This window comes from Helianthus annuus, chromosome 14, assembly GCF_002127325.2.
Source record: "Helianthus annuus cultivar XRQ/B chromosome 14, HanXRQr2.0-SUNRISE, whole genome shotgun sequence".
Classification (NCBI taxonomy): domain Eukaryota; kingdom Viridiplantae; phylum Streptophyta; class Magnoliopsida; order Asterales; family Asteraceae; genus Helianthus; species Helianthus annuus.
The window spans coordinates 158,687,065-158,750,729 of record NC_035446.2 but is presented as its reverse complement, the minus strand read 5'-3'; the positions used below and the strand labels follow the sequence as shown (position 1 = coordinate 158,750,729).

Sequence of the window (63,665 nt, the reverse complement as noted above, 5' to 3'; positions counted from 1 at the left end):
ACTTACTTATTTAATATCATGACTGACCAGAAGATTGGGTTGCTTTTGGTAGATTATCGCTAATTCTTACTATTTTTTTTTAAATCATACGAGTTTCTCAATAATTTTTTCCATTTTTTTCTAAACCGAATGGGTTCCTGGAAACCCACCAAAATGGCCTAGATCCGCCCCTGAATAAGATAACATGTTTTCTTAAGTGTGTAAAACTTTAAAAAGACTAGTTAGCTACGTCAAAAATTATTGACACATTAAACACGCCAACCTCTTTACCATGGAAAATCATCCTTGACCACCTATGACACCTATTTGGAAACACCACCCCCAAAGACCACCATCTAAACGGTATCACCCTCAAACAAACCCAACACCCTCACAACCGTTTACTTTCTAAACTCTATAGTTAAAACCGAAAGCAGAAAATGAGTGGGGAAATAACGGTTATTGGCATCAACGGTTCACAAAGATATTCATAAACTCATAATGGACGGAGAAAAAAGATAATTATGTGTTGGAAATTTAGCTAATTTTCGTTCACATAAATAATTATCTTATATGTATTATCTCTTAGAGTTTCACTAACAATTTTTTAACGGAAAATTTGGATTACTATGAACCACTAGAGTATCATCGTGTCAGTGTGCCACCAGCGAAACTATCTGATCATATCCATCTCCACTAGGCAATAATGTCTATGCATCAATTAGGAGGAAACCCAATAAATCTGGAAAAAAAAAATCCATGGAATCGAAAACAGGACCTAATGGTACTTAAGCCTTGCATCATCCTTAAAATGCCATTAGACTATTATTCCATGTAATAATTTTCATTCACGTGTATCTTATATGTATTATCTCTATATATTAGATGTATGATAAATAATTTTAGATTTGCGTTTTCCTTAATGAAACTATTCACTAAGATTCTAAGAAGTACTATTTTAAAACTAAGTATATAGGATATATGGTGTTTAAAATTAAGAAGTACTATTTTAAAACCAAGTATATAGGATATATGGTGTTCAAAATAAAAGTGAAAAAGACGAAGTTGATAAAGTCATAAAATTAAATCAATTCCACGAATTTTCCATCACGTTGTCGGTCACTTCACGCTATAAAAATAACTTCGAAGAAATTTGGTTGGTGGAAAATATTTAGCTAAAGTTTTTAATACCTTTCTATAAAAAGGGAATCCTAGGACTCAATAATAATACAAAATATATATCTTCATATGCTTATTGCTTGTAAACATGCCTCAAAAGTGGTGTGTTGCTCATATATTATTGTACTAAACATTTAAAAAAAAACATATTATAATGAATTTATAAAAAAATTGAATACTATAATGAATGTATTTTATAATAATAAGCATATTGGTTTTTAACGGTATCAAGTTAAATATTAAATAACTTTTATTTAAACTCATTGCTGGCGCCCACACACACATATGTGGACATAGGGAGAGAATGAGAGCATCGTTCATGTCCGATTCATAACGTCTTGAGTAATGAGAGAACCACATAATACGGTTATATATATTATTTTAAATGTGATACAAAACTACACAAGAGTACAAGACTACAAGGGTATCATCGGGTACACCATCGACACCCTTGTGGATTGCCTTGGTGAGTAGTTTTAGAGGGTAGTAGAAGCTACTGAGTTGAGGTCAAATATGACTGTTGGAGAGGTGGGTTGAATGGTCTTATGATCGTTGGAGCCTTAAAAAATATTTTACCATCACCGCTTGGAGGCGTGACGCGACCAGGATAAAGCCACCAATCATATTGAACAACGTATTTAAGTAAATAAAACCAACCACAATACAATTGGTGACCAAAAGGATGTTAACCAAGTTCAATTTAAACAGCGGAAGGATAAGACGTTAAACCAAAACATAAGTTCGTGGTTCATAAGTTTAAGGACCCAAAACACAAGTTTCATAAGTTCATAAAGTTTATTTATTAAGTACGGGACATAATAGTTCGCATCCCACAACGACCACCTCCTTGTGCAAGCCCCATAGCTTCTAGTGACCTGCAAAGCATGTAACAACGAGTCAACAACAAAGTTGAGTGAGTTCACGGTTGGTTGTCCATTTTAGAGTTGTTTCCAAAAACGTAGTTTAATCTTAATCAGCTATCCAGCCATGGGGGTTACCCCATAGTTCGAAAACGTTTATCAGTTAACCATCCCATGTCCACCTTCCCTGGCTATCCAGCCCGGCACTCCGGCCGTGGGGGCTACCCCATTATTTAAACTACCAGACTCGTTTATCATATCGACCATGGTTGTAAAACAAGGTTTCCAAGGGCGAGTACTCCCCGAGCAGTCGCTACAAGGTAGGCTACCGAGGCGACTTTCTTGACTCCGCCTAATTACTCGAAATCGGTCAAACGCGGTCGACATTAGCCAAAATCATATCTAGTAGGTCAACTCGGGCCGAGTTTGACTTAAAAAATAATAAAACATAATTTCTATACCTATCATATTAAAGAATTAATATCACTTTCACGTCTTTTGTTCTAGATATTAGTAAATTTATGTTATTTGACATATATATAATTTCCAAAAACTAATTTCTTTATAATTTAACATGTCCGAGTACTCCCCGAGTACTCTCCGCATAGGCCGAGTACTCTCAACTCCCCGATTGACCGACTAAGGAGCGCCTAGCGACTTTTGCAACCATGATATCGACTACTAACGAAAGTTACTTGTGCCCTAGCGTCGGTGTCTATCATCACCGACGTGCCATAGTCCATAAGTACACGCCCGTCCGACTGGCACGGTGTGAGGTTTGTTAAACCTAATAGCGCTATTAACTAATGACCCGCTCGCCATAGCCTCGGCGATTAAGTCGATATAAAGGGAGGGACTTCGCTAATAGAGTTCTAGTCTAGTAAGTCTAATTCCGTCCCAACAGGACGAGGAATTCTCATTCCTGAACACGTCCCAAGGACGAGGAATCCCTATTCCTGAACCCATTCCCATTCCCACCGGGAATTACCATGCTTTGTAGAAAAGTGTGAACTCACCTCGGTTTGCTCGGTTAGATTAGTTACTCTAATAATCAGGAAATCAAGCACGTCCTAATAAGGTACAGATAACAATCAATTTCTCATGCACAACACGTATGGTTTATCTACTCATTACTTTGATCACATATCACACAATTTAAACGTCAAGGCACTTTGTTAAGTTATATATTATTTTACCCTAAAATAATATAACGGTAAAATAAACAAGTATTCACACAAGAGTTTTAGTATACAATATATATTTTAAATATATATTTATCAAATTTTATTTACGAAAGTCAACCTCCGATACCTGGTGTTTTGTTACAAAAATTATGGCGAAGTTTATATTCGAAACACAAGTTATAAAATATACTTGTAACGCTTGTTTAGAAAAATATTTTCTAAGTGTTGGGATTTTAGAAAATTTCGCCAAAGTTTCCTTTGTAAACAGAGGTGTCCATGCTTACTAGCATATCATTTTCTTTTCAAAAATTCATTCGAACAATTCTCAATCAACAATATACAACCTCTACTAACCAACTTGTCAAAAAAAAAAAAAAAAAAAAAAACAAGCATAAACTATATTCACAGCTTCCAATCATATTTTCTAAAAATATTTCTTTGTGAAATTTTCTTATTACACAAGTGTTTCTACACTTGTTTATCCACCAAAAATGTGATTAGTTTATGTAAGATCCAAGCTTTAATGAAACTTATATTTTTCACTTGGTTCTTTTGAAAAGCCACTCATGGATCTTTAGATCTACAAGATTATAACCTACTTTGATCTTTATTTTTCGAGAAAACATTTATTTATTCAAGTTCATAGTTTATGTGTGGATGATTCCATCATCCTACACATTTCTAACTTTCTCATCTTGCTATATCATGTTTTTAATCATGATCTAGCAAGATCATATGATGATCCATATCAACTACATGAGTGACACAACCAACAAGCATCACAACATATGAATATCATGATTTCTTCATCTTTTAACCATACTTTATTACTAAGTTAGTTTATGTTCAAGACTTCTTCATAAGATTCATTAAAGTTCTTATCATTTTGATCACTACACATCACTAACCACTTAAACAACATGTAAAACGCAAGGATCTAAGTTCTTACCACTAGCTCAAGGCTAGGGGAGTTCAAGTGTAGAAAAGTGGTGGTTAAAAGAAGATGAGAGAGGTCCTTGAATATATAGTGTGTTAGAGTGTTCGGGGACCCTAACTAGCTCAGCAAAATAAAAACAATGTGTTTGACAATATTTTTGTGTTCCGGGTAAAGTCCGGTTGTTCGGTTGTGTCACAACCCCCGATCCCTATCTCCCGGGAACGGGCGGCCGTGAGCCAGTTTCGGTGGTATCACGTTTATTTATCCAATTTGGCAGCGGAAATTTTCATCAGGACCGTAGTTAGGAAATATTTAATCATAGTAAACCACCTCGTTTAATAATATTAAACATATGGGTAAAACCCGAGTTTTCAATACACACGTTTCATAGGAATAAATCCTATTATTTATTAAAAACATCTCTTTTTATTCTTAGTTAACTTTATTGCCACTTTTCCAAGCCTTCAGTGCTGTCCAGCTGGCTTCTATTTGGCTTTCACATATTGTTACCTGAAACGCGTTTTAAAAACATTTTGTCAGTGGGAAATACTGGTGAGTAAATCCCAGTTTAATGAAGTTTAAATAAAACCATTTTCACAGTGTACAGTTTTGAGGGCGCATCCGCAATTACATTTGTTTACAGGTAATACCAATTAACATCCATGGTACTGTCATCTGACTTATGGTCATCTTACTCCTCTCCCCATGTGGTAACAAATTTTGTATACAAAACCCCAAATATACCATCATAATTGTACCCTTACAAATACTCAATAACTGTCTTTCACATGAAAAAATATTTAAGGTTTTGTAAAAACAGTTTGCAAAAAGGAGATTACTCACATTGCTGTCTTAGGTTATTCTTTAGGGTTTCCTGGTGAATATCTATAATTTACACAAATGCACGTGTGTTAGTATAATAACCCATTTTAACATTAGTAATACCCTCCCCGAGACGGCATTCCAACGACTACGTCGGGCAGAACCACGACAGCCGTTACGGAACCCTAGATCAATCGGGCAGCGTATCTAATACGTCTCCAGGGGTTATAATACTTACATCGTAGCAGAACCTCGCTATTTTAGGGGGTATAATGCCCGGGTATAGTAACGCCACTACAAAAAATTTGAGAAAGAAAGAAAGAAATGAGCAAACAGACTGAAGGCCCATTGCCCTCTATTTATAGGGCTGATATCGCGTCTTCACGCGGCCCGCGTTAAGTAAGGCTAGGCCTTACGCGGCCCGCGTCAATGTGGGTCAACGGCGTAGCTTGGCCCGGTCACCACTAGGCTTGACACGATGTTGACACGTGTCAGCTCCGGGTCGTGCCACAATTCAGGACACTCGCGGCCCGCATGAACTTAGGCTATCTTATACGCGGCCCGCATGAACTTAGTATTTGAGCGAAGTCCAGTTACATCCTAATGCGGCCCGCGTTAAGTTGAGGTGAGGCCCTACGCGGCCCGCCTCAGCTTAATAATTATTGTTTTTAATTTATTTAACGTGTTATATAGTATTTTGGGTTCGGTTTTCACATACGGGGTGCATATAAAGACATATTGATACTTTTAAAGATATATTAGGGTGTCAGAACTATTATGAAGGTGTTGTGTAACAACTCTCACAAAAATCAATAATTAGGATAATAATTAGTCAATAAGGAAACCCTAATTGAGACACCCAAGTAATTCTGCACTAACCCTAAAATTTCCAGAACAATCAGAATCCGGATCAGGGCCCCTAAAACTCAGGGGGGCAAAACCCTAGTTACGATTATCTAAATAACTTGCTGGCCGTTTTGAATTTAACAATTTCATCAACTCAGCAAGCCTAGTTAGGGACGTGGCTACCTATAGAAACTAGGTTACCCCTCGCGTAGCGCGACGCCCATGGGGGGTACCCCTCGCGCTACGCGACAGGGTCAAATTTCGTGTATAAATAGTAGAGGTTGGGACTTGAATTCTGGCACAAAATCGGCGTTAAAAGTCGAATTATACATGGAATTATGCTCTATTTACCACAATTAACACACAAATCACGAAACGCTGCCGCAATCGGGGTAATAACTCGATCGCTATTACGATTCATTTCCGGGATCAATATGTCCAAAGAATGTCTAAGTGCCGCCCACATTGGGTTATGCTTTATCGTTTGTCGATAATTCGATAAATGAGTTGAAGCATTATACTTTGTCGTTTGTCGATAATTCGATAAATGAGTTGAAGTATTATACTTTGTCGTTTGTCATTAATTCGATAAATGAGTTGAAGTATTATACTTTGTCGTTTGTCATTAATTCGATAAATGAGTTGAAGTATTATACTTTGTCGTTTGTCGATAATTCGATAAATGAGTTGAAGTATTATACTTTGTCGTTTGTCGTCAATTCGATAAATGAGTTGAAGTATTGCACTTTGTCGTTCATTGTGAGAATTTAATCTCGTGAGTTATCGTAAAAGCTGTATTGATCATTAACCCGGTTTTTGTGAAATTCGTTAAAGTTCGAATCTCATGACTACCATTAAGGTTTGATTTGGGTTTTACACCAATACGTATTCCATTCTGTTAAACTATGTATTTAACTACCAAGAATACTCCCAACTACACCCTTACAATCAAACAAACTATAAAATCATCAGAAGATCCAGAATAATAAAGTGCATGCCTAATTATCGGAAGAAGTAGAATCAGGAAGTTTGTTAACTAAATCCTGCATGCTGATTTGTGAGTTATTCTTCTTTTATAAACTTTTCTCACCGTTTGTGAGCTGTTAACTGTTTACAATACTCCAAATTATTTTCAGAATTATAACTTACAGTGATTAAGTTTATGTAATCACCAAATTACAGCCGGTATGTGGGGTATTGTGCACATTACTTGATAATCGTCACCATTGGGGCAGCCATTGGGTGATATGACCATAATCACAGACACCATTGGACGTATGGGCCAATGGGTCGAGTGGTAAAGTACTGTGGGTAGTTGGTTGATATCAGAAACATTGTAAAAGATCTTAACACTGTGAATTATAACAAATGTGTCGTTTTCAGTAAAATGAATAATTCACTCAGTATTTCCCGCTGACAAAATCTTTTTAAAACGCGTTTCAGGTAATTACAATAGATTGGAGTAAGGATTTGATCCGACACTGAAGGACTTCAAGAAGTGGCTTATTTTCAAATTAAGAAATATTGTTTTTATTAAAAGCTACCTTTGTAAAACATGGAATTTATTCCATCTTTTTAAATAAAATCCGGTGTTTCTAAACTCTGATATTTTTCCTAACTCACGGTCCTGATGAAATTTCCGCTGCAATGTTTTTCAAAATAATCACCGGTACCACTGGACTGCTCACGGCACCTATATCGATATCAAACATTATTTTGTTTGATCATCTACCTCGTAACTCGAGCAACAATAATAAATGGAAACCCATTAAGTTGGGACACCATCAAAAATATAAGAATTACCAATACGTTACCATAAATTATTAACGCCATAAATTCTGAACGCAAGTAAGAAGCATGTCAAGTTGTGCTAATGCACAAGAAAACACATGAAACTTAAAATTATACGTCCACAGACGTCAAAGTTTATCACACACAACTTCCTAGGCAAGACCTTTGAAAATATAAATTAGGCACGATGGCACCAATATTAATTCCGTCGGTGAAAGTACTACTAATCAAAAAGCGGTATTTTGCCACATGATCTTACAACCGATCAAAATCTCGGTGAGGTACAATATTTCACAAACATCTGTGCATAGTCTAACCTGAGTCATAATTATTAGCACTACAAAAGAAGTCATATAGTTTTGCAAATTCCCTATGTCATTTCATTCGACATTCCTTGGTACTGTCACGTAACAACGGTTAGCACACGAGATTTCAGAATAAAGTTCTTATATTTCTTTCATTGCAATTCTGACTTCTGCCTATAAAGAATTGACTTTCGTGTTTTTACTTCCTCTAATAGTCATCATACCATGAGGATTTCTTTCATAGTAGCAAATATTGATCTATTTCATTTCTTGGTAAATCCACACTTTACACATGCACTGTTTGTTGCGCATGTGGTTCGTTTGATTTATAAAGACCACTGGAGGGCTTCATTCCAATTTATTATTTTTATCAAAAGTTCAAATATCATATCACTATACTTGATCTTTGCATTTATAAACCACGTTTATTGCAAAACGTTGACTCTTTGATATTGAGTCAATAAGTTTCTTGAAAAACTCAATTTCCTTTAGCATACATGGGTTTTGTTGTAAACATATCCAAAATTTCTTATTGATACATGAACTCGTTTTATTTACACCAAGTTCAATTGTTTAAACTTGCTCGCATTACATATTCAATTCAAAGTCCCATATGATGGATTGAAGCCATCATATTCAAAATAGTCCCGACAAGCACTTCAATTCTCTTGAACCATAACATGCTTGTTTAGCCTTCGAATTCATCAAAACATTTATTTGATTACAATCACCTTGTGGTGACATTTTTCACAACATTTGAAAATTTCGCTGATCTCGTTTAAATTATTTATTTTTAGTAAATATTTAAATATTAATAACAGTAGGTATTAACATTATTTTAAGGGTATTATCAAGACAGATATTGGATAGCGCAGCCTTAGTTAGGCATGGACTGATCACCTATGCTTAAACAAGGCAGTACTAACCAATATCCAACAATAACAATAACTATTTAATATATATACATAAATTAAGTCATCATACTTATTTAGTAAATTTCAATTATATATATATATATAAATATTTTATATTATATATAAAAATATGTATACTTTGTATTGTAAAGAGAAGACATATTTTCATAAAACAATCAAAGGGACGAATAAAATTATCTAAATAATGGTCTAAGTATTCATGAACAAGACATATTATAAAATGTTCATCTTGATTAATATTTCACAACCATTAAATACTTATAAAAATATTCTTTTATAAATCGAATATTATTTACGCAAGCCAATATTTAAGTATACTTGATAAACATTTATTATTCTACTTTTATGATTTAAAATACCCTAATCTTATAGTAAACATATTTGATTTTATAAATTATAATCATGAGTTCTACGATATTGGGTAAACCTATTTATAAAACATATATCCTTACGGGTTTTGGTATTTTAAACCTATCTATATTTTATTATGATAACATAAAAAGAAAAAGGTATTTAGTAAATCAACATATCACCTATCTTTAATCAAACATTTTGATTAAAATCATCTAAATATAATTATGTATTAAGACAAAAATATACTAACTTTATTATCTTTTCATGTATTCTTACAAATTACCCATCTCAGCACATTGATTTTCTCATATCATAATTCGATATCTGACAAAACATTTTCATATTTTCATTTCCTTTTGAACCGGTCAATCTTAAGTCTTCCTTAGGCATCAATCAAAGTAAGTTTCTTCTGACAAATAATTTTACTAATTCCAAAAAGTTCTTCACATTCATTCTAAAAATCTATAGAGCATATATCTTTTGACTTAAACATAATCAACTTGGAAATCATATCATTTCATCGGAATATCTCATCTCTTGAAATATTCAAATCCGCTTCCTTGAAACTCTTAAATTCGAAAACAATGAATTTATTCGGTCATCATTGAATCACTACAAACACTTTGTAACAGCCTGTGCTAAACCCTATTCATACGCCATTCGTTTGGTTTGTCATTTTCTTGATACAATTATGTACTCAGATTACAATACACTAAATCCTGTTGTCCATTACCATTTAAGTAAACAATATTGATTTTCGGGATAATCATTAACAAATCATTTTTCATACTTCTACTCACAAATAGAATCTTTCTCAATTGATCACAGTAAGTTCCTTTCTGACATTAAGTCATATTCTCCAAATCATTTCATTTCAAAATTCATGCCTATCAAAATATCTTTTGATTCCATTCCACGATACATTGCTTCTCTTAATTAAAAGAAGAAACATAACCCCAGGAAAATATCATAGTCCAAATCTCGAGGACGAGATTTTTATTAAGGGGGGGAGGATGTAACAACTCTCACAAAAATCAATAATTAGGATAATAATTAGTCAATAAGGAAACCCTAATTGAGACACCCAAGTAATTCTGCACTAACCCTAAAATTTCCAGAACAATCAGAATCCGGATCAGGGCCCCTAAAACTCAGGGGGGCAAAACCCTAGTTACGATTATCTAAATAACTTGCTGGCCGTTTTGAATTTAACAATTTCATCAACTCAGCAAGCCTAGTTAGGGACGTGGCTACCTATAGAAACTAGGTTACCCCTCGCGTAGCGCGACGCCCATGGGGGGTACCCCTCGCGCTACGCGACAGGGTCAAATTTCGTGTATAAATAGTAGAGGTTGGGACTTGAATTCTGGCACAAAATCGACGTTAAAAGTCGAATTATACACGGAATTATGCTCTGTTTACCACAATTAACACACAAATCACGAAACGCTGCCGCAATCGGGGTAATAACTCGATCGCTATTACGATTCATTTCCGGGATCAATATGTCCAAAGAATGTCTAAGTGCCGCCCACATTGGGTTATGCTTTGTCGTTTGTCGATAATTCGATAAATGAGTTGAAGCATTATACTTTGTCGTTTGTCGATAATTCGATAAATGAGTTGAAGTATTATACTTTGTCGTTTGTCATTAATTCGATAAATGAGTTGAAGTATTATACTTTGTCGTTTGTCATTAATTCGATAAATGAGTTGAAGTATTATACTTTGTCGTTTGTCGATAATTCGATAAATGAGTTGAAGTATTATACTTTGTCGTTTGTCGTCAATTCGATAAATGAGTTGAAGTATTGCACTTTGTCGTTCATTGTGAGAATTTAATCTCGTGAGTTATCGTAAAAGCTGTATTGATCATTAACCCGGTTTTTGTGAAATTCGTTAAAGTTCGAATCTCATGACTACCATTAAGGTTTGATTTGGGTTTTACACCAATACGTATTCCATTCTGTTAAACTATGTATTTAACTACCAAGAATACTCCCAACTACACCCTTACAATCAAACAAACTATAAAATCATCAGAAGATCCAGAATAATAAAGTGCATGCCTAATTATCGGAAGAAGTAGAATCAGGAAGTTTGTTAACTAAATCCTGCATGCTGATTTGTGAGTTATTCTTCTTTTATAAACTTTTCTCACCGTTTGTGAGCTGTTAACTGTTTACAATACTCCAAATTATTTTCAGAATTATAACTTACAGTGATTAAGTTTATGTAATCACCAAATTACAGCCGGTATGTGGGGTATTGTGCACATTACTTGATAATCGTCACCATTGGGGCAGCCATTGGGTGATATGACCATAATCACAGACACCATTGGACGTATGGGCCAATGGGTCGAGTGGTAAAGTACTGTGGGTAGTTGGTTGATATCAGAAACATTGTAAAAGATCTTAACACTGTGAATTATAACAAATGTGTCGTTTTCAGTAAAATGAATAATTCACTCAGTATTTCCCGCTGACAAAATCTTTTTAAAACGCGTTTCAGGTAATTACAATAGATTGGAGTAAGGATTGGATCCGACACTGAAGGACTTCAAGAAGTGGCTTATTTTCAAATTAAGAAATATTGTTTTTATTAAAAGCTACCTTTGTAAAACATGGAATTTATTCCATCTTTTTAAATAAAATCCGGTGTTTCTAAACTCTGATATTTTTCCTAACTCACGGTCCTGATGAAATTTCCGCTGCAATGTTTTTCAAAATAATCACCGGTACCACTGGACTGCTCACGGCACCTATATCGATATCAAACATTATTTTGTTTGATCATCTACCTCGTAACTCGAGCAACAATAATAAATGGAAACCCATTAAGTTGGGACACCATCAAAAATATAAGAATTACCAATACGTTACCATAAATTATTAACGCCATAAATTATGAACGCAAGTAAGAAGCATGTCAAGTTGTGCTAATGCACAAGAAAACACATGAAACTTAAAATTATACGTCCACAGACGTCAAAGTTTATCACACACAACTTCCTAGGCAAGACCTTTGAAAAATATAAATTAGGCACGATGGCACCAATATTAATTCCGTCGGTGAAAGTACTACTAATCAAAAAGCGGTATTTTGCCACATGATCTTACAACCGATCAAAATCTCGGTGAGGTACAATATTTCACAAACATCTGTGCATAGTCTAACCTGAGTCATAATTATTAGCACTACAAAAGAAGTCATATAGTTTTGCAAATTCCCTATTTCATTTCATTCGACATTCCTTGGTACTGTCACGTAACAACGGTTAGCACATGAGATTTCAGAATAAAGTTCTTATATTTCTTTCATTGCAATTCTGACTTCTGCCTATAAAGAATTGACTTTCGTATTTTTACTTCCTCTAATAGTCATCATACCATGAGGATTTCTTTCATAGTAGCAAATATTGATCTATTTCATTTCTTGGTAAATCCACACTTTACACATGCACTGTTTGTTGCGCATGTGGTTCGTTTGATTTATAAAGACCACTGGAGGGCTTCATTCCAATTTATTATTTTTATCAAAAGTTCAAATATCACGTTTATTTATCCAATTTATTATATTATATTATTAATATTATTACTACTACCGTTCCTGCCATCACATTCACTGATATGGATTCATCCAAAAATCCATATTACGCTCATCGTATTTCCATACGAGGCGTTCTCCCACCTGTCGCATTCTCTCACTGCTTTCTAAAATTTCCTCCCCAAAAGTCCTAAGTTCTTGGACATTTTCTGCACTCATTGGGGGTGCAGGTTCTAGGACTGGGTTTGGAATTTGTGGTACGGGTTCCTGATACGGAGGCATAGGGGCTTGGTACGGGTATGGATTCTCTAAAATTTCCCTAACATATGCATCACTAATGTTGTAGGGATCTTGGGGATCTAACCCTGGGTAAGCTCCTAAGTTGGGTATTGGCACATTTTCCTGTATTGGGTTTTGTTGCACGTAGTCCCTAACATCGTCCCACCAGGGGTCGTAGTTGTTTGGGTCTAAAGGATCTGGTGCAGGTACCCTAGGTATCTCCTCCGGGTTGTAATCAAGCATTTCTATCTGGTTTTCTACTTCCATGGGTTGGTCAGGATTTTGTGGTTGGGGTGCTAGCATTTGTTCCAGGTTTGGGTCAGCAGCAGTGGTTGCTAAAATATGGATATTAGCGATACCCCTATTGAGCATATCCTGAATATAAGCATCAGTCTCTCTTTTTGCTGCGGCTAACACTCGCTGTTCCTGCAACTTTTTCATTCTTTTCCTACGCTCGTGAGCTCCCCTACTGAACCATCCCCTCGTTTTATGAGGAAATGACTCTTCAGATTGAGCCTTAAACACAAAGATTCCTTCTTCTGTGTCAGCAGAATACCCCAAGAGGGCAGGCTGAGAAGAGGAGGTGCCTTCGCTCCTAGGCGAACCAGACAGTTGACGATAGGCGTCAGAAGGTCCTTGGTCGCTCATACTGTAAACTAACAAATAGTCAGATAACACATAGCAAGAAATACAATTATACACGTATTTCCATAATTTATTTCCTAACACTTTGAATTTTAATGTCAGCAGAACATTTCTGTGGCTGAATCAGTAGCATAGCTCTGATACCACCTTCTGTCACAACCCCCGATCCCTATCTCCCGGGAACGGGCGGCCGTGAGCCAGTTTCGGTGGTATCACGTTTATTTATCCAATTTGGCAGCGGAAATTTTCATCAGGACCGTAGTTAGGAAATATTTAATCAGAGTAAACCACCTCGTTTAATAATATTAAACATATGGGTAAAACCCGAGTTTTCAATACACACGTTTCATAGGAATAAATCCTATTATTTATTAAAAACATCTCTTTTTATTCTTAGTTAACTTTATTGCCACTTTTCCAAGCCTTCAGTGCTGTCCAGCTGGCTTCTATTTGGCTTTCACATATTGTTACCTGAAACGCGTTTTAAAAACATTTTGTCAGTGGGAAATACTGGTGAGTGAATCCCAGTTTAATGAAGTTTAAATAAAACCATTTTCACAGTGTACAGTTTTGAGGGCGCATCCGCAAGTACATTTGTTTACAGGTAATACCAATTAACATCCATGGTACTGTCATCTGACTTATGGTCATGTTACTCCTCTCCCCATGTGGTAACAAATTTTGTATACAAAACCCCAAATATACCATCATAATTGTACCCTTACAAATACTCAATAACTGTCTTTCACATGAAAAAATATTTAAGGTTTTGTAAAAACAGTTTGCAAAAAGGAGATTACTCACATTGTTGTCTTAGGTTATTCTTTAGGGTTTCCTGGTGAATATCTATAATTTACACAAATGCACGTGTGTTAGTATAATAACCCATTTTAACATTAGTAATACCCTCCCCGAGACGGCATTCCAACGACTACGTCGGGCAGAACCACGACAGCCGTTACGGAACCCTAGATCAATCGGGCAGCGTATCTAATACGTCTCCAGGGGTTATAATACTTACATCGTAGCAGAACCTCGCTATTTTAGGGGGTATAATGCCCGGGTATAGTAACGCCACTACAAAAAATTTGAGAAAGAAAGAAAGAAATGAGCGAACAGACTGAAAGCCCGTTGCCCTCTATTTATAGGGCTGATATCGCGTCTTCACGCGGCCCGCGTTAAGTAAGGCTAGGCCTTACGCGGCCCGCGTCAATGTGGGTCAACGACGTAGCTTGGCCCGGTCACCACTAGGCTTGACACGATGTTGACACGTGTCAGCTCCGGGTCGTGCCACAATTCAGGACACTCGCGGCCCGCATGAACTTAGGCTATCTTATACGCGGCCCGCATGAACTTAGTATTTGAGCGAAGTCCAGTTACATCCTAATGCGGCCCGCGTTAAGTTGAGGTGAGGCCCTACGCGGCCCGCCTCAGCTTAATAATTATTGTTTTTAATTTATTTAACATGTTATATAGTATTTTGGGTTCGGTTTTCACATACGGGGTGCATATAAAGACATATTGATACTTTTAAAGATATATTAGGGTGTCAGAACTATTATGAAGGTGTTGGTTTTGCCGAGGGTTGTTATATCCTCCCCACCTTGTTTTAGAGCTCGTCCTCGAGATCTACTGGAACAAGTGTGGATATTTCTTTTGCATTTCTGATTCAAGCTCCCATGTGTATTCAGGTCCTCTTTTGGAGTCCCACTTCACTTTGACCAGAACTAATCTCTTATGCTTGAGATTCTTAATTTTCCTATCTTCAATCTGTAGAGGCCTCTCTACAAATTTGAGTTGTTCATTAACCTCTATAACTTTGAGAGGTACAACGAGTGATTCATCATCTAGACACTTTTTGAGATTAGATACATGAAATACATCATGTATTCCTGCCATTTCCTCTGGCAGTTGTAGCTGATAGGCTACATGTCCTATTCTTTTAAGAATTTTGAAAGGTCCAATATACCTGGGACTTGGCTTTCCTCTTTTGATGAATCTTACTACTCCTTTCCAAGGAGAGACTCTTAATAATACTCTATCTCCTACTTGAAATTCTAAGGGTTTGCGTCGGTTATCAGCGTAGCTTTTCTGTCGATCCCGTGCTGCCTTTAATCGTTTCTTGACTTGAATGATTTTGTCAGTTGTTTCTTGTACTATCTCAGGTCCAGATAGTTGTTTTTCCCCAATTTCTGCCCAACAGACTGGGGTTCTGCACTTTCGTCCATAAAGTGCTTCGAATGGTGCAGCATTGATACTTGTGTGATAACTGTTGTTATAAGAAAATTCTATTAAAGGTAAGTGATCATCCCAATTACCTCCGAAATCAATTACACAAGCTCTAAGCATGTCTTCCATCGTCTGGATTGTCCTTTCGCTTTGTCCGTCTGTTTGAGGATGATAAGCGGTGCTTAAGTTCAACTTAGTTCCCATTGCTTTTTGGAAACTTGACCAAAAATGAGAAGTAAAACGGCTATCCCTATCAGAAACAATTGATAAAGGAATTCCATGTAATGAAACAATTTCATTTACATATAATTTGGCTAATTGTTCCATACTAAAGGTTTCCTTCATTGGTAGGAAATGAGCTGACTTGGTTAGCCTATCTACAATCACCCAGATTGTATCATTACCTTTTCTTTTTTTGGGTAATTTGGTAACAAAATCCATTGTTATCAATTCCCATTTCCAAACTGGTATTTCTAATTGTTGTAACAAACCTGAGGGTTTCTGATGTTCAGCTTTAACTTGTGAGCAAGTTAAACATTTAGAAACATAGGCTGCTATGTCCTTTTTCATTCCTATCCACCAGAAATTTTTCCGTAAATCCTGGTACATTTTATCACTTCCTGGATGCATCGTATATTTAGACTTATGGGCTTCTTCTAATATACGGTGACGTAAATTTCCTAATTTAGGTATCCACATTCTCTTTTTATGGAACCTCCAAATTCCATCTGTTCCTTGTTCTAATTCCTTAATCATTCCTTTTAATTTTTCAGTATCCTCCTTGATTACTGATTCTTGTGCTTTTCTAATCTGGTTGTTTAAATCTACTTGTAGATTTAACTTAAGAGAACGTACCCTTTTTGGCTTTTCATGATACTTTCGACTTAAAGCATCTGCCACTACATTTGCTTTTCCTGTATGATACTGGATATCACAGTCATAATCACTAAGTAACTCCATCCAGCGTCTTTGTCTCATATTCAACTCTTTTTGCCCAAAAACATACCTTAAACTCTTATGATCTGTGAATATGGTAAACTTACTACCATAAAGATAATGTCTCCAAATTTTAAGGGCAAAAATTATAGCTCCTAGTTCCAAATCATGGGTTGAATAATTTTCTTCATGACTCTTAGGTTGTCTAGAGGCGTAAGCTATAACCTTTTGACGTTGCATTAACACACATCCATACCCTAACTTAGAAGCGTCACAAAAGACTACAAAGTCTTCAGTTCCTTCTGGTAACGCCAGTATGGGTGTATGGGTTAATCTTTGCTTAAGAATTCTAAAGGCTTCTTCTTCTTTTGGTCCCCATTCAAATTTAACAGATTTACAGGTTAACTTTGTTAAAGGGATGGCTATTCTAGAAAAATCTCGGATAAATCTTCTATAATAACCGGCCAATCCTAAGAAACTTCTAACCTCAGTTGGTGACTCTGGGGTTTTCCATTTGGTAATTGCCTCGATCTTTGTTGGATCTACATGAATTCCTTCATGGTTAACTAAATGTCCGAGGAATTGCACCTGTTCTAACCAAAATTCGCACTTTGAGAACTTAGCATAAAGCTTCTCTTTTCTTAATAAACTTAAAAGTAAGTGCAAGTGCTTTGCATGCTCTTTTTTTACTTTTAGAGTAAATTAGAATATCATCTATGAAGACAATTATGAATTTATCCAAATATGGCTTACATATTCGGTTCATCATGTCCATAAATGCGGCTGGGGCATTGGTTAAACCAAATGGCATGACAGTAAATTCATAATGACCATACCTGGTTCTGAATGCGGTTTTAGGAATATCTTCTTCCTGTACCTTTAATTGATGATATCCTGATCTTAAATCAATTTTAGAGAAAAATCGAGCTCCTTGAAGTTGATCAAACAAATCAATTTTAGCACGTGGTTACTGAGGAAGCTAGTTATGTTGCGTTGGTTTCCAGGTTTTTCCTGTGGTGTCACATCATCCCCCCGTTGATTTGGAATTTCCTCCCGAAATTCTGCAGTAGCTTCAGCCTCAGTAGTGGTTGCACTTTTCTTAACAAGCTGGGGATACTTGAGTTTTATTTGGTCTTCTCATTCCCAGGTATACTCTGGGCCACGACGGGAATCCCAACGAACTCGAACGAGAGGTATTCTGGTACGCTTGAGAATCTTAACATCTCGATCCGTAATCTCTACTGGTTCTTCGACGAATCGCAGCTGGTCGTCGATAGTGAGCTCCTTGAGATGAACTATGAGGGTCTCGTCTGACAGACACTTCTTCAGATTCAACACATGGAAAACATTGTGAACTCCGCTGAGTTCTTCAGGTAGATTCAGTCTGTAAGCGACTTTGCCAATCTTCTCAATAATTTCGAACGGTCCGACATAACGCGGGTTGAGCTTGCCTCGTTTGCCAAAACGGACTACACCTTTCTAAGGTGCGACTTTGAGTAGCACTCGATCCCCAACTTGGAACTCGAGTGGCTTTCTTCGCTTATTAGCATAGCTTTTCTGACGGTCACGAGCTGCCGCCATTCATTGTCGTATCTGAGCAATCTTCTCGGTTGTATCCACTACAAGTTCTGGGCCTGTGATTTGACTGTCGCCAACTTCTGCCCAACAGAGAGGTGATCGGCACTTCCGTCCATACAATGCCTCAAACGGAGCGGCCTAGATGCTGGTGTGGTAACTGTTGTTATACGAAAACTCCACTAACGGGAGGTGTTTTTCCCAGCCATTACCAAAATCGATTACACATGCCCTAAGCATGTGTTCAAGGGTTTGGATGGTGCGTTCAGATTGCCCATCCGTTTGTGGATGGTATGCTGTGCTCATGTCTAATCGAGAACCAAAGGATTTGTGCATGGCTTGCCACAATTCAGATGTAAAACGTGGGTCACGATCAGAAATGATGGAGGTTGGCACTCCGTGCCTTGATACTACTTCCTTTAGGTAAATGTCTGCTAGAGTAGAAAACTTATCCGTTTCCTTGATAGCCAGGAAATGTGCAGACTTTGTTAGTCGATCCACGATCACCCAAATGGTATCATTTCTGCGTTGAGATCCAGGCAGGCCAGTAACGAAATCCATGGAAATTTGCTCCCATTTCCATTTTGGGATCTCTGGTTGTTGGAGTGGGCCTGATGGTTTCTGGTATTCGACCTTGACCCTAGCACAAGTCAAACCTTTACTGACGTAGGTTACTATGCTGGCTTTCATACCAGGCCACCAGTATGTAGTCTTTTGATCGTGGTACATCTTATCCGAGCCAGGATGTACTGAATAACGAGACTTATGTGCTTCATCCATCACAAGCTCGCGTAAGCCTCCATAAAATGGAACCCAGATGCGTCCGTTAACATAGTAGGCGCCCTTTTCCTTTCGTTCTAGCCGCTGCCTTGATTCTCGTAAGGACTCAGCCCTAATGTTCTCTGCTTTCAATGCTTCAACCTGAGCATCGTGAATCTGAGCGGGAAGGTTGGATTGGATGGTAAGTTGTAAAGCACATACACGCTTAGGTATAGTATCCTTTCGACTAAGGGCGTCGGCCACAACATTGGCCTTGCCCGGATGGTATTTGATAGCGCATTCATAATCGTTCAAGAGCTCGACCCATCGGCGTTGACGCATGTTTAACTCCTTTTGCTTGAAGATATGCTCGAGACTCCTGTGATCGGTGTAAATGGTGCACTTGGTACCGTACAGATAATGTCTCCATATCTTAAGCGCGAAAACAACTGCCCCCAATTCCAAGTCGTGCGTAGTGTAGTTCCTTTCGTGAACCTTAAGTTGGCACGATGTGTATGCAATGACCTTGTCACGTTGCATCAACACGCAACCAAGTCCTTGGATGGAAGCGTCACAGTAAACCACAAAATCATCTGTGCCTTCAGGCAATGAGAGGATAGGCGCGCTACAAAGTCTATCTTTTAAGTGCTGGAAAGCAGATTCATGTGCATCACCCCAACGGTAGGTGACACCCTTCTGAGTTAGTGAGGTGAGAGGTTGCGCAATCTTGGAGAAGTCCTTGATGAACCTTCGGTAATATCCCGCCAAGCCAAAGAATTGGCAGATTTCTGTTGGTGTACAGGGTGCAGGCCAGTTCTTGATCGAGTTAACCTTGGATGGATCTACATGAATCTCATCCTTGTTTACCACATGGCCTAGAAAGTGGATTTCGCGAAGCTAGAAGTCACATTTCGAAAACTTGGCATACAACTGCTCTTTTCGAAGAAGTTCCAGAATAAGCCTCAGGTGTTGCTCGTGTTCTTCATGACTCTTTGAATAGATCAGGATATCGTCGATGAAAACTATGACAAATTTATCCAGGTAAGGTTTGCACACTCGATTTATGAGATCCATGAAGACCGCATGTAACACCCTAAAAATATAAACCCTTATATTATAAAGTTCAAAGAATTGATAAACAAGAGTTTACCAACTAGGAATTTAACCTAGTTGAATTCAAGTCTTGAATTAATACATGTTATGGTTAAAATAATTAAGACTTAGAGAAAATCATAGTTAAAGGGCTAAACTTGACAAAAATCAAAAGTTAATTACTAGTTGTAACAAAAATCAACCAAACACACCAAAATTGATGTGTCTGGTCGATCAAGGAAGAGAGGGGCGACAGGGGGGTTCTCAAAACCCTAGCTCTACACTAAATCTACAAATTGAAGCCTCAAATTTGTTCCAAATCAAGTTCTAAATACATATTAGTGAACACCTCGTTGTAAGGATCAAAAGGTATGTGAAATTTAGTAATTTTGTTGCATCACAAATTCTAGGTTAAATGTGAAACATGAAAAATTCAGCTTAATTACTGATGCATGGGTGAAATTAGAAGGGTTATGAGGATTAGGAACAAGCCCTAGATGATTTCATGACATGACCTTGTATAGGACTTGTAGGATTTCACAATCACCATTGTAGGTGATTAGTGAACTTCAAGAAACTTGTTAAATGCTGAAATTATAACTCTTGTTCTAGCATAATCTGAAATTAGGGAATACATTCTGAAAAGATGATGTCAAGATGCATGCAAAAATTACTATTATAGTGAAATTAGATGTTGAATCGCAAGTCATGAACTTGTTTATGAATGTAGAAAAATCTGACCCACTAGGTGTTTGTAGAAATGCCTAAGTGAGGATTTAAATGTGAAATTTGGATAAAAACGCAGATTTGATAATGGTCCATAATGATGTGATTGTGGTCATAAAAAGAGTTCTAAACATGTTGTAAAAACTGAATTTTCTAGGCAAAGAGTCCGGTTCATCTAGCGGACAAGCCGGAGGGAATTCACGAGGAAAAGACGCGCTCTAAAGGTACGAAATTATTACTTCGTTACATTAAGGTTAACTATCATTCTTAAGTTATAGTGAAAAGCATGATAAACATGATTGAACAATGTGTCTTGAAAGCGATTGTGTTCCTTAAACAAGTAAATGGGTCAAAACAAGTGAAAAACATGAAACCTTGCATATCCGTAATGGTGTGTAAATTCAGCACCCTAACGAGTCAAACAAGTTCTGGCAATAAGCACGAAGCAAGTCACTATTATACAATGCATGAATTACATGGCGTGTAAGTCGAGAAGCGAACACCATAAGCAAAATAAGAAACCTTGCTCTTAATATAGGAGTTAAGGTTTAGATTGATGCATAGCAATAGTGCAAACAACTAACTAAAAAGCCTTGTAATTTAGTTCGTAAGTTAATCCCGTAGACATGCCCGCATGAGATTAGTTTAATAATATCATAAGTGAAATACAGGTATGGAGAAATTAGACCAGCCGCTTAACAAATTCTGCGAAATTAAGCTGTTTTGATGCATAAAAGAATCAGCAAAAAATTGCATTTGAAACAAGTGAGTGATGTGCAGGGCTCACTGTAAATTACGGTGGTACCGTAATTTACGGTGGCCTGCAAATCTACTACGGTGAAACCCTACTGATTTATGGTAGGCTCCAAAATGTCCAGAAGCCACCGTAACTTACGGTGACACCGTAAGTTACGGTGGAGCCCTGTTTGATGAAATTTGTTTTAATCATTTTCTTGAACAAGTGTTCGGACCTGATTCAAACACGTAAATTTCCAAGAATGATAATGCTAATGCTTGTTTAAAATATTAGTTTTCAGGTGCTCAAGAAAAGGATGATGATCAAGTAATCGAGTCGAACCGAACACACAATACTACGCTTCCGCACTTGATCCTTGTTTTGTAACTATGTAGACACTAGTAGTTTTATTTTGAACATCGTTTAGTAGGTTAAACATGTAAATGTCGTATTAAATGGGTCTCAAATCTTGAAAGTTTTTGTAAAGTCTACTTTTGGTATAAATTGTAAGGCTTACTTGCTGTTAAAAACGGGTATTATAATCTGAGTGTTACACCGCAGGTGCATTCGTTAATCCGAAAGGCATAACCAGAAACTCGTAATGGCCGTAATGAGTTCTGAATGCTGTTTTGGAGACGTCTTCCTCTCGGACTCTCAGCTGATGGTACCCCGATCTCAAATCAATCTTAGAGTAATAACTCGACTCTTGCAATTGATCGAACAAGTCATCAATGCGTGGAAGAGGATAACGATTCTTCACGGTCACCTTGTTAAGTTCGCGGTAGTCAATACACATCCTGAAGGTACCGTCTTTCTTTTTCACGAATAACACTGGAGCTCCCCAAGGCGAAGAGCTAGGACGTATGAAACCTTTTTCCAAGAGTTCTTGCAGTCGTGTGGACAGTTCTTCAAGTTCTGATGGAGCTAGATGATAAGGTGCTCGAGCTATGGGCGCGGCTCCAGGAGCTAGCTCGATTTGAAATTCAACTTGACGATGAGGCGGAAGACCAGGTAATTCCTTAGGAAATACCTCAGGAAAGTCGCGCACAATAGGAATATCTTCTATCTTCCTTTCTTTCAAGGATGTATCAGAAACGAGGGCTAGAATAGCAGTGTGGCCCTTTCGCAAACACTTCTGGGCCTTAAGGAAGGAGATGATGCCGACAACAGCACCACTCTTGTCGCCACGAATTACGAGGGGTTCCGTACATAAACGAGGGATGCGGACAATCTTCTCGTTGCAAAGAATTTCCGCTTGCTGACGAGATAACCAATCCATCCCAATAATAACGTCAAAACTACCCAGAACGATGGGAATAAGATCGATAGAGAAGGTCTGACCCGCTAGGACGAGGTTACAGCCCTTAACTATGTGTGTGGCTTCAAGACTTTTACCGTTTGCTATTTCTACCGTGTGTTTAGTGTTCAAAAGTGTTGGAGTACGCTTAAGCATCTGACTAACTTTTAAGGACACGTAGCTAGTATTGACACCCGAATCAAATAAAACAGTAACAAAGAAATCATCCAGAAGAAACTTACCCATCACAACATTGGGATCGTTCCTTGCATCACCCTGACCAATCACGAAGGCATGACCTCTTGCCCCATTACCATTGTTGTTTCCCCCATTGCCGTTTCCATTCCCCTAATTGTTGTTGTTCTGATTCTGATTTAGCTGGGGGCAGTCCTTGAAATGGCCCTCAGCACCACATTGAAAGCACCCTTTGTTGTTACCTTGTTGTTGCTGCTGCTGGCGTTGATTTGGTGGGGCTTGCTGTTGCTGCCGGTTCTGATTCTCCGGACGCTGACTCCTGCAATCCTTTGCAATGTGACTAGGCTTGTTGCACCGATGACAGTTGCCTTTGCTACATGGCCCGTTGTGGTGCAAGTTACAGCGATTACATTTGGGGTGATTCCCCTTGTATCCACCCTGCCCTTGACTTCTAGAAGGCTGCTGACTGGGGCTCTTATGGTCCTCAGTCCTTCGTTGCTGAGACTGAGACTGAACAGAGGTAGAGCCTTTGCTCGAATTTCCATCCCATTTCACTTGTTGTCGCCAGGAGTATCAGGAGTAGATGTGGCACTGATACGTTTGGGTAGCCTGTTTTGCTCCACTGCCTGGTCAGTGAGACGATGAGCTAGTCGTATAACTTGCTGAATGGTACCGAGGTTAGCTGAAGTCACGTGGCTCTGAATTTCTGGTACAAGACCCTTGAGGTACAACTCAATACGTTTGATGGGAGGGTCCACCATAGTAGGACACAAGATGGCCAGCTCGTTTAACCTCTTTGTGTATGCCTCAATTTCAGACCCCGTCATTTTCAGATTATAGAACTCTACCTCCAGCTTGTGGATGTCGTCACGATTACAGTACTCTTCCTTGATCAAATCTTTGAAGTCATTCCATGAGGTGGCATTAGCAACTGCCAGCCCTAGTAGTTGAACCTGTGCTTTCCACCAGGTTAGTGCAGCACCTTCGAGTGTTCCCGTAGCAAATTTCACCCTACGATCTTCAGGGCATTCACACATTTCGAAGACAGATTCGAGCTTCTCGAACCAGTGTAGGAGACCTACAGCTCCTTCAGTGCCGCTGAAGGTACTTGGTCGACAGTCCATGAACGTTTTGAACGTATATACGGGAGGTGGAGCATGTTGACCTGTGGTGCGAGAATAAAAGACAAGGTTAGGCACAAGGGTTGGTTCGCGAGGGTAGTTTCTAAACGTCTTAAGATGGGTTGATATGGCGGGTCGTACCTCCTGCAGGAACAGCTGCGAGTACCTCAGCAACTCGTTCGTTGATCAAAGCCGTCAGCTGGGCTTGAGTTAGGTTGATACGTCCTCCGCGTCCGTTCATGATCTTCACAACGAAGCAACGTATGTGAGAAAAGTGTCGCGAAAGTGCGTAAGTGTGGGACGACAGTAGAGAGTAAGTGCACAAGGTTCAAATAGCAGTTATCACGTTAACTAATGCATAGTGTGAACTATCTAACCGACAATATAACATAAATCATACCACCTATTGTGTCGAGTCTTGCACGTGGAGCGAAGCGTCGTTGTGGATCGTTGAGCACTGTACAGGTTATAGTCTGGTTTTATCAGAAAGCTTTTCCCTTTCTAAAACCAAGTTCACTATAACCAATGGCTCTGATACCAATCTATCACACCCCCAAAATCCACCATGCGGAGTATCACCGCATGGAGGCGTGACGCGACCAGGATCAAGCCACCAATCATATTGAACAACGTATTTAAGTAAATAAAACCAACCACAATACAATTGGTGACCAAAAGGAAGTTAACCAAGTTCAATTTAAACAGCGGAAGCATAAGATGTTAAACCAAAACATAAGTTCGTAGTTCATAAGTTTAAGGACCCAAAACATAAGTTTCATAAGTTCATAAAGTTTATTTATTAAGTACGGGACATAATAGTTCGCATCCCACAACGACCACCTCCTTGTGCAAGCCCCATAGCTTCTAGCGACCTGCAAAGCATGTAACAACGAGTCAACAACAAAGTTGGGTGAGTTCACGGTTGGTTGTCCATTTTAGAGTTGTTTCCAAAAACGTAGTTTAATCTTAATCAGCTATCAAGCCGTGGAGGCTATCCAGCCGTGAGGGTTACCCCATAGTTCGAAAACGTTTATCAGTTAACCATCCCATGTCCACCTTCCCTGGCTATCCAGCCCGGCACTTCGGCCGTGGGGGCTACCCCATTATTTAAACTACCAGACTCGTTTATCATATCGACTACTAACGAAAGTTACTTGTGCCCTAGCGTCGGTGTCTATCATCACCGACGTGCCATAGTCCATTAGTACACGCCCGTCTGACTGGCACGGTGTGAGGTTTGTTAAACCTAATAGCGCTATTAACTAATGACCCGCTCGCCATAGCCTCGGCGATTAAGTCGATATAAAGGGAGGGACTTCGCTGATAGAGTTCTAGTCTAGTAAGTCTAATTCCGTCCCAACAGGATGAGGAATTCTCATTCCTGAACACGTCCCAAGGACGAGGAATCCCTATTCCTGAACCCATTCCCATTCCCACCGGGAATTACCATGCTTTGTAGAAAAGTGTGAACTCACCTCGGTTTGCTCGGTTAGATTAGTTACTCTAATAATCAGGAAATCAAGCACGTCCTAATAAGGTACAGATAACAATCAATTTCTCATGCACAACACGTATGGTTTATCTACTCATTACTTTTATCACATATCACACAATTTAAACGTCAAGGCACTTTGTTAAGTTGTATATTATTTTACCCTAAAATAATATAACGGTAAAATAAACAAGTATTCACACAAGAGTTTTAGTATACAATATATATTTTAAATATATATTTATCAAATTTTATTTACGAAAGTCAACCTCCGATACCTGGCGTTTTGTTACAAAAATTATGGCGAAGTTTATATTCGAAACACAAGTTATAAAATATAATTGTAACGCTTGTTTAGAAAAATATTTTCTAAGTGTTGGGATTTTAGAAAATTTCGCCAAGGTTTCCTTTGTAAACGGAGGTGTCCATGCTTACTAGCATATCATTTTCTTTTCAAAAATTCATTCGAACAATTCTCAATCAACAATATACAACCTCTACTAACCAACATGTCTAAAAAACAAGCATAAACTATAAACTCATGAACTTGAAAATTTATAAAAGTATGTAGTAACTTACTAGCATACTTAGTAAGTCTTGTTACCTTTAAAAGTGTGATTAGTTCCTTAAAAACTTCATTTTTAAAGAGTTTGAATATTCACAACTTCCAATCATATTTTCTAAAAATATTTCTTTGTGAAATTTTCTTATTACACAAGTGTTTCTACACTTGTTTATCCACCAAAAACGTGATTAGTTTATGTAAGATCCAAGCTTTAATGAAACTTATATTTTTCACTTGGTTCTTTTGAAAAACCACTCATGGATCTTTGGATCTACAAGATTATAACCAACTTTGATCTTTATTTTTCGAGAAAACATTTATTTATTCAAGTTCATAGTTTATGTGTGGATGATTCCATCATCCTACACATTTCTAACTTTCTCATCTTGCTAGATCATGTTTTTAATCATGATCTAGCAAGATCATATGATGATCCATATCAATTACATGAGTAACACAACCAACAAGCATCACAACATATGAATATCATGATTTCTTCATCTTTTAACCATACTTGATTACTAAGTTAGTTTATGTTCAAGACTTCTTCATAAGATTCATTAAAGTTCTTATCATTTTGATCACTACACATCACTAACCACTTAAACAATATGTAAAATGCAAGGATCTAAGTTCTTACCACTAGCTTAAGGCTAGGGGAGTTCAAGTGTAGAAAAGTGGTGGTTAAAAAAAGATGAGAGAGGTCCTTGAGCTTCCGAACACACCAAGCTTGTTTGTATTATCACTAACACCCTTGGAAGTATGTAGATTGCATGAATGAGCTTGGATGATGATGATGGTGGGTGTGGTGGCTCACGGCCGAACCAAGGGAGGAGAGGGAGAGAAGAGTTGGGTGAATTGTGATGGTGGTGATGAGTGTAGTTCAATCCTTTGGTCATTCTTATAATTTCCCAACATCACTTTGTCCAATGGATACAATGTTTCAAGAGTACACAACATATCCCATTAAATAATCAAGAAAATCATGGGGTGGTGAGTCCCCATGTAACCGTCCCAGGGGGGGGGTGTCTAGTTAGGTTGTGATGGGTGGTTAGGGATATAGTTGGAAATCAAGTGTTTAGTTAGTGTGTTATTAAATATATAGTGTGTTAGGGTGTTCGGGGACCCTAACTAGCTCAGCAAAATAAAAACAATGTGTTTGACAATATTTTTGTGTTCCGGGTAAAGTCCGGTTGTTCGGTTGGGTGTTGTTCCGTTAAAGTGCTTAATTAATCCGTAAGGTGTCTTTTATAATATTTTTATAACATCTTTAATTTTCAACACTCAGGAAAACATACCGGACTATTTAGTAACTTTTCTGTACACTACTAGTATGTTAACAAGCACATGTAAGTATAACACAGAAATCAGAAAGCAATTAAATGATTCAGCAGTCATCAAGCACTTTAATTATCATTAATAAATTGTACGGATACATGGAATTATGAGGGTTGTCACAACAAACACTACACGACACTTCACATACTCATTTCTTTCATAATATCTACAATAACATTACACATTCTCCTATCAATCAAATGGCCGAACGGACCAAAAACGAAGAGATCACATTGGTGAGTGTTTGGGTTACTTTCGTCGTGAACAAGGTTCAAGGGTCTTGTAAGATGTGGCTTCAAATCCTAGACTCATCTCATGAAAAAATGGGTAACAAAACCCACAAAGTATACAAGCTCGTGAATAGGTGGCAATGTGGCATATTATCCAACTTAGTGATGCCAAGTTTGACAAATTGCTCAAAGACTCGATAAGCAATCAACAAAATGAAAACGAGGAGGAAGCCATCCGGGTTGCCCATGGTGAGTATAAACGGACATACGAGCCCAAAGAATTTAAATCTCACCTTGAGACTTGGAAGATCACGAGAACTCATCTGCAATAGAGAGAATTTGTTTAATTTAAGTTTTATGTATTTGAGAAAGTGTAAAATACATTACGGCTTAAAGTACATCACGTACGACAACGTGCGTGATTTTACACTATAACGTGCATGATTAATTTTCTCAACATGCATGATTTGGGTTTTTAAGTTTATAACGTGCATGATTTTTATTATAACGTGCATAATTTTTATTATAACGGGTATAATTACCTGTCGTACGTGATGTACGTTAAGCCGTATTGTACTTAATTGTCCTCTATGTATTTTATGAATTTTAAGTTATGTTATTTGTTATTTCTAAATTATGTATTATATTTACTTTTTAATGAAATTATAATTTAGTAATTTCAATTTGTTGAATTTATTTTTTATTTAAAAAATATATTAGTGTAGTTGAATGTTTTGGTGGTTTGAAAGTAGTCAAGGGTAAAAATGACGTGGCATTGCAGAATTGGGGCGGGTTTAGATATATGACAGGACGCCCCCTCCACCCTAAAAGAAAACAACTGACTTTCAAAAGTGACACCGTTATTGACCCTAGAGAGACCGATTGTTTCAAATATGAGACTATATATTTAGTAATTACTTTGTAAATAAATTGTAAAACTTGTCTGTTCTTTTTATATACACTTCTATAGTTATAAACATCAATTAAATGTAAAAAAATATATATAAACTATCATGTAACATACACACAGTTCTAAACATCAATCAAATGTGTATATATATGTATAGTATATAACTATATGTGATATCTGAATTTGTAACGTTAAAAATATTTAATGTGAAATCTTTCATGGTAATATCAATATTAAGTAGTTACATTTCGTATAAAAACATGAGCAAAATTTTCAAGTGTTATAAAATAAATACAAAAGTGAATATCGTTTTCCTAGTAGGTTTAGCCCCAAAAGAATTTGATTCTGTTGGCACTTAATTACTTAAATAATAGTAGATGACGATTATAATACTATACTTAAGAATAACTACAAGGGGAAATGCATCGAAAGATAATGGGTTGTCAACACTCAACGACAACAAGACGTCTCACCAACATATTAAAAAGAGTGACTAAAATTAGTTGCTCTCGGAAGTTTAAAATAAACCATTTAAAAAACCATGTTTAAAAAACAGAAGTTGCAAAATTTGTTAAACTATTGATGAAACTGTTTAATGTTGTGAAAAACTAGTAAATGCCTCGCCCGCGTTGCGGGGCGATGGCCGAATAATTCTCAACCAATTAAAAAAAGACTAATATAATTTTCCTAGGGAAAAAAAACCAAAAACGATGATAAGACCGTAGTAAACCAATTAAAACAAAAAACCTTTATACTTTTGGTAAAAAAAAACTAAAACGATGGGAAAAACGTAGTTTTTAACTGAGGGCGAAATCGTAAATTTAATTCGGGGATAAATTGTAAACTAAATGGACCAACGGGGAAGTGCTAGGAAGTTACCGACATGATTGTAATTTTACACTGTCACCAGGAAAACAAAACAAAAATGATGGGGAAAATGTAAAGTTAAGTTGAGGGTAAAATCGTAACTTGGTTGTGAGAAAAAAAAAAACTAATGGCGAAAGTATCAATTTATACTGGGCAAAATCGTAATTTTATCCGATGTGAAAATTACAATTTTTAGCCAGAGTAAAAACGTAAATTTATTTTTAAGCGTGGGCAAAAGCATAACTTTGAACTGATGGGAAAATCGTATATTTAAGGGAAAAAAACTAATGGCAAAACTATAAATTGAAACGGGTGAAATTCGTATTTTTTTACCGGAGGCAAAATTGAAATATTTAGATGGAAGCATAAGCGTAAATTTATTTTTAAGTGGGGAAAAAACATAATTTTTAACTGATGGCAAAATCGTAATTTTAAAGGAGTATAAAATCATAATTTTGTTGGGCCAATAGGGGAGTGCCAGGCAGCTGCCTGGCACTATTAAGGCTGCCGCCCATTTTGCCCAATGAAGGGTCGGACCTATTGAAATCTTACGTAAGCAACTAATGTTTGTAGTATTTGATAATATATTAAAAGTTTGAAAAACATCATTCATCCTAAAAACTTGAGAAGCGGCATTCTCGGAATTGTCAAGCCAAAAAATGGGCTAAGGTGGGTTATAAACGGGTCAAGTAAATAATAGGAAATTTCGTAGACTTATTTATTGAACTTTTGCTAGAGAAAACGCAACCACTCCATATTATTTAGACTTATTGAACTTTTGCTAGAAAAAATGCGACCACTACATATTATTTAGACTTATTGAACTTTTGCTAGAAAAAATGCGACCACTACATATTATTTAGACGACTATTAGAAGTATCAAAAATTCTTTTATCATTGGTCTAAAGTTGAGTGACACCAACCAGGGGCGGACCTACCTCTATGGTAGGGGTAACCCCCGCTACCCCTTGGTCGGAAAAAAATTGGAAAAATTAGTGTAAATTTTGGAAAAATTTGACATTTTTTCGATTTCGTTACGGCTTATTTATAACACGTTACCCCTTGGTCGCAATCCTAGATCCGCCACTGACACCAACCCCTCACTTGGTATTAGTGTGTGCGTTCGTAACCACTTATATATTTCTAGCTTGTTGCTTGAAAAGTGAGCACATTAACTTCATATCAATAACTTCAAATGCTACAAGATCCACACACTTTATAAGCTTTTAGCGACCTTAAACAAATAGATAATATCATTTAAAAGCTTTTAGAAAAACTTTACCCAAATTATTAACATCCTCTAAAACATTTCAAGGAAGCTTACACAAATAGATAACACCCTCTCAAACCCTTTTAGACAACCTTTACCAAACATATGACATCCACAGATCTACTAAGACCTTTACAAAGACAGTAGCTCTATGATGAATAAAGCCTTCAAGGTCACAAGTCAAACAAATACAACCTATATAAGGATACACTTTTAATTGAAGATTTTATAAAGTTGTCATGTTTCAATTAAAGAAAAGTAAGGGCTGTTATAGCAATTATATAACAACATAAATGTTTAAATGCATTAAGTGTAAGTAAGGGGGTCGTTGTGGGCTTGTATATTTATTTTTCTTGTATTTGCATCACCTAACATGCTTTTAAGAGCATATATGATAACTCTTAAAATATAAGATATTGTTATTTAATCATTTGATACCAAAGTTTAACACATGAATGGTCAAAGACATCCCTTACTTGGTCACCTCAAGAATTTTTTTAAATAATAACATGGGACCACAATCAATACTTGGTAATAATTACATTTTGTAAAAGCTAAAGTAGACAGTAAAAAGAGAGCATGATATTTATATGTATAGATTTTATTTAAATTTTATATTCTTCAATAATATCTTCGTATTTTTAAAAGTCGGATATGGTCAAGAGCATGTTTCTATCGTTGCTAAAATATACTTGATAGACAAATAGCATAACATTCGTAAAACTCTAAGAAAATACATTAGTCCAACTTTCAGTATATAATTCTAATAAGAGTAAATTACAACTGGTGTCCTGTACGTTTGTATCAAATTACAATTAGTGTCCTTTAACTAAATAAATTACAGGTTCTGTCTTTTATGTTGCCAGTTTTTAGCATGTTATGTCCTTTAGCCCTAATCTAGTTAAGTTTTTTTAATTAAGTTATATCATATGCCTCTCACATGAGGGCAACATGGTTTTTTCATCTCAATTTAACATGAATTATATTTTTGTTTGGATTAATTGAAAATTTTAAATATTTTACTTTGATTTTATAATTTAAATTCCACACCATGGATTACATTTTTGTTTGGATTAACTAAAAAAATGAGGGATCGACTGAAAAAATAAAGGGGATAAAAGAGATTTATTTATTTCGACTTTTTAATATAAAATTGAGATGAAAAGACCATGTTGCCCTCATGTGAAAGGCACATAGTAAGACTTAACTAAAAAAACTTAACTAGGTTAGGTAGGTCTAAAGGAAATAACGTGTTAAAAACCGGTAACATAAAGGACAGAGCTTGTAATTTGTTTAGTTAAAGGACACCGGTTGTAATTTGATGCAAACGTAAAAGACACCGGTTGTAATTTACTCTTCTAATAATAACTAACATAAAGAGATTGTATTATTAAACACACACGTCTCACACCATACACATACTCTGTCTTTTTTGAACGACAAGTAAATCTCGCTTGTAAACCCCCCCTTGTTTGGGGCTATGTTCAAGGTCGACTTCTCGACTGCCATGAACCATGCCCCCTTATGCGCATGAACCAGATGAAATCCATAAACCCTCGCCCCTCGCCAGATTCGAACCTGGGATTAAAACCCTGATTCACCCCTTGACCCAAATGTCCATCGAAAATTGAACCTATATCTCAAATACAGAGGGCAGACCTTTTAACTGCTGGACCAACACACTGAATGACCTACACCTCTTTGACTCTTTCTCTATATACTAAAAAACAAATAAAGCCCACAAAAGGCCCATATATTATACACTTAGGCCCTCTAAGCCCACGAATTACCCACCTGCATAACAAACCTACCAAGTAAAACTGGTCACGACTGCTATCGGTTATATCCCACCATCTTCCATTGATTTTTGTTTTTGAAGCCCGAACAATGCCTAAAGGAGAAGATGCGATTATCAGAAAGAAGAACAAATCGCTCAGGAAGAAAATGCGCAGCGATTCAGCCAAGGTTTCTAATCGCATAGCCGCCATTATCGCACAGAAAAAGCGTCGTCAATCAGGCAAACGCAGAATGTGTCAGGTACGAGTAATCGTCTTCTATGGTACTTTAGCCACTCACTAAACTATTTTGTCCATCAATTTGTTGCTATGTCAGAATTTTCATTCTTTTTATGGCGATATTTATTAACTGTTTATGCCAACTGTAGTAGGTTATTGACACACATAAACTTATTACTTATCTTTTTAGTTCAACCCTATATCGTGCTTAACAAGTAACTGTTTATTTCTATCCGAAACCCGAATTCGAAGCCACCTGAACTCGAGTTAGATACCCGAACTTGACCAACCTGAACCTTCTGGGTCACCTTTTCCCGGGCAAAAACCTGAACAACCCGACCGGAAAACTCCGAAACATGAAACCCAAAAAAACGCAAACAGTTACTTTATTTTTTTTTATAGATTTGTTTTGGTTTGGAGTCTTTGTATTTGAAACATTAAGTTTACTTTTGACATTGTAATATCATTTGGTCAAATGATGTTTGAAATTTGATCATGTTTTTTAGTAACAATATGAATTTAAATGATATTTTGTAAAAAAATATATTTATTTTCATTTTACATCTAAACCCGAAAACCGAACAACCCGACCCAATTAACCCAAGCCTGAATAATCCGAACCCGACTAACCTGAACTATAAATGGGTCGGTTATCGGGTCACTTTCTCCCAGCCAAAAACCCGAACAATCCGAACCGAAAAACCTGAAACCCGAAGAACACCATTACTAAATGTGTGTAGCAAGCTTTATTTAAAATTGCTGTAATTTTGTGCAAGTTTACTTTGGCTGTTAAGCTTATGGTGTTTTATTGAACTTTGATTTTGTGATTTATATGTGATATTGATGATGAGATATATAGAATGCATATAATCTGATTAGATGGCGTATTTATTGTTATATTCAGGGGATGTGTTTTAGTCTACCCACTCCAAAGGATCCTTTTAATGACAAACAAAACAATATTGATATTATTAAGGACAAAAAGTTGAAGACCAAGAAAGTTTGGCCATCAAAGGAAGTTAATAATTCGACCGAAGAACACGGTAATGGTAACGGTGCTTCACAGAACAAGCGAAAGGCTAGCGGGGATCATCAGTCGAATGGGAAAAACCAGGAACAGAAACGGGCAAGGGTCAAGAAAGAGTCAACACGGTCGGATAAAGAAAACACCAAGGATGAAGCTTGCCCGTCAAAATTCTTAATTTCATGTTTGAAGACGATACAAGACGCGATGCATCACGTAGAAACATTTGAAAGGGGAAAGCCTTTGTTCTTTGATTCATGGGGGTTTGAATATTGGAGATGTTATTCAAGTGGCAAACACGTGTTGGAGACGAGTGGACATGCTACCATGGAACAGATTGCTTGGATAGGATCAACTGCAGTCGATACCATAACAAAAAAGGAAAAAGACGGTGTATCTTTCACCAACCCCTACCTTTTGTTCATTGTGCCATCTCAAGAGAAAGCAGTACAGGTATCCTTATTTAGACTAAAAATAGAAATAACTGTTACACTTGTTCTATAGCGTTCCACGGCGTACGTCTGATTTTTTCAAAAAGAAAGCATCTTTGTGCTAACTAACTAGTGGAGTTATTAAATAAACATTCAAATTTATGATACCTTTGGTTTATACTTTATAGTCGTGTAACTACACAGCTATTTACAGGTACGCTGTGTGTGCAAGCCTTTGAAAGCGTTTGGAATACATACAGTGAGTCTACATCCTGGGGCTTCCAAAGATCATCAGGTTCACGGGTAATTTACATAAATCTAAAAAACTTTACTGCAGCAAACGGTGCATGCAAAATTGCAAACATGATTCTCTTTTCGGTTTTGGTAGTTGATGTTTTAATTTGTTAGCCCTGCTTGTCGTGTATGACTAAATGAACTTCATTCTTTTACATCTGGAGCATACACATTACCATAGTTGTGAATAGCTCTGGTAGCGCCTGCTACAGCGAATAGCATAGTGTATTGGTAAAGGGTCGCTAAAGGTGTAGCGATAAATAGAGGATTATTGTTATTATTATTTTTTTCATATAGATAATTAGTGATAGCGAATTATAGCTATTTTAGCGTATTTTTAGCACTTTTATACATAATTGGTGTGTTAAATATATTTTTTTTGTATTTTTCTGCCCTTTATCGCTAAACATGAACTAGCGGGCGCTATTTTGTCGCTATCGCTACGTAGCATTTTAGGAGCCTGTCACTATGGTCCGCTATTTGCTATTGACAACTATGCATCTTACTGTATTCATAACATCACTTGATAAGAACTCTATTCCTCCTACAGATTAAAGAGTTGTGAACCTGAGTTCCTTATATGCACGCCAGATAGACTTTTGGAGCTTGTTTCCATGAAGGCTGTTGATATTTCTGGTGTTTGTTCACTGGTATTCTTTTTAACATCATCCAAGCTTTGCTGTAGATTATGCTTGTGTTTACTAATCTTTCATCATTATTTATTAGCGGTCTAAACTTAATTTTGTGATTATACAGATTATTGATGGACTGGAATCTTCTTGTGGAGATGCTTATCTTGACAGCATAAAATCTATTCAGCAACATATTTCTGTTGACCCACATACTGTGGTTTTCTGCAGTGGGTTGACCGATACATATTTAGCTTCAGTGTCAAGTCTTTTGCAAAAACCAACGTGTAGATTGTCAGTTGAGTAGAATTTTCAAATCGTTATTTATGCAAAGGTACGTAAGAGGCGAAGTTAATGCGTTAATTATTAAATAAAATAATAATAATAATCTAAATCTTTTAATAAATAATTTCAAGGACGCAAATCAATCCATTTGTAACTAATTGAGCTCTCTGTTATAGATATTAGATGTTAATTATAATTTACCAATATCTTGTTGCAGCGAGAATGAACCTACAGTTTCTGTGAACGATACATACGAAGCTGATTTAAGTGATGCTGAGGTGGTATTGCAGTAGACGAATGCAAAGGCAAATTACATGTCACTTAGGCTCAGATAAGATGTCAAATCGCAGGCACCATTAGCCCATGTTCTTCAACATTGAGCCTTCGTTACAAAAACATCAGTTTTATTGATCTCAAAAGTGGACTCGTCTTTTTTTTACCATTGTATTTGTAGTTCTATTGCAAACAAGATGTTTATTTATTTTTTATTTTTATGAAAACGAGAAGAGCCCATCATAGCATATACTTCATTGTTGTTTGTTTTCTTCTTTTTAAACTGCAGCAGTCAGTTTGTTCTTTACTTCATTGTGTACTGGTTTGAACTGCATGTCATCGTTAAGGTGCCATGTAGGTTTTAACTACACTCTTTCACATAGGTGTAGACGTGTAGTGATTCTAACTAAAAGAAAAAAAATGGGTGTGATTGGTTAGATTGTGATTTGGGGCCTGCACCCAACCTCTCACGCCTGTTAACCGATAACGAAAGGGAGGGCATGACTAATGAGGCAGGGGCGGATCTACCTTGTTAGAAGGGGTAAACTCTGTTGCCCCTTGACGCTCCGGCGGTAGGGTAAATTTAGTGTAAATTTTGGAAAAATTTTGACGGTTTTTTTTTTATCTCGTTACCCCCTTATTTTTGAAACAGTGCCCCTATAATGATTTTATAGATCCGCCACTGACCACTGAAATGAGGCCCATTGGTGACTTCGTAATAATGGTTTAATGAACAAAAGTTGGTGACGACGTGGAGTACCTTTGGCGCACCACTAGTAAAATTATTTATGTTAATTCTTTACCAATTTTTAGTACTGTTTTAAACTATAAGTTGATGATACGTATATTCTGTATAATAAAATTTGTAGACAACTTACAATTTTAAGATATTTCTTTGTGGTTTTACCGTCTCTTTTACTTCTATAGTTATTTAATAAATCTAACTATTAATAGATTAAACTTTTAATTAGTTGTATAATATAGGAGTTGTCAAAAAATCTTTAATTATAATGTAAGTTATTGTAAACTCTAAAAATAAAATAAATCTAATTTTCATTTGATTACACAAATGAAAAAAAATTAGAATTGATATGAGAAAGTTCTAAAATACATTTTTTAATAGATATGCCATAAAGATATATCATAAAAAATAATTACAAAAGATTGATTCAATTATGTTGAAATAGCAATAATGAATTACAAAACCAGTCAATTTTCATGTTGTTTTATATAGCTTTGTAGTGATATACAGATACTAGAGAACAATTACGTGTATACTGGTATAGATGTATGAGATACGTGAAATTATGGTTGAGTATCACTATCCATTTTTGCTCACGTATCGTACGTTATTCAATCAACTTCTACTAAAAAATCATGTCATACGTAAATCAGTAAATAACCATCAAAGTGTCACCTTTTGTTTTTGTATATTTGTAAAATCAGTAGGGCTGCAAACGAATCGAACGAACACGAACAAGATCTTGTTCATGTTCGTTTGTTAAGAAATACATGTGTTCACGAACTGTTCATGAACACTTACCGAACGAGGTTTTTTGTTCATGTTTGTTTGTTAAAGAAATGAGCTTGTTCGTGTTGGTTTGTTAATTTTATGCAACGAACGAAAACGAATGTTTATGAACACAAATGAGCACAAACTAATGTTCATGAACATAATAAATAGTATGTGCTGACACTTATTAAATGTTTTATTTGTCGGAATTTTGAAGTATTTAAATAATATATATAACCAAAAAACACTAAAACACAAACGAACATGCTACCGAATGTTCACGAACATAAATGAACGAACGCGGACTATGTTCATGTTCGTTTATTTAACTAAACTAACAAAATTTCTTGTTCTTGTTCATTTGTTTAATAAACGAATGAACAAAAACGAACTTCACGCCAAACGGTTCACAAACGGTTTGCCGAATGTTAGGTTCATTTGTAGCTCTAAAAATCAGCAAAATGTGGAATAAGTTGTACAAATGTGCAACCAAATCTGGATCATGTCCACTTTCACGATTTACTCAAATAACAGTGCCCATTAATCATTGAGATGTCAGAAGGAAGAGTGAAGCCAAAGTATGATTTTGTCAGGTTGCCATGTTATGGTGCAAAATCTTTCAAATAATGTCTTCCTGCTCAATTGTTATCATGTGTGCGGTTGTAACTTCATATCTGTTTTTGGGTCCATTATCCCACAATAGTGGAATACAACGAGTAATTTCAAAGATAGTAAAATATGTTCTCTAGAAAAGCTTATTTTTATTTTTTTATATTTACACGTTTGACTTCTATGTTCTAACTAATAATAAGATATGCCCCTTTGTATCAAAAACAATTTTTATTGACATGTATTTGTATAACGTATTCATTTTTTTAACAGGAAGATCACAATATTTTGTTTAAAATATTGTATAAACGACAATTTATTAAAATTTAGTTAGTGAAAGAGTCAACTAGTCATTCAAATTATGCCTCAACACAAAAAACGAAATTCACGAGTCTTTGGTTAGTTTAAATGGGTTTTGCTCAATGTCTGGTAGAGCTGCGGACTTGTTTAGCTAAAAGAGTTGTGTTATTAGAACTGATGGGCTCACGGGTTGGCCAATTATATTATATATGTATTTTTTTAAATTTGTTTTATAGCGTAACTTAAATTGATTGAATATTTTAAAGGATTAATGAGCATCACATTTATAGTTAAAGGCGTAGTTAATTTATGTACCTTTTTGTATCATTTTAGTAAATTTATAGTTTTAGGGTACTTATATGTAAAATAAAATATTGAGTTATAATTCTTGTTTAAGCGGGTCATGTTCGTGTCACCGGCGAAAACTTGTATCATGTTTAGGTTCATGTGTTTGACATGATTTTTATGTCCATATCATGTTCGTTTTTGAGAGTTCAACCTGTTAATCCATGAACACTAACGCCCACTATGTCAAAGACTCTATTCGTGGACTTAGTTTCCAAGACAGAATGTGAGATTTATTATGATAATGTATTTATTCTTGTGCGATTTGTTTAAACTTTATTTTACTAGATCCTAACGACATTTTCTTACAAATAATTCTTTTTTCCAAAATAATTTGTCAAAGTGGTTAGTTGAGAATGAAGCAGGTGAACGCAAAGTGTAGAAGTCCAGGAAAGGGGTGAATATCAATTATGAAAACATTGAACCAATTGCATACCCAAAATGTCCGACTAAAGTGTACATGACTGCTCAACCCACTTCAAGACTCTATACCAACCTTATTCGTTGCACCAAATGTAGTAATTTTATGTTTACTATTACAACATTCTGTAATTAATAATCTAATCTAATTAAGATTCCACACGATTACACATCCACTTATGAGTGAATAGATTGATGATAAAATTAATACCTTGGATCAAACTTTTGATATTTGGTTACACGTACATGTTTATAATTATAAATATGTTTGAATGAAAGAAAATACCGAAAACACGTGACATGTCAATATAATTGATGAGGAGCTGATCTAAGAGTTGACAGAATTTTATATGGACTAACTAGATAATGGTAAACAGGGAAGTAACAACACAAACTTTAAACTGACATAACTTTGACTATAATTGGAGTAATGGGCCCCACGAGTAGCACCGGTTTGACCTAGTTGTCAGACGCAAAATCTTTGATTTAAGGCTTTGATTTCGTTAATTTAAATCGTTTCACAAATTTTGCAAATTTATGCAGTTTCGCTTTTAGGCCTAAAACATATGAATCTTTGATTAGAGCAATTTATCCTCTAATTAGGTATTTAATTTTCGTATTTCCATTCAATTTGTAATTGCGAAAATTTGTCAGACTTAAAATATGTTATATAAGGACACTTATTGCAGTTATCTAGGCGTTCAGAAATTACAACTTTTTTTCTTGAAAATTACTCTCTTTGTTCTTTTTATTGGTTCTGTCTTTGTGTCGGTAATCACCATTCATTTCAACTAGCTTATACACTTTTTATTTTAATCAATGTGAAATAAGTAATCTTGATGTAAAGGAGTAATAAAATCGGGTGATTTAAATTATTTTTCCTTAATTAGCATAATCACGTTTTCTTTATTAAAATCTGAGTTTTCTCAATTCATTATATACTAATTAACACAAAGTTCGCTATTTAAACTTTATATTAAATATTAATATACATTTGAATATTTTTTTCTTAATTCATAAAATATATATAAACACATGTAGAATTACAATCAAAATGTACAAATAACTAAAGAGATTCACTTGACATATTTTAAATAACCTAAAATTAGTCTCTTATTTATTTATTTATTTTATAAAACTACAACTCACACACTCTTTAATTCTACTACTAAACTACACTTATTTGTCCACAACGAGGATTAAGCCTTCCCCACTTAGAAAGACAAATCCTTATGCAACACCTTGATACCGCTAAGCCAAAGACCTTTTTTTTAGCTATTTATGATAATTATAGTGTAGGCATAGGGCAGGAGAAAACTAAAGCCCCTACGCCAGCTCCGACCCACTCCTCCCACAACTTTTATCAACCGATATATTCCATAGCTCATCCCTACCTCTCATCATATTTCACCTATAGTTATGCACATAAAGGTATATTAGTTAGTTGTATGTATTTCACACCTCCATACAAAAGGCATAACATAACACAATGATTATTATGCAACATGGTGTGTAATCACCACTACATCAAACACCTTTGTTAAGACAAAAACTCACAAACTCCACTATGTGGGTTCATTGACTTTTGACTTTCACCTTAGTGAGATTCTTTATTCTCAATTTCACCAAACAAACTCCGTAACCCTTTATGTGAGGTTCGTAATCTCAATACTTCAATAGTAAACGGGCATACATTCAAAACCAAAATTGTGAAGTTTCTCAACTTCAGTTGTGACTTGTGAAGGTTCATACTCATACTCTCACCTTACATGAGACAACCTTCACATTATCAGTACATATCTTATTAATCAATAATTTAACACACAATCCAAGTTAAATAGCATGCATTATTCATTTTCAAGTTAAACAATCGCACATACATTCAATTGGGACTGCTTCATTTTTTTTTATTTTTCATCAACTGCTTTTACAGAATTTACGACCAATTTTTCAGTTACATTTTGTTATGGACTGAGACCATTGCAAGGTATGAAACTTGTCTCACATCAGTTGTATGGGGAACTGATGTGGGGTTTATATATCAAAATGAGCTCTCTCACCTACCATACTAGTCTTTTGGGTTAAGTTCTCTTGTTTGGTATGCAACATTGGTATCCGAGCTAGACTAGGAGTGATGGTCTGGAGAGAGCCAGTCGTGGCTAACGGGGCTCATAGTGGTGGCTTGGAAAGAGCCAACCGTGACCAACGAGGACGTGGGCTCTTAAGGAGAGTCGATTGTTATGGACTGAAACCATTGTAACGTATGAGACTTGTCCCACATCGTCCAGGCTTATTCAAAATAGGCCCACTCACCCGCGAAATCTATCCAATTTTGGCGATTGCTTTATTTTTTCAATTAAATTTTTGTACAGAATTAGCAATGGACTTGTTTTTGGTTGTTACTTCAATGATCGATTAAGGTTGGTCACAATTTTCTTTTTAAAATTCAAGTTAAAAAAACATGCGTTAAATCATTGATTTTTTTAGAATATATCCATCTTACCTTAACCAATGAACTCTTTTTATAATAAGTTATTTATAGATCGATCTTCTCTGGTCATAATTATATTTGTTTAATCTTGTAGCATACCCAATTTTGGTCAGAGATTGAGACATTAGACCAAGCAATGAATGCTTGCAGTTGTAATCTCATTTTCCCCACGCTAAACTTGACCTGGAATTTTGGCATCTACCCTGATATACCATTTTAATTTAAGCTTAGGAATGCCATAAATATTATTAAAAAAACACACCTATCTTGATTTTGTATCTTTACTTTTTTATTTAAACGGCTAATTTTCCCCCTTAAATACTTACACCTCCCAAGAATTAAACTTGGTCTTCCCACAAGACGTAATTTCTCTTGACCACTAGGCTATAGCTAAGTGGTTTGTATCTTTATATAACACTTGGAATTAGAATTTCAAGTTTCTTCACCCATTTTTTTTAAAACTATAAAAACAGTTTGCTTAAATTTTTAAATGAAATTAATAAGATTTACATCGAGATAGTTGGTAAATGGGCAACAAGCTACGCCCTCTTTTTGAATAGCAAAACTAAGTATTTTAAAGACTACATCTATGTATATAGGTAGGTACATATATATATAAGGTTGAAATCTGGTACAAATAGTCTTTTAATGCTAAGAACACAAATAACTACAATAATTATTATTATACTCTTCAGTTTTGAACCAGAGTAATTACACTAAAGCAGATTAACTAAAGTAATAATAATAATTACTTTAGTTCAAAAACTACAAAGTAATGATAATTACGCTAGTTTTTATACGCTTAATAAGTAAATTCATTCGTATTTAGTCTTAACACTATGTAGTATATACACACGTACACACCGGACTACATACAATATATAACCAGTTTTAATTAGAAAACTGTGAGAAGCGATTTTTGTAGTGCTCATATAAGTGTGAGAGAATATGATCGTTTATATGTTTTTATATATAATCGTTTTATGTATCATAATTAAAATTCATAGCTATATATACTAATTTGGTTATCATAGTTTCTAATAAAAATTGATACTCTTCAATAAAAAAAAACAATAAAAATACTTCACCCATCTCAAAGGGCCCTCCCGAGTTTTGATGGGTCTTTAATTAAACGACGATATAGAAAAACTTACATAACAAGTGTAGTGTCACTTTCGGAACATGATTTCACTTTGTGAGTTAACTTACATTCCAAATGCGTCATCTAACTCAAAGCTTCCATTGACACTCACTCGATTGTGTCTTCTGACACACCACTTGTGCTTCTCTCACAAGCAAAACCCCATCAACCATCCTTATATATAACCTACTTAAATTCCACCAAATACCATGATCAATTTACATCTCTTTTATTTTCATATTTTGTCACAAAACTTTCTGACCTTCAACAAATAGTTGCGAGGTCAAAAATGGAGGGATTAATAACTAGTTACGGGCTGATGGGCACGATGTGGGAGCAAGTGAGGGCGCCATTGATCGTGCCATTTATGAAAATTATGGTGACAATGTGCTTAGCCATGTCGATAATGCTATTTGTGGAGCGCGTTTATATGGGCCTAGTTATAGTTGTGGTTAAGTTGATGCGATATAAGCTCGATAAAAGGTACAAATGGGAGGCGATTAAGGAGGATTTGGAGACGGGTAACTCGGTTTTCCCTATGGTTTTAGTACAAATACCTATGTATAATGAAAAAGAGGTATGTAACTATGTATATATAATGTGTTTCATATATTAAAGTTCTTTTTTTTTTTTTGTATATTTCGACTTTATAATTTTATTTATTTTGTGTGTATGTATAGGTCTATCAACTTTCAATTGGAGCGGCGTGCGGGCTCTCATGGCCATCGGATCGGGTCATAATTCAAGTTCTTGATGATTCAACCGACCCGATTATTAAGGTTTAGTTAATCATATATTTATGGTGTTTGATCATCAATAAAATTATCTATTTTGATTTTGTTATATTGAAAATTGGACAGGATTTAGTAGAGTTGGAATGCAAAAGATGGGCAGGAAAAGGAATAAACATAAAGTACGAAATTAGAGATAACAGAAATGGGTACAAAGCTGGTGCACTAAAACAAGGCATGAAGCACTCTTACGTGAAGCAATGTGAGTTTGTGGCCATCTTTGATGCCGATTTTCAACCTGACCCGGACTTCCTTTGGCGCACCATCCCGTTCCTTGCGCACAACCCGGAACTCGCTCTCGTCCAAGCTCGTTGGAAATTCGGTATTCTTTTATTCTCGTCTCACATTTACTATATATTAATTATCAAGTTTTCTCGTACTCACAAAATCACTATTCAATTTTCTTACACATTTAACCCGCATACTTTGCTTATTTTACAACTTTTTTACAAACACTTTTCAATTTTCAACTTTGGTCCTTTATACTTTTCATATTTTACAAATTTGTCGTCAGCACGCATGCGTGGTTCAACATTTTTATGGTATTTGTTTTGTCGTTTAACGGCTCTGTTGTAATGCACTGCTCCTGTTAGTTATTCATTTATATATTTTACATTTCGATCTAACTTTTGCGAGTTAACAAGCTGAAACGTGCATGCGTGGTTCAACGTTTTTATGTTTACTTTTGGTTCAGTTTAACGATCCTGTCGCAAAGCTCGGGTCCTAAATACTAGTTGATATTAAGTATCTGGTGTTCGGAGTTGACTAACATTAGCCTAGTTAATAGTTGGTCGGGTCATGTGTATTGCAACCCGGGTGAGAAAGTTAATGGTAACTTTCGTTACTTATAAAAATGATCATGTTGGCTTAAAACTACTTTTTACTAGAATAAATTCTCTTATTATTATTAAAAAAATATGTGTCACTTATATCATTAAATATTATATTATTTTTATAATAAACTATATACTAGTAATTTGAATATAAAAAATGAATTTAAGAATATTTCTACCATTTTAAGTTTTATTTATTTTTAACTAAATATGCATTGAATAAATATAATTAAAAAATATTTTTAACGACTATAATCAATCTGTTTGGTTAAAACCCTTAAAGATGTTGTATACAATAAGAGTTACATTACCCGATTTTTGAATTATTCAACACACTCAAACCAACTATACTTAAATATTTTACTCACTGATCGGTTAAAGATAAAAGTGCCATGAAATCGTCTGGTTTAAAAGAAAATGAGTGGAGATGGATATGATCCAGTGGTTACCCTTGTAGCACGATAATACTCCAGTGGTCCGTTATTGATCCAAATTTGCCGCTAAAAAATAAATAAATAAGAAAATGAGTGGAATATATTTAGTGCATCTATTCTTTAAGTTATGGTTGTTGTTGGTGTATTTCAGTGAACTCAGATGAGTGTTTGATGACAAGAATGCAAGAAATGTCACTAGATTACCATTTTACTGTGGAACAAGAAGCAGGATCCGCTACACATGCATTTTTTGGCTTCAATGGTAAAGATTTTGGACCCAACTAATTTCAAAGAACTTGAATATAAACCTAGTTAGAGATTCATGAGATATGTTATTGTTTATAGGGACTGCGGGTGTTTGGCGAATTTCGGCTCTTAATGAGGCTGGTGGGTGGAAGGACCGAACTACAGTTGAAGATATGGATTTAGCGGTTCGTGTGAGCCTCAAAGGATGGAAGTTTGTATATGTTGGCGACCTCAAGGTATGTAAACAAATGAATTTTGTTGTGACCTATGGTCAAATCCGCATGTAAGGCTCCATATATACTGGTTTTGGTACCGATTGCCAATTGTTCTTAATGTGTATATGTCAAGATTATCATCCGAATCTCACACTTTTCTATTTGACTTGTAAGGTGAAAAACGAGTTACCAAGTACTTTCAAAGCATACCGTTATCAACAACATCGATGGTCATGTGGACCAGCGAACCTTTTCAAGAAAATGATCATAGAAATTGCAAGAAATAAGGTTTTATTCTTTACATTTTAATAGTAGAGATGACATAATAGGTAGGTCAAAACTTATATTTGTAATAATTATTGTGTTAAATATAACAATTTTTTATAATTTAAATAATATTATATATATATTTGAGTAAATGTTTTTAGGTTATATGTGATACAATTTATATTCGGGACTATATAAACCATTTCCTTTAAAACAATTTTTTTATATTACTAATGGTAAAACTAGTTCAAATCAATCTATTAAAAGTAAACAGTCAAAATTGTCATCTCTACACCATTACACCACGCTTCAATATATCTATATAATTAGGATTTTGGAAATGCTTATTACTTCTATTTACCATGCAGAAAGTGACCTTATGGAAAAAGTTTTACGTGATATACAGTTTCTTCTTTGTTAGAAAAATTGTTGCACATCTAGTCACGTTTATCTTCTATTGTGTGGTGTTGCCCGCAACGGTTTTGGTTCCAGAAGTGCAAGTTCCTAAATGGGGTGCCATTTATATTCCTTCGATCGTCTCTCTACTCAATGCAGTTGGGACTCCGAGGTCTTTTCATCTATTAGTCTTTTGGATCCTTTTTGAAAACGTTATGTCTCTACATCGGACAAAAGGAACGTTTATCGGCCTTTTCGAGGCAGGAACAAGGGTTAACGAATGGGTGGTCACTAAGAAACTTGGTGAAGCTATGAAAGTCAAACCAGGTTCCAAAGCTACCAAGAAACCCCCAATTCAAATAGGCGAAAGGTAATTAAAATAATTGTATCACTTAAATGGACTTGTTATCACACGTGAAGGCATTTTTAGTGTGAGTCACTAAGTTAAAATATTAAATCATATTGGGCATGTTTTGTGAGGCTCATGCCCCTGGATTTAAAGTCTTGACCCAATTTAAAGTTGGTTTTTAGAGAGTGTTTGGGATTGAGTTTGAAAATGATTTATTGACTTATTAGTTTTTTTAAAAAAGTCAATAAGACAATAAGTTATTTCTAAAATCCAGGAATTTGGGCTTTTCCAAATGTCTTATTGGCTCCAATAAGTTAATAAGCCATTTCCGAACTCAATCCCAAATTGGACATTATCAACGGGTCATAACCCGTTAAACACTAATTACAACACTAGAAAAAAATAAAATGCTTGTGCTTATGGGCTCAATCAAGCTCACAAGTTAAACATCTCAACCCAAAACCTAGAAGTTCCTACCGGTAAATTGTTCGCGAATATAAATTGTCTATCTACATAAGCCTAGGTTTTTTTTTTAACTATTACTATCCCAAAGAATTACAACTTTTAATTGGTTAAATGACTTTCACAGTGTATATATGCTGGAGATCTTTGTTGGAATTTATCTCTTCTTGTGTGGGTGCTATGACTTTTCGTTTGGGAAGAACCATTACTACATATACCTCTTCCTACAATCCATGGCTTTCTTCATCGCTGGATTTGGATACATTGGTGTTTTCGCTCCCAATTCTTGAGAAACGATACGAGAAGTATCCGGTTTTCAGTTTACGAGGACAAAAAATGTTGAAGTTGTTGTTGGTCTGTTTTGTTTTTGCAATTTTGTTACAAGAAATCAATCATTCTTTCAATATACATGTTTATAAACACTTGGAATGGGGTTGCTAAGTTATTTTTACTTAATAATGGAATTCGATTATGCACATTCTACTTGACTTGCAAGAGTTAATGAGCATTCTAAGATTATATGTGTGGCTTTGCAAACCAAAAACTAGGTATTTATATATTTAAGACTAGTGTCACCAAAGGAGGGCCAAGAGGGTCATTAAGGGAGGGTCAAGAGGATCAATCGACCCTTAGGTAGCCGAGTCAGAAATTCTATTTTTTCTTTAATGACAACGTAGTTATATGATAATCAAGGAAATCAGGGACCATATAAAACAGGCACCAAAGTTTATAGTGTACTAATTACATAGTAAAGGGTTAGTTGTAATAATAGCATAATGAGAGGTTTGAAGGTGTAACTAGTTATTTGTGTTGATTGTACTTAAACAAGGAGATGATCAATAATGAACGATCGAATTGATTGAGAATTATCTCCTCCTTCTGTGTTTTCTTCTTTAATCTTTCTCGTTCATTAAACTTAATTACCATTTTTGTACGTAACATATGGTTTCGGTTGATCATCCTAGAAATTTCTAAACGAGAACAATCATTTCAGTTTACGTAAAAAACTAAAACGGAACTAGTAGATTTGGTTTAATTCTACTATGGAGGGTCGGCCCATCTATATTACACAAAAAGTAATAAACCTCCAAAATTTAAAGCCCATTTAGGTGTGACAAGAAAATTTAGTTAGTGTCTAGACCAAAAAGTTGGAAAAAGAGTTCTAGAGAAAAATGCTCGGATAGTCCCTGTGGTTTCGCCTTTTTTCACCTATAGTTCCCAACTTTCTAAAATTACCTGAATAGTCCCCAAGTTTTCAATTTTCGTTCCCGGATAGTCCCTGGCGTGGATGGAGGTTAGTTTTTTTTGTTAAATGGGTGTGAAATGACTATAATGCCCTTACTGGTTAAAAAAAAGGGACCCACCTTTATTCTACCCCTACCCCACCCCACCCCCTCTTCCTCACTCCTTTCTCTCTTCCTCTTTCTCTTTCTTTTATATGTCTGCAACCATTAGATGTGTTTGCCAAAAACATAAGTGGGCCCACCTACAACCACCCCCATCTTCCTCCTCCATCTTCTACCATTGTCGAATTATCCAGAACCCTCTTTGTTAATTCTTTTAATTCACATAATATTTATGATATGGGTACTTATTTTACAATCTAATGAATAGTTAAATGGTTGCCAGTAAACCAAAGTGAACGAAACAAATGTTCAAATCTCTAAAAAAAAAAGAGAAGCTTTATCTTTTGAAACAAGCCACAAACATTGAGTCATCAAATCTGTTTGATGATGATGACGAAAAAGGTTTTTGAACCAAAAAGGACCCGTCACCTCTAGTCTCCAAGAAATTCAAAAAAGTCAAAAAGATTTAAGAACCGAGCCCATAAGAACTGGATTCATATTCAGTACCTAGCCTCCAAGATGAATCACCAAAAGATTTGAAATTAACCGGAGGTAATAATGATAACGTGAAGTTGATTATTAATCCTTTAGCCCACCATTCAGCCGAGTTGCAGGTTTCCAGTTGTGGCGGACAGGTAATGAAGAAGATGAAGGAGTTGTGAGGGCATAAATAGAGGAGCTTAATGAAAAAAGATGAAGATGAAGATGAAGATTTGTTGTAAGAGATTAACTGCAGTGTGTGGTGACGAGAATGAATCCACAGGCGATCGATGGTGGTGATAAACGATTCAACCTGAAATCGATTTAACAAAATTATAATTAGAAATCGTCCTGATCTGTGAAATCAGTAGTTGTTTAATGAATGGGGTTGGAGATGAACGGAGGTGGCTATCCGGAAGGGGTGACCGAAATTGGACGGATGTCAGCGTTTACAGCTGGTAACTTTGGGTCTTGGAAGGTGTAGCGGTGGTTTAGGGGTGGAGGCGGTGGAAGGTGTAGCGGTGGTTGAGGGGTGGAGGTGGTAGAGGGTGGAGGATGGGTGCAGGGGCTGTAGAGACGGTGGAGGGTGTAGTGGTGGTTGAGGGGTGGAGGCTGGAAGGAGTAGCAGTGGTTGAGAGATGGATGTGAGTTTATAGAGATGATGGTCTTTAGGTTTTTAATAAAAGATGTGGGCCCATCTGAATTTTTTGTAATATTTCTTTTTGTTTTAGTTGTTATTTTTTAATACTAAGGGCATTATAGTCAATTTATACCAACTTAACTGAGAAAACTAACCTCCATCCACGCCAGGGACTATCCGGGAACGAAAATTGAAAACTTGGGGACTATTCAGGTAATTTTAGAAAGTTGGGGACTATAGGTGAAAAAAGGCGAAACCACAGGGACTATCCGGGCATTTTTCTCAGAGTTCTAATTTTGTTTGGCTTTTTTTTTTTTTTTTTTTTTTTTTGAGTAAGGGGAAGGAGCACTCTAGGGTAGTATCCTAGCCCCGACCAATCCAATCATGCCATATCGAATTTACGGTATTTGTTCCCCTTGTTGCTAACCTTTTCTCTATTCAATATTTGTAGGCCACTTTGATGTGTTTATTGTATTTGTTTCTTCACTATGTTCCTTATTCAAAAATATATGTAGGCAATTTTGTTTCATTTACTGTATTCAACATTCAAATTTTATCGGCAATTATGGTATTGGTTGCCATCTATAGCGTTGATCTACTCGTACCGTGTTCCAGCGTCACATGAAACTATCAACGCAACACTAGAAACCGAATCACATGACTTTGTACGACCTCAAATCCACGTGTGTGTTAATTCGTAACCACGTACTACTTTGTCATATACTTGTACTATAAGACACTAAAACTTGCTAATTGAGTTTGTGGGTGTTGCTTTGGATGTTTATTATAGAATTTTACTATAAGACAATATAATAACCCTTAAACAAAGTTTTAAAGACTGAAGAATGAAACTAAATAAGTTGGGTGAAGTAGCAATACCCTAACGATTTGGGCTGCTTTTTCCTATCCATATATAACAGGTCAACTAGCTGGTCAACTTTAGCCCATTTATAGATATTAGGAACTTTTTTTTGGGTATGATTCACCTTGACCACAAATAATGGATAAAAAAAACATGTCTTGAATTGGAACTATCAAACCCTTATTTTATGTAATCTCAAAACATCATCCACCAATTTTTTTTTTGAATTCAAAGTGTCTATTGCAAAAACAACAAAAAAACAAAAACCATTAAGAATTAACCACAAGGCATGAATGTCAATACATGAATGGAAATGGTTAAAGGTGAGATTCATATAGAAGAAAAGACAAGAACAAAATAGAGAATGTGGCTTTCTAAAAGTTCTAGTACTAACTTCTATGGTGGCGGACAACGCAAGGCAAACGCCATTGTGGCGGTAGCTATCGACAAGGATAAATACAGCCAACACGCTCTCAAATGGGCTATTGAACAACTTCTCACCCGTGACCAAACCATTGTTCTCGTCCATGTTAATAACAAAACTCCCACCACAGGTATGAATATTATTTAAAAAAGGTAATTATTTTCCGCTAATTAACTAAATTTGTTTTAAAATGATCAAATGTTGTGGATAAAGCAGGGGCAACCCCTGATGGAAACAAGCTACAAAATGATAAAGTAATGAAAGATTTGTTCCTCCCTTTCCGTTGCTTCTGTACGCGTAAACATGTATGCACCTTCCCAATTTTTTTAGAAAAAAAAATTAAAAAAACGTAATCTGAAACACCCCAGACAAATCCCACGTCGGTTATGGACAGATGTTGTGTTCATAAAAAAATTGTCTTAACTCAAATATTATCGAACACATGTAGGAAACATATGAGTTTTGATTAAAAAACCATTAAAACGCCAACCAGACCCTAACCCGACACGAAAAAAACAGGTTTGGGTCGACTAACACGGCTCGTTTAAAAAAAACGGTCGGGTTTGGGTTGACCCGTATAAAAACAGGTTGACTCATTAACCCATTTAACTATTTAGAAAAAAATCTTTTATATTTTTATTTTTTCCGTTTCTATTTTACATTATTAGTTATAATAATGTTAGTTTTGACAGATTATATTATTTATTTGTCAGACTCATATTTATCATTAAACATGTTATTGATATCCCGCTTAAAAGCCAACAACTCCCTTATAAATCGTTAACTTGTCTGACTCATTTAAAAATATGGGTTAAACGGGTTGGGTTCGGGTTGACCCTAATTTATATGTGTCGGGTTAGGGTTGAAAATTTTTACCTGAATAATAATATGGGTCGGGTTAAACATTTCAACCCACCAATCCTCCAACTCACAACCCGACACGATTGACACCCCTAGTTGCAGGTACAATGCATAGAGGTTGTACTTGAAGAGAGCAACATAGCAAAAGCATTGGCAGAATATGCTTCTCAATATGCAATTGAATTCTTGGTGTTAGGTGCCGCCTCGCGACATGGTTTCATCAGGTGATGACATTTTTCAAAAGATTGTTTGCTAAAAGTATATATTATTTCCAGAAAACGGATGTTTGAATAATCGGTTTTTTCTTCATTTTCGGACCAAATGAAAGATTTAACAAGTCTGATGTTCCTACACACGTAATGAAGGCGGCCCCGGAATTCTGCACTATTTATGTGATATCCAAAGGAAAGATTTCTAGTGCAAAAAAATCAGTAAAACCTGCCCCATTTGTTTCTCCATTGTATGAGCAAATCCAAGAGCAATCTAATGCAGCCACAATTGCCAACACCTTTGCATCAGTTACACCCCCTAGCAATTTTAATGTCAGAGGTCTGTTATTTTTATTTTTATTTTCAAAGTATATTACACGTGGTAAGTCAAAAGTTTAGGGGTGGGCTAAACTTACCCACTTTCTTACTTGTCATATCCCCTCTCTAAAAACTTACTTTAATAGTTGTCAAATTACCCCATATAAAAAGGCTAGGTCTATTCGCACACGCCGTTTGTCTTTTTGCACACCCAAAGCGCCCCGCTATGGCCAAAGCGGGGCGCTTTGGCTTTGGTCAACAGACAAGGACTGACTTCTGTCAGTCCTTGTCTGTTGACTAAGCCAAAGCGCCCCGCTTTGGCCATAGCGGGGCGCTTTGGGTTTGCAAAAAGACAAACGGCTTGGGACTTGGGGTGGGGATTATTTGGGTTGATTTTGGTTAGTTTTGTAGGGATTTTTGGTTGAATTAGTATGGTAGATATTTTTGAAGTAAAAAATTTTTATGTGATATTTGCCGTTATGAATGGGAATTTGTTTTTGAATGATTGAATGTTGCCTTTTTTGAATTAAAATGTCGTTATTTTATTAAATTAACGTTGTTTTATAATTACGTCGTTACGTCGTTATTTTTACAGAAGGTGTATATAATAAGTTGAACGAGCGTTAAATAAAGCGAACACGTTAAATAAAATATACAGAAAGCATTAAACGTAAACAATCCATAACCAACGTGATGTAAATAGAAGATTAACTGCAATATATATATATATATATCAGTTTGTACATACAATACACAACAAAAAGGTACAACTGAGTCAATAATAATACATAACAAAACACTAAACAAACAAACTAAATGTACTAATCCTCGTGCGGTGGGGACGGTGGGAGGGGACGTGGAGGCAACGCAGCGAGCTCTCGTAGCTCAACGAGCGTCTCGACCATCCACTCAATGAGTGCGCCCTGACGTCTGAGGCGCCGGTCGAAGTCCCGAGCCACCTCACGCGCTACCGGAGGTAGGTCAGCGTAAACGTGCTGCGGGTACTGTGGAGGCTCAGGAGCTGGCTCAACTGGTGGTACGTGGACCTCCTCGACCCGGTCCTCCTGCGCCGGATCATCCTGAGCCTGAGGCTGAGGCTGAGGCTGAGCCTGAGCCTGAGCCTGAGCCTGAGCCTGACCCTCAGGCTGATCCTCAGGCTCATCGATGCCCAGAGCCCGTCGCTGAGCCCGCCGAGCGGCCTGCTGAACATCAGGAGGGGCTAAGATCCCAGGCCTCGCCTCGATAACAACCGGGATGACCTCCGGCAACTCCTCTGGCTGAAAAATCAGCCCGTCAGCACCCCTGAACCGCAGACCGACATCAAAGGTACGGGTGATCTGCATAGCGGATACTGACGCGCGGCCCAACCTAGATGACGGGACTGGATCGGACAGCAGCGGATCTAGCTCGGGCACGATCCCTAGCGATCGTGCAATGGCAGTGATAAACGAGCCAGTGTGAAGAAACCCGCGGAGCTGCCGGTGGTATGCAGTAGCAAAGTACTCTGCCAGGCTGGCTGCTAGATCGCAGGGCTGGCGGCGTAGTAGGCAGTAAAGAAAGAAAAGGTCACTAAGGTTGACCTTCTCCTTGCTGGACCCCCGCGGCACGATAGTCGACGCTATCACCTGGTGCAGGTATCGGTACAAGGGATCTACAATGGTGGTGGCCTTTTGCCAGGATTTCCCAAAGGGAACCCTGGAAATGGCCCTCCAGAAACTAATAAGCGTCTGCCTGTCCATCATCGTAACAGCCTGCGTATACAAATCAGTATCAAGCTCAGGCTCAGTGTACAAACCTGTGTGGACAGCAAACTCCCGCACGCTCATCTCAAACTGCTGACCGGCCAGACGGAAGGTAACCTCGTGTACCGGAAATAAAGGGTCCTCCACGTAATCGGCCGGATGCGGCGCGTATGTAAACGTAGAGCAAAACTCGTACGTAAGCTCCGGGTACGAGTCCTCCATCGCCAACTGAAATAGGCGCGACCAAGGAGTATCTAGCCCAACTATCTCTCGCGCCCGCTCGATCTCCCCCACGGTAGCTAGCAGCTCCCAGTCTATCCCAACGTGCTCCCCAATCGGTATAGTGCGCAACCTAGCGCATCTCCCTCTCGCCCGTGAGCCCACCGGAAACTGAAGATACGGACACTCCGGCTCCTCCTCGCCCCCCTCCACTCCCTCATCAATATGCTCAATCTCCTCATCGGATAAATCCATCCCTGCACGTTGATCAATTAAACAAATATTAATAATTATTAAACAAATAATAACTAAATAATAATAAATAAACTAATAATAATATTAATAATTATTAAACAAATAATAATTATTAAACAAATAATTATAAATAAACAAATAATTATTAATAATAATAAACTAATAATAATATTAAACAAATAATAATTAAATAATAATAAATAAACTAATAATAATTATTAAACAAATAATAATTATTAAACAAATATTAATAAACATAATAAATAAACAAATAATAATTAATATTAATAAACTAATAATAATATTAATAATTATTAAACAAATAATAATTATTAAACAAATAATTATAAATAAACAAATAATTATTAATAATAATAAACTAATAATAATAAACTAATAATAATATTAAACAAATAATAATTAAATAATAATAAATAAACTAATAATAATTATTAAACAAATAATAATTATTAAACAAATATTAATAAACATAATAAATAAACAAATAATAATTATTAAACAAATAATAATAAATAAACAAATAATAATTAAATAATAATAAATAATAATAATTAAATAGATAATTAAATAAAGAAAAAAAAATAAACTTGAACCAAAGCGCCCCGCTATGGCCTCGGCGCGGCGCTTTGGTTCTTCATTTTGAAGAACAGCAGCGAACACAGCAGCAATCTAACCTCAAATCAACACAAACATGCTCTAAAATATACACTAAATGATACACGAAGACTAAGGGCTTTAGATCTAACCTTTTAGCCGCTGAAAAGCTCGGAAAATCAACGAAAATGGCTCGAGTGTGTGAAATCGCACTGTTTGTGTGTGTGATGTTGTTTGGGTGAAGTGAGGGGGGAGATGCCCCGCTTCAGGGTATAACGAGGGACCAAAGCGCCCCGCTATGGCCAAAGCGCGGCGCTTTGGGCCCAAAACGCTCCGTTTTGGCCATAGCGGGGCGTTTTGGTGTTTTTTTTAATTTTTTAAAATTGTATTTAATTAACAAACGGGTCAATAAAAGGTCTAAATTTGCCGTTTTTTCTTTTATACATCATTTTTTAATATATATGGACTATACGGCAAGTTTCGGATCAAATCGGTTACGTGTGATGTCTTATTCCGTTATCTCGTGTCATTTAGGTTTGAAATCACAAGTACTCCTGTGAGAAGTTTTATGTGTAACAGGCGCCTACCATACATGAACATGACTTAATTTTTCATTAATTGCAGTATTATGATGTATGTTGTCATTTCGGGTCGTACAAGTGCGTATTGAATCCGATTGGGTCGTGTCGGTGACATTCGGTTTTTAACGTGATGTAACGCGTATATTGAACAAACACAAACGTGGTTATTATTAAACACATTTAGGATACATGAACACAAACGTGATTATTATTAAACACATTTAAGATACATCGTGAACATATGGGGTTGCATTAAGGTCGGGGGCACGATACGTAAGCATTTCGTACGTGTCGATCTGATCCCTGTATAATGTATGCCAGCCTGCTGCGCGCTCTGTTCTGTTCGCTGTCCATAGTAGGTTTGGGGGAGGCATTGGATAAGAACCTCCAAGCTCTACATGTATGAAATGACCCTTGTCGACAAACACAACCGCAACTACCAGGTGAGGTTCATCAGCTTCGTTTGGGCCGCCCAGCATAGGGAAAATTGTATCGCTCCCACGAATGTCGAAGGTGTGAACAATCACACCGTATCGTTGGGCAATAAGAAACCCCGTCTCAGGCATCGTCATGTAATTTTCGATATCTGCTCGTCCCACCCCCTTGAAATCGATCCGTTTAACCAGCTCATCATAATGTCCTACATTTTCCGGATCGAAAACCTGCCTCCAAAGCGATTCGTGCATACGTAACTCCTTTAAAAGCTGTTCCCGGATCTTCAAATATGAATTTTGTTTCAATCCTAACCCAACAGCCACCGATCTAAATCCACAATGACCATCTGGTTTCACGTCCTTTATTTTAACGATGTATGGATGGATCACGTTGGGAATCTGAGATGCGTAGTTGCGGATCGCTATATCCGTCTTAGGACCGAGCTTGATATTCGGGAAATCAGGGTGTAGGTTGAGCGGTTTGGTATTCTTTCCTCTGCAAGAATCTTCGGCTGATACGTACGAGCTGTGACGGGGAAGATCGTCTGAGGCATCGACCCAAGTTTCTTCTGACGGATTGTGAGAGCTTTGTCTAGCAGCTTCAGCCTTTCTTTCTTCCTGCCTTTTCAATGTTGGTCGACCACGAGTTTTCTTCAGAACAGCAGGAGGTTTTTTGTTACTGTCCCCTGGATTGAGGATTTGCTGAAACTTTTCAAAGAAGCTCCTTTTCACTTGAGGGGGTGTTGGATCGATCTGTTTTTTCAATTTTTCAAATTCCGCGTCTACATCAATATCCTCTATTTTATTCCTTGCAGGCTTGAAGTCAAGCTTCTTCCAAAACACGTCTATGTGTGTGATCCGGATTTGCTGACCTGTGGATGAAAACAAATTAGGTGGCATAATCATAACGAGAAAGTTCAAAAATAATAATTACCTTTATTTTCCAACTTTTCCAAACGACAGGCACATGGCAAACCACAGCTGGTAAAAAGTTGGCAACCACAGCTTGCACCGTAGGCTCTCAACCCGTCTTCCTTACGCTTTAGTTCGATACTCAAAAGCTCAATCGCATATATTGAAACCTTTCTGAGAATATATGCAAGCATGGGCTGCTTCTTGTGGTGCGTCATCACTTTTCGGAGGCTTGTTTCAAAGGTACTTCTAATCTCGGCGTATTGTTTAGCAACAACATGATCAACATACAGTACAAGTTTATCCAGTGTGTTGCGATGACTTGGAAAGTGACTTTTTAATGTTGCATGCATGCTCTCAACCCTGTTGGTCGTAGTCTGGCGAAAGTTGATAGTTTGGTTAATCCAGCAAGATACAAACTTTTCACGGTACGGATCCAACCAGGATTTCTTCATATAATCATAAACCTCTAAAATTAAAAAACGTAAATAGTCAGTTTTTGTTATTATATAAAATTTGAACATAATTATGTAAGAAATACTCACGTTCACGGTCAGCCTCTTTCAGCTGTGCTTCAAAGTTTTCCAAGTTATACATGTAAATTTCCTCGGTCGTAGATTCGCACAATGTCCAAAATGTACGTACGAATTCTTTCCACTCCTTGTCAGAGAATTTCCTCTTGCTGTTCTTATTAATATTTTGTTGAATATGGAACCGACAAAGATACTTATGCGCTTTTGGAAAAACTTGTTCACACGCGTTCATTAGCGCAAAATCCCTGTCTGTTAAAATCACGCGCGGTTCCATACATCCTGCCAGCATAGACTTGATCCTCTGCAACACCCATAGGTAGTTCTCTGACTTCTCGGCGGAAATTACAGCACAAGCAGCCGTAAACGATTTGTTTGTCGACGTCATGCCTACGACCTGAACAAATGGCAGGTTGTACATGTTCGTTTTGTATGTGGCGTCAATCATTAGCACATGCGGGAAGGCACACCACATAGTGAATGATTTTTCGTGAACAAAGAAGACGTCTTCAACTTCGTTCGATATCTCATTCGTGCGCATGTAATAAGTGTAATTTTTTTCGATAAGAATGTTTTCAAGTTTTTGCATCGGAGAGTTACCTACATTTTTTTCGGCGTTGATCTTCTGAACAGCGTTGTGTATATCTTTCGGAATAAGCTTTCTAGCCGGATTGTTTTTTGTCAGCGTTCGCCAAATACTTTGGTTGCGAATATCTTGCTCTGCCAACTCCTTAACCAGTTTTTTGTCCTCCGAAGAAAGCCTTCTCGCATACGCGTGACCCTCGAAGTTTTCAATAGGAGTGTGGTTATGCTTCGCCTTCGTCACCTCGATCCTCCAAACACTTCCGGATGATTCCGAAAACCCGATCATCTCGAACGGGCAGCCTATTTTCTTGCTACCCGTTTTCCTCTGTGTAGCTACACTCTTATGCTCCCCACCAAAAGTACATTGAAACCAAATCTTGTAATTCTCTCCTCTTTTATTCGACCTCTTTGTCACAATGAGGTAACCATTGTCTTTTGCCGTGTCTTGTACCCAACGCACCATCTCTTTACGTGACGAAAAGGTCTGCGTTGTATCAAACGAAAATGTAACCGGGTAACAACCTTCCTCGTCAACAGACACATCCTCCGGCTCACCATCGTCACCGACATTCGAATAGACTTGATGTTCAAAGCTTTGTTCACAACCGTAACTCTGGGTTGGATAACACTCCTGCTGTACAAAGCTTTGCTCGCCACCGTAACCGAAATTCGAATAACCTTGTTGACAACCGTAACTTTCGTTTGGATAACACTCCTGCTGTACAAAGCTATACTCGCCACCGTAACCGAAATTCGAATAACCTTGTTGTGCGTAAGGGTCCTCCACAGGGGTATTCAAATCCAGCTGCACCGTGTTATCACGATAACGAATGCCAGAGACAACCTCTGTCTCCCTCAAGTTGGACGACACCGGTTTCTCAAACGAGTCAGAAATAGCGGTCCCCTCGTAAGAATCAGGAACAACCGACTCGTCAGAATAATCACCGAAAAGATAGTTACTGAACCACGACATCGTTTTTTCAAAAAATTTAACTAATAGAGCAAAGAAGATCGACAGAAAACAATTCGAGTGATGAATCCGTTGTCTGGCCAGTGATTTAAAGCCAGAATGTGGGATCGAAGCGCCGCGCTTTGGCCATAGCGCGGCGCTTAGGGTTCACGGGCTCACTGAAACCTAGTCACACTTTATGTCTGTCAGTCTGTCACTCAGTCAGTCATTCGAAACCTCGTATCACCTTTTGTCGCCCTAAGCGCCGCGCTTTGGCCAAAGCGGAGCGCTTAGGGGTGTGAAAATTATTTTGGCGTGTGTGATTAGCATGGTCCTATAAAAATCGTTAGGTGAAATACAATTTAAGGCCTAAAGTTATAAAGTCATAACTAATTTCTTTAAATTTTGTTATAACTAAAATACCAAATGTTATTTATTGATTTTTTTATTTCATAAATCAATATTTTTTTACCATCCTATTTTAAATTTTTAATGTAATCTGTAGTTTCATCAAAATTTGTTACAATTAAATAACTAATATTATTTTTAATGTAATCTGTAGTTTCATCAAAATTTGTTACAATTAAATAACTAATATTATTTATTTATTTAATAGATCGATATTTATTTTATTTTACTATCCTATTTTTAATTTATTTTGTTTTCTATAATTCAAATATAAATGGAATATAGAAAATATTATAAAATAATTAAATCAGATATAATTTAAATAAAAGGAAAAGTAGGTGATGAGTTGGATAATAAGGTGGTAGTTTTGGAATGGTTTAGTGTTGTGGAAAAAAAAGTGGGGTTTAAAATGGTTGTGGTTTGGAATGATGTGACATGTTGAATAGACAGTCTGGATTTTGGACCACCTTTAGCGTTGTGGGTGCTCTCATAGGCACCAAAAGGGTGACTGGTGACCAAATGAGTAGCTTTTTAAAAGTTAAGATCATAAATGAATTTTTGACTTACCACATCAACCATCTGTGTAAATTACTCTCTCGTTTATATATTTTTCGGAACCTGGTTTAACTTAGTGTTTCGCTTGCACATGACATAGATAATCCGTTAGTTGCACCCGAAAAGTTACCAGAGAAGCCTCGTCCAGTTCTTGAAGAACTCGGATCATTTAAGTAAGTCTCAACAGTTGATTAAACTGAAGTACATTATGGAACTGACAAAGTTTTACTCAAATTTATGTTAAATATCAGATCACCATTTGCCCGACCCGGAAAAGCACCAAATGCAAAGTTGCTGATGCTTGGAGACCTTACAGAATCTGAAACTGACATATCATTTATAGGTGACGGAAGGCCCACCACTGATCCGATCTCCGATTCTTTGGATAATGACATGGACTTGAGCCCAACTGCAACTACATCCTCGCGTATGTCAAACAGTTCAGATCATGTTTTAGGCCCGGCTTATGCTAAAGCCCGTGGATCTGTAGATTTTTCATCTTCATCTCAGAGTAATATGGTAAACAATCTCATCTCACTAATTTAAACATGTTGCAATTTTATTTCAACCCATTTATATATGATTTATGAATAAACTGATTCATGTTACTTTTGCTTTAAACATGTTTTTTTACTAAATAAGACAACATAATAACATACTGTCTTTTGTCCTATCGACTCGTTGCTAGATTAAGATTTAATGTAGGTGGATGCATGTTTTGGTAATTCTTGAACATTACCAAAATATGCATCCACCTGCAGGAAATCTTCCTGACCCACAGGGGCGATGCTTTGAAGGGGCCGGGAGGGGCGCCCGAGTGCCCGACCCCCCGAAGTTTTCAGCCAGTAGTGTTATATATGTAGTTTTCGTATAGAAATTTTTGGGTATATACATTTTCGACTCCCCCGTAAAAAATTTCAAGCTTCGCCACTGCTGACCCATTACTTGACCGCCCATGTTGCCAACCGAACATACACTATTAACAAATTAATATCCATTTGTAGGACGAAGACAACGAAATGAAAAGGCTGAAGATGGATCTCATGAGGACAATGGAATTATACAGTACAGCCTGCAAAGAATCACTTACCGCAAAAGAAAAGGTGGTGTAACTTTTTTCTAACTGTAGCATAAGCGTTCGTAAAATAATATAAATAAAACGTTAAAAACGCTTTTAATAACTAAAACACGGTTACAACTGAAATAAAGAAAAAAACACAAGAAAAAGAATGTGCTGACTAAGGGTTCTTGTTCAACACGGGTCCCTTCAAGCAAATTAAAAGCCTCATAACTTTACAACTAACATATAACTGCAATAGGCGGGAGAATTGCAACGGTGGCGTGACGAAGAAAAACAAAAAATGGCGGAAGAGATGAGGAAAATGGGCGATCAAGAAAAAAACAAAGGCAGGGCAGCATTGGAGAAAGCAGAAGCTTCTAATAGAATCGCAGAACTGGATTCAAATAGAAGAGTGATTGCTGAAATGAAACAACTTACGACAGACGATAATGATGATGACCATAAATTTAATTATCATAGATACACCATTGAAGAGATAGAAGAAGCAACACAGTATTTTTCATCGTCCGTAAAAATCGGTGAAGGGGGCTATGGTCCTGTTTATAGAGGTCGCCTCAGTAATTATGATTGTGCGATTAAGGTTTTACGTCCGGGTGCTGCACAGGGAAGGTCACAGTTTCAGAAAGAGGTATATAATTCCAAACAACCAATGTTTTTATAACCGGACTAGTAATCATATCACAGGTAGGTCCGGTTTAAAAAACAGGACCATGTTATAAATATTATAAAGTTAAATATATTTTTTGTTAAAACCGTATAATACACTTGTACGTAGTGTATAACCGTACATGTGGTCACATAATCTTATTGTGTATCATATCTAAAGTAGTAGGTACTAGTGTTTATGTGGTCAGGGTCGGCCCGTTAGGCTTTCCACCCTAGGCACGGGCCTAGGGCCACCAAAAAACAAGGGCCTCCAATTTTTAGTAAGTTTTATATATTGTATATGTATTAGGCCCAAAAAAAACAAAACTAAACCGGTTTTTTTTATTAAAGGAGCCCAGATAAAAATTGTTTAGAAAAAAATCTCACATTCAAGCACAGGTAAAGAAGGAGGGTTTTGTTACTAAATATATTGAAAATCATAATTTTGCAAAAGGGCCTCCACTTCGTAGTTCGCTTAGGATCTACAAAAATGTTGGAACGGCCCTGTATACGGTTTTGTTCTCATCTAAAGGATTGTGACTGTAATTATTGAAGTTAAAGGCTATCCGTTGTAATCCGATACAAACATAAAGGACGAAAAATGTAATTTACCCATGAACTAATTTACAACAAATATGAAAGTAACTTTATGTTTTGGACTTTTGGTGTAAATTTGCAATGTTAAATAAGTTATGAAACTTTAAAATAACAAAATACAAATATCGAAATTGTACATGAATAAACATATGAGTTTTTGAAAGAAAAAAAATGTAGTCCACTTTGTTTGTTTAGCCGGTAACTAGTTTGTTCTTGTTCAACGGAAATGGTTCAAACAGACTCAACCGGACCGCTTATGTAGTCAGTCTGATGATGTTCTAATGGTTGATGACAGGTGGAAGTGTTAAGTTGCATACGGCATCCAAACATGGTACCATTCTTAGGAGCATGTCCAGAATACGGTTGTCTGGTGTACGAATACATGTCTAATGGCAGCTTAGAAGAACGGCTACTCCGAAGAGGAAACACCCCACCATTATCATGGCAAACCAGATTTAAAATTGCGTCAGAGATAGTTACAGGCGTCTTATTTCTCCATCAAACCAAACCTGAGCCCATAGTTCACCGCGACCTGAAGCCCGGTAACATTCTTCTAGACCAAAACTTTGTAGGCAGGATAAGTGATGTGGGTCTAGCGCGGTTACTCCCTCCTTCAATAGCCGAGGACATCACTCAGTACCGTATGACATCAACGGCTGGCACCTTTTGTTATATTGATCCTGAGTATCAACAAACCGGGATGCTTGGGGTGAAATCGGATGTATATTCTCTAGGGATCATGTTGCTGCAGATGATTACAGCCAAACCCGCAATGGGTTTGAGTCATCATGTTGAGAATGCTATTGAAAAGGGAACGTTTGATCAGATGTTGGACCCATGTGTGCCTGATTGGCCTCAAGATGAAGCGCTTGGGTTTGCGAAATTAGCATTGCAATGCGCTGAGCTTAGGCGGAAAGATAGACCCGATTTAGGGAAGGTGGTTTTGCCTGAGCTTACTAGATTGAGAGATCTTGGTGAAGAGAGTATGCCGGTATGATCTACAAAAGTACCTAATAGATTAGTTATTGTGGATTTGGTTTTATCTCTAACAGGCAGATAAAAGAAAAAAGATCTGCTAAACCTTACACGGGTCAGGAATCAAAGTGATTAAAAGTTGTACAGAATGTATTTTTGGTACATAAAACCTCGTAAGTCGTTATATTTATATAGAGAGATATTATTATGTGAATAATATAACTTTATGTAATCATGTGAATAATTAATATAGTGAGTTCCTATGGAGGAGGTTAATGACCCGTCGGAAAGCCGTATAAGTTAACCCCTAGTGTAGTAAAAACTAGGAACCACATGAAAAGACAATTATAATGTGATGTTAGCTTTTCCATTTTCTGATTTTTTAGTTAGATAAACCATGGTTAAGATTAGTCATTTTTATGAAAAGATTAACAATTTTTATATTATCTAGTAGTAAATGGTTAAGATTAGTCATTTTTATGAAAAGATTAACAATTTTTTATATTATCTAGTAGTAAATCATTAATGTATTATCTAACATGTAAAGTAATTTAGTAGTAAATCAATATGTAGTATTATGTATTTCATTGAATTTAAAGTTTAATAAATTTAATTTAAACAAATAAATTGTGATCTACTCTCTCTCTCTCTCTCAAGTAAACCATGAAATCATAAA

At 36.5% G+C, this 63,665-nt stretch overlaps 3 protein-coding genes across 3 annotated transcripts; all 3 read left to right on the top strand.

Annotated features, from left to right (window-relative positions):
* Positions 1–32,818: 32,818 nt before the first annotated feature.
* LOC110904619 lies at positions 32,819–36,221 on the top strand. The gene is made up of 6 exons (XM_022150464.2): positions 32,819–33,040; positions 33,923–34,495; positions 34,688–34,776; positions 35,318–35,417; positions 35,524–35,730; positions 35,899–36,221. The coding sequence occupies exons 1-5, from the start codon at positions 32,891–32,893 to the stop codon at positions 35,701–35,703; spliced, it is 1,092 nt and encodes a 363-aa protein (XP_022006156.1). The 5' UTR covers positions 32,819–32,890; the 3' UTR covers positions 35,704–35,730; positions 35,899–36,221.
* A 6,765-nt stretch (positions 36,222–42,986) lies between these two features.
* Positions 42,987–47,254, top strand: LOC110904620 (glucomannan 4-beta-mannosyltransferase 9). Its single transcript, XM_022150465.2, has 8 exons — positions 42,987–43,350; positions 43,454–43,552; positions 43,634–43,886; positions 44,983–45,093; positions 45,177–45,313; positions 45,467–45,580; positions 45,928–46,325; positions 46,894–47,254. The coding sequence occupies exons 1-8, from the start codon at positions 43,063–43,065 to the stop codon at positions 47,054–47,056; spliced, it is 1,563 nt and encodes a 520-aa protein (XP_022006157.1). The 5' UTR covers positions 42,987–43,062; the 3' UTR covers positions 47,057–47,254.
* Positions 47,255–50,458: 3,204 nt separating this feature from the next.
* On the top strand, positions 50,459–63,179 carry LOC110904621 (U-box domain-containing protein 35). The gene is made up of 9 exons (XM_035983139.1): positions 50,459–50,648; positions 50,732–50,823; positions 51,482–51,603; positions 51,708–51,928; positions 59,792–59,864; positions 59,943–60,210; positions 60,696–60,794; positions 61,011–61,400; positions 62,310–63,179. Exons 1-9 carry the CDS (start codon positions 50,459–50,461, stop codon positions 63,009–63,011), a joined length of 2,157 nt encoding a protein of 718 aa, XP_035839032.1. The 3' UTR covers positions 63,012–63,179.
* Positions 63,180–63,665: the final 486 nt, after the last annotated feature.

Excerpts from the sequence above, each read along its gene's own strand:
- LOC110904621 (XM_035983139.1), top strand. The coding sequence starts at position 50,459 with ATGTGGCTTTCTAAAAGTTCTAGTACTAACTTCTATGGTGGCGGACAA. Across the intron at positions 50,649-50,731 it reads TAACAAAACTCCCACCACAG|CAGGGGCAACCCCTGATGGA; the intron begins GTATGAATATTA and ends TTGTGGATAAAG. Across the intron at positions 50,824-51,481 it reads GCTTCTGTACGCGTAAACAT|GTACAATGCATAGAGGTTGT; the intron begins GTATGCACCTTC and ends CCCTAGTTGCAG.
- LOC110904620 (XM_022150465.2), top strand. The coding sequence starts at position 43,063 with ATGGAGGGATTAATAACTAGTTACGGGCTGATGGGCACGATGTGGGAG. Across the intron at positions 43,553-43,633 it reads CAACCGACCCGATTATTAAG|GATTTAGTAGAGTTGGAATG; the intron begins GTTTAGTTAATC and ends AAAATTGGACAG. Across the intron at positions 45,314-45,466 it reads TATATGTTGGCGACCTCAAG|GTGAAAAACGAGTTACCAAG; the intron begins GTATGTAAACAA and ends TTGACTTGTAAG.
- LOC110904619 (XM_022150464.2), top strand. The coding sequence starts at position 32,891 with ATGCCTAAAGGAGAAGATGCGATTATCAGAAAGAAGAACAAATCGCTC. Across the intron at positions 34,496-34,687 it reads CTCAAGAGAAAGCAGTACAG|GTACGCTGTGTGTGCAAGCC; the intron begins GTATCCTTATTT and ends AGCTATTTACAG. Across the intron at positions 34,777-35,317 it reads AAAGATCATCAGGTTCACGG|ATTAAAGAGTTGTGAACCTG; the intron begins GTAATTTACATA and ends TTCCTCCTACAG.